Below are 70,731 nucleotides of genomic sequence, written 5' to 3'. Positions count from 1 at the left end.
TTCAGGTGCTGCTAAATCTTTGTCCATTAATGCTTGATTTGTTAATGTACAATAGTGTAAGAATGATGTATCATAGTTTTTATTGGGAGGGTGTGAATATTCGCATCTAAGTAGTATTAGTAGAAGTTTGTTGTCAAAACATGAAGACATTTGTCAAGAGGTTTATGAAATACTTGCTTAACGTGTTTGGAAAATCCCTCAGCGCTCACTGAAAAAAGGTGACAGTTAGAATTCCAATAACTCGGCTTGCACCTGGAGCCTTAAGACAAGGTGATAAGGCAACAGAGACAGAAACACAGAGGGAGAGATAGGCGGTGCAATTTGAGAACTGCCGCCTGAACCACGCCAGGCAGGCTTTGAACTTATCTGATTTGTGTTTTTTGGCCCTGGCTTTATTGTCCATTCATTTTATCGGGGACGAGAGGGGAAGTCTGAGCTAAAAATAAGAGTTTGCGTCTAAAAATAAAGGAGTGATAGGTGACACAGAGGGGAGGGGGAGATTTGGGGTCTGATGCTGTTTTCAAGTGAGAAAAAATATTATCATACCAACACATAACATAATCACTCATATATCCTACTACTTACTGTAGCATATACACAATATTATGGTATAACATCACTTATATAACAATATTTATTGTGCGAGTAAATTATTTCCTTTTATTAACCTCTTGACATCTATATGCTAAAATCCAGAGCATATCAACAGCGTCTTTGTGTGCGTGTGTAAGAGAGAGAGAAAGAGAGAGAGAGAAAGAGAGAGAGACATTTGACCAGCTGTCTACCTGTTGTGCGTCTGAGTGACTTGTGATGTTTAACGGTCACAGAATGGCAGGTGAATTGAAAAGACTTGCAACAGAAACGCAAACAAAGACCGCTGACCATCAGTGTGTGAGGGGGTTGCACCACTCGCGTGGCTTATCACCCACGGTCATCAGTTAGTGATGGGTAATGTGCTGTGTGAGCGCGAGCATGTGTGTGTCCAGGTGTAGTGGGTTTACAGTTATAGCCAAACCCCCTAGATTAGTGAACATACGCAAATCACCAGTACACATGCAGGTTACAGGGAATTTCCCCAACGCCTGTGTTTGTGTTTGGGTGTGTGTGCATGCTTGTGTGTGAGTCAAATGATAAGTGCTTAAACTATATGGCACATATACAGAGGAATAACTGGACTGAGTAATATTTTGATTTTATTATTATTTCGCATGTAAATCACATATTGAATTGAGCTGCATTGCAAAGGTAAACACAGTCATTTCTTCAGTCCGTTATCGCAGTTAGCGAATGGACAGTATTCTTCTGGTGGTAAACATGGTGATGATTTGAATTATTGTAGGCCGAAGCAGTGTTTGATGTTCACACCCATGGGCAGGGCCCGGGTGGGGGGCAGGTGAGTCAGGGGAACAATCTGGCAGGTGAGGAGACAGTTGAACGTGCCATGGTGCTGGCATACGCACCGTGTTTCAGAGACACAAGCGAGTATGCAAAACCTGAGGTTGACCTCAAACATCACCTTTGCTGCCGCCCTGTCGCTCTCACACACTTCGGTCTGTCTTTTTCTCCAGAATTCTCACCAAAAAAAAAATATTATTCTATATTTTTGGTTCCAAGCTCAAATTTCTTGCACCATCACCTTAGTAGTATTTATGTATTTGCAAGTAACGCTTGATTCATTATAGGCACTACTTCGCAGAGCTTTATTCATTTTCGGGATTTTTATTCTAACTCATCTTAACCTTTCCACAGGTCATTTGCAAATGGTGCAGCGGTCAACTGGTTGGGATACAGCAGGATAATATACATCACTCATATGTGAATACTGGAGATAAGGAGCTGGATTGGGAACTGGTGGGATTTGCATTCCCACGAAACACCGCTCGTGTCCTCCAGTCAATAAACACTCATAAACCACACAGACATGCAGAGAAACCCATGGGCCTTATCAGAATAACATAAACTTGAGTGCGAAGACTGTACATATATCATCTGTTTTCACAGCAAGATAAGCACAGACAAAGAGGAGTGGAGAAAGAGTGAAGTTTTATCTGCACTGAGGAGAAAATAAAACATCTCCATGAGATTTTCCCTCTTGTGTCCAAAGAACACAATAAAGGGCCTGTGGGTGTTTGATGAGTTATTTTGAAATCAGCCCCTGTTGCACAGAGGAAAGCCCACACACTCACACTCACACACACACACACACACACACACACACACACACACACACACACACACACACACACACACACACACACACACACACACACACACACACACACACACACACACTCACACACATACACACGCTCACACGAATACACACACACAAACACACAGCGAAGCATATTTCTGTGTGCAGCTTGACAAGAATCACAGTGTATCCTCCTGCTGAGGGCCCACACCTCCACTCCATATCTGTTGGGATGAAGGGAGGCTGGAGGAAAACAATAGCCTGCTTTTATGTCGGCCTCCCACATCTGAACTGTGTTGCCTCATTAGCAACAAAGTCACATGTAACATCTGTGTGTTGTCCTGCTTTTACACGACTCTTTCAGAGGGTGAACTATGATGTTAACAGTACAGAACCAAATGTTTTGCTGTCCTCTGCCCTTTTTGTCGTAAATAATACTGATAGCACTCGTTAAGTCATTGACGCAAGTTGGTCTTTATCTTGACCCTACGAATCCATAATAATAATAATAGTTGAATTTATATAGCCCCTTACAAGAGACCCAAGGACGCCATTATTTCCCAACAGGGAAATGCTATAAAGCCTATATAATTATTATGTCTGCAACTCTTTTTTTACTAGAACTCATGAAAAGCTGTGATGGGTATAGTAAAACAAAACAAAAAACTGCTCTGCAGATTCCTACAACATGGAATCTGACATATGTTTTAGTTCAACAACAAATAAGACTCATGATTCATGTCTTTGTTAATAGATCTACAACTGATGCAGTTGGTTTTGGTTTCACGTTACATTTTAGGGAGCAGACCAAAGACTATTGTCTGACATACGTACGTCCTGTCAGCATCAACTATGTGACACTTGTCCACTTAACACTGATTGGTTTAAGGACATAGTTGGAGACAAAGTGCACAGCAAAGAGTCGTCTTTCCAGTTGAAGGGCTACAATCAATGAACTGGTTCATAAGCAAATGAACGTCCTTGCTTCTTTTTCTTCTCCTATTCTTTAATCCTGTCTTCACTTCCTGCAATCTGTCCTCAAGTCCGAACCATCCCAAAAAGTGTTTTCACACTGCAAATGAATCAAACCACAGTTTAGTTTAACCCAAACTGAAACCTCCTAAATTTTGGTAAATTTTGGACCGTTAGTCTGGTCTCGTCTAAGGCACCTTTCACTTCTGTTATTTTGGTTCAGACTAAATTGAAAAGAAGAAGAAGGTCTGGACCAAACAAGATAGATGTGAAAGTGCTTTCAGAGTCTACAGCGATAGCAGCTCTGTGAGGCTGTATTAAGACAAAAAACTGCCTAGAGCTCTAAGATAGAATCAACATGTCCTCAAATTCACATCTTAAGCCTGACTTAAGTTCACATCTCTGGGATTTGAGGGCTACATTGAAAAAGAAAAATCTCATCTTGGAAAAAGTACATCAGAAAGGAAAGGAAAAATTCCAAAAGGGACATATCTTGATAATACACTCAAAAGTCAATAGTTAGTATTTGATCAGTGTTGCACTCCTAGAAACTACATCCACCTGGGGGTTTTGTGCAGTGATTTCTGCACATTTAGGAGTCTCCAGCGGAGTTATTATACCTGTGTCAGCATGTGTGCAGGACTTTATGGTTAGCCTTTCCGTTCTGGAAACAGAGCTTGTGACATTATGGCAGGACAGTTGCTTCCTCTTTCCACAGAAGGTCAAGTCATTGTCTGAGTGGCTATCGGATATTTATCACTTCTCCTTTGCTTCACAGGCCACAATATGAACCAAAGAATAAAGGACAAGGCATTTGGTGATCATGGGAATGTGAGCTCTTGTGATTTGAAATTTTGCTTAACAATCAAAACCAGAAGTAACCACAGATACACCCACACAATAACTCCCCGTGGACTTAGCTGTGTTTTATTGTTTTCTAACGCTGAATCCCTGTGATTTAAAATGTTGTGATTAATATGAAAAATTTGAGTTAAAGACTCTATTTAGATATGTTTGATATTGGACAGTCGACTATTTCACAATACCTACTGCAATCTAAATGGAATCCTTTGATGCTGAGCCGTAAACAAACAACTCCACTCCTGCATTAAAATGCCTCCTAATAAGAGAAAACACATGGTAGAAGAATTCTGATGAAAGGCAAAATTCTAGGGACTAATGGAGGAGAGAAATCAGGCTGAGAAAGCACATTCTTTGTAAACAAGTAGACTTAGTTTTTCAAACAGCAGCCGATTGAAGTGGTAGTATTTTTGTAAAGGTAAGCTTTACAAAAATAATTTCTTCACCTCAATTATCCAACATGTTAAAAACGCTAACATTTTATTTTTCGTTCTACAGTAAGAAAATAACCAGGCTTTTTTGGCAGACACCCCTATTGATATTTGTTTAACCAAATATGCATGTATATACAGTAGATATAAAAAGTCTACCCGTTTTAAATGCAAGGTTTTTGTGATGTAAACAAATGAGACAAAGATAAATCCTGTCCGAACTTTTTCCACCTTTAATGTGACCTATAACGTGAACAATTCAATTGAAAAACAAACTGAAATCATTTAGGCAAAATAATTAAAAATTAAGAACTTACAATAACCTGGTTGCATAAATATGCACACCCCTAAACTAATACTTTGTTGAAGCACCTTTTGATTTTATTACATCACTCAGTCTTTTTGGGTAGGAGTCTATTAGCATGACACATCTTGACGTGGCTATATTTGCCCACTCTTCTTGGCAAAAGGGCTCCAGATCATTCAGATTGTGAGGGCATCTCCTGTGCACAGCCCTCTTCAGATCACCCCACAGATGTTCAATTGGATTCAGGTCTGGGCTCTGGCTGGGCCATTCCAAAACTTTAATCTTCTTCTGGTGAAGCCATGCTTTGGTTGATTTGGATGTATGCTTTGGGTCGTTGTCATGCTGAAAGGTGAAATTCCTTTTCATCTTTCTAACGGAAGCCTACTAGAACAGCTGAACTTTATTTAGGATTAATTAGAGTAATTGTAAAAGATGGAAGGTGTGTACTGAGTTGACACTCTTTTAGGGTGTGCACACTTATGCAACCACATTATTATTATTATTTTTTTTTTTTTTCACCCTGAAACAAGATTTCAGCTTGTTTTTTCAATTGAATTGTTCACGTTAAAGGTCACATTAATGGTGGAAAAAGTTCTGCCTAGATTTATCTAGGTAGAAGTTACAGTTTTTTTTACATCACAAAAACCTGCCATTTTAACAGGGGTGTGTAGACTTTTTATATCTACTGAATATATGTGTACAGATTTTTCACATAAATGTGTAATATAAACAACATTTTTGATGAGGATCCCTTAAACTGAGAGCCAGATAAGTCCGGAGTGGGTTGAAGAACAAACTTGCATTATGTAATGGTGACAGATTTGTGCTATAGTGTTTGGTTACTCGTCGTCAAACTCCTAACATGCAGATGATTGGCTCTGATGATTTATTAGATGAGGTCTGTAAAAAGTTCAGACTGATTGTATAAAAGTCACATTTACTGCATCTTATAAATGAAAAGAAGCAGTATGTTTTTTAGATTGTCACAATATGAAAAGCACAGGTATAATGAATAACATCAGCGATTTATCAATGAGTCAAGTGTCAACGTAAGTCGTGACAAGAACACGACCATGAAATGAAGAAGCTCAAATGTAATTCAATAATCACTGATTTTATTATTTATTTATTCCTCCTCACAATGTTAACAAATGTCTCACATCATCAGATTAGATGTTAATGTCTTTGTGAAACCTTCTGCGCGCTGTAAATCAACTGTGTGACTGAGTGGAGCCTGTGATAATCAATACTGTGCTGCATTTTGAATCCTTCAGGATAAGGCAGTCCATCATAAATGTTATTTATAAATATATTATTGATAATTGTATCGCCAATGTTCAAAAAACGGGGAGTTTCATCACTGGATTTAAAATATTAAAATTACCATTATCTATTGATTATTTTTCAGATTTTAATTGTGATTTAAAAATATTTGTAACAATGTTTTAAAACATGGTACTTTTCTTAGGATTCTTTTGTAACTAACACTAAATAATATCCTGGAAAGGAAATGATAGAAGACATGTAATAGTCATGTGTAATGTAATATAGCATATTTGTATTTAACACATTAAATAGATTACTAAAATTTATAAAATCCCACCCACCCACTAGGTTAATATAAGCAGACACTGACATCTATATTAAACACAAATCACTGTCCAAATTACTGTTTCATATGTATATATATATATATATATATAATAGATCAGTGCATTAGGATCTTTCAATGAGTCAAGAGACCTGTTGTCCTGATGCTGTTCTGTCTTTTGTCTGTAGATGGCGCCATATCATCACCTATTTGGGAATTCAACTGTGGCTCTCATAAAGATGAGATCACAAAGCATAATGTTATGATTTTATAAGATTATTGTAATCATGCTGTCAGTGATGACACGTTTTATACCTGACAGCTGCCTCATTTCTCCTTTTAATAGATGTAATCTGTCAACTGCGGCTGTGTTCTTTACAGATGACTGGGATTCTCAGAGGCCGGCGTGAAACAGACAATAATGAGGCTCCTCTCGTCATCTCTCACTACATTGTGTTGAGTCTCCTGCCAGTGCTATCTGGGTTCTGCATGGATGAGACTGTGTGGAGACAGTCCAATACTTTGAGTCACTGTTAACATTCCACATCAGTCTCCCTCCACACCGACACTGCTGATGCTATCACGCAGAACTGGGTATGACTACAAAGACACACAAGCATTCATCACTAACACACATGCACTCACAAGTGCACGTGAACATACACACACACAGACACACACACACACACACACACACACACACACACACACACACACACACACACACACACACATGTTTGAACTTCTATCTTAGTGAGGACACTCAGTGACATAATGCATTCCCTAGCCCCTTACCATTCAAACTAAATGCCTAACCCTAACCTAAACCTAGTTCTAACCCTAACCCTTAAACCAAGTTTAAACCCTCAAACAGTCCATAGAATAAGTGAGGACAGCTCAAAATGTCCTCACTTTCCAAAAATGTCCTCAGTCTGTGCTTAAAGTGGTCCTCACAAATATATAAGTAAGTACGGCAAACATGAGTTAGGAATGACTTCCATTCACTGTGGACAGCGTTGAAAAACCTATGACCATGACCAATTCATGACTCACCATTACCTTATCTTAACCACAATTCGCATCTTATCACGAACCTTAACCAGGAATATATCTGCCCTTAATTACAAAATGAGGCACACACAAAGGCACACACAAAGAGCCCTGATTAGACACTTTAGATTAATTGCTGTACTTTTAGGTCAATAAACTTGAATAGAGAGCATTTAGCATGCAGGTATAAAAGTCACACAACCAAACAAGCACGCCTGCAAATCGACTGCAAAGCATGCACACACACACACACACACACACACACACACACACACACACACACACACACACACACACACACACACACGATTGCACTGCCAATGGCGTCATTTAGAAGAGCATCAAACAGAGAGGAGCATCTCTGTCTTTGGTATCCTACAGGCGCAGACTCGTCGGCTTCAGTCAGCCTATTTCACCATATTAACCCTCGTATATCAAACTGTAGAGAAAACAAGCAGTTCACAGATCAAAACACAATAAAGCTTTGTCTTGGTGCCACAGGAAGTGACTGAGAGACATCCTGATGCATAAGGAGCCATCAGCCTGGTATTTGTTTCACTGTCTGATTGCATAACTTAATCAATTTTAGTTTGTTGGACTGCTATGAAGGAATCAACGTCTTCACTGCAGCATCTTTGATGGACCACAACCTCTTCCTCACTTGTCAGCTTCTAATTGGCGAATTCACTCAACTTGTCCGGGCACGATCAGCACCGGATTCATGACAAAGAAAATAACTGCCATGTTTTCTTCATGGTGTTTCATGTCACCGCTTCGTTTTTCACTAAAGTCCCCTTATTTTCAGCCTACGTTTTACTTAGGTAAAAAAATAAAAACAATTTACCCTGATACCTTTCCACTATCATTGAACATATATAACCCAGTTTGACTGCAATTAAATAAGCTATTGTCCTTTATTAAATGCTTTTAATTTAGGCCAAACTGATTAGTTGTTTCACAGTTGGTAAAGTGATGCTTTTGAATTTATGAGGCAGGAATATTTTGATTTGGTTTCTGTACGAGAGGCGACGCTGCATCACTCAACTGTCCTTGGGTCATGTTCATGCTGTGGACCATTTTGTGTTTGGTGTACTTGATCTTTACAATCACCCAAAATTCAAAATCTTCAAAACCAGCTCTGACATAAAGTGTATTTTAATGTCTTTTATTGTATTTTCAATAAAACTTTGTCTAATGCGTTGCATTGGGGTTTTACGATAGAAAAACTCAATATTTTAAGGAACTCAAAAATAAGAGAAGAGATCATTTTCACATAGAGTCAAGCATTAACATTTTAGAAGTTTTGTTTTGCCAGAAAACCGTATTTCTGTCAGTTTCACCTTTAAGTTTAAATAAGGGAAAAGGGTGACGTAATCGTGAGTTCATCTGAATTTTTATTAAAGACACAATATGGGCGGAATAAATTGACTCTGTTGTTTTTGCTGCTTTCTGTCTTCACAAGCTTGTTTCCTCTTCATCCCCATTCAATCCCTGTGACTGACCATTTCTGCTGCTGGCTGGGCGGGGCTTCCTGTTTACTGATGTCCTGCCAATGCTGTGATACCTGAGCTGCATCTCCTGTTCAAGACCACAACACTTTGCAGTTCATAAGGTTAGATCCACATTGAACTAAAACTGAACCCAGTGTTTTATCTTCCTCTCAAAAGTAATCTCCATCCGCAGATCATATGACCAATCATGTACAACAGACACGCACATGCCAGTGGCGACAGGAAGCCAAACCACAAATGAGATACAGCAATGGTGATAAGTAAACGCATGCACGGATCAGGAGGGGAATACAGGTGACAGAAATGCATATTTTCTAATTTGGACACAAACCTCTGATGCTCCAGCAGAGGTGAGGGACTCTATCTCTCCAGTCTGTGATGAGGTGCTTTGCTGAACTCTGTGACCCGCAGAAACACACAGGGATAAAACTGATAAAACTGCCCCCAACCCTTGCCCGCCCCACCCTTGCATCCTCACTACCTTACCTCATCCCCCTTCCTCTGCTGCTTTTTCCTTTCCTTTGTACTGTGAGATGCAGAGAGGAAGAGAGGGACGGGAGGGGGGGGGGGGGGGAGGGATGGAGTGAAGGAGAGGGACCTTTTGTTGGCTTTCAGGTGGTTTCACATGAAAAGCCAGAGCACACACCTTGGTTGACGCCACCGGCCACATGCGTCTCACTTACTTCCGCTGAGTATATACCTGAGTTGGCCTTCAATCGCTGCACAGCTCAGGCATGCACCGATACAGACACAGACACACATTTGAGAGTGCACTTATCTGTCGACATGCACATACAGGTGTGTTCACAGATGCACACACACTTAGGTCGACTCTTGGCAAGTTTAGATTGGAAAAGGTGCTTGTGGGTGTTGGGGGAAGGGGTGGGGAAGACATTTTGGCTGTGTGCGGAGGGGTGGGTGTTGGTGGGCGAGGGGTGGGCGCGGAGGTGAGGTTGGATGGAGTGTGTGCATTGGGGGGGGGTTGATTGCACGGCTACTTTCTCTTACTGCAAGGAGTTTGCCTAGCCTTGTGTGTGTGTGTGTGTGCGTGTGTGTGTGTGTGTTTTCTTCCCAGGTAGACCACGTGAGTGCTCTCAAGTTAGTGTCAGGTGTCAGGCAGCTACTTGTCTTTGTGTCTTCAAGGCTGCCGTTGCTTGGATAGTGTTTACAGCCCAGGGAGCACGGTGGAGAGGGGGGGTGATGGGGGAGTAGAGGGGAGACAGCACCGGCTTTGATCTGATGCAGACTGTTTGATAGCGTGTAGGTGAGTGAGAGGGGTGAGTGTGAGAAAGAGGGAGGGTGGGGAGAGAAGGAATATAAGTGCATGCATTCTTTTTCCCGTGGCATGTTTGATTCTGCACACCCGCCTTTAAAACTGGGAGTTTGAGCCATTAATTTAAAGCAGGGCCGGGCCAAGCCTCTTTGGGGCAACACGCAGAGGAGGCTCACGTCAGGTGCCACACGTCATTTGAATCATTTATCACAAACCAGACGCATCACAGAGCAAGAAGCAGTAGCAAGGAGCAAATGTGATCAAACTGCTGTTTTTCTAACAAAGTGATGTGAGGACATGCAGGGAAATAGAACACTGGTATACTGTGGTAAAAATGTTCCGATGTTGTTGGTGCGTGTCGCCCTTAAATTAACGCTACTGGAAGAGCCAATTTAGTTTAGTGAAAAGCAAGGGATTCCAATCTGCTAATGGTGAACAACAGGCTTCATGAGGCCACACATGAGCGTGTCCTGAGAAGCACCAGACAAAACCACAACATCAACAACGCCCCATAATCCCAATGTCAGGCTGCATCCTTTTATTTCTGCTGACAGGCTACACAAGTATTAACTACCACAAACAGCAAGCACATTAGAGTAGTTAGGATTTTTGTGTCAGCAAAACGTCTCAACCCAAGACCCTGGAGGTGACAAGACCTTGTCCGGTTTAAAAGTTGGGTTGGCAAGCGCAGGGTACACAAAACTGCAGGTGATACGTCTCACCCCTCACAGAAACAAATGAACGCACACTGCCTGACAACTGCTAGAAGCCGACCTTTCAAGAACTCGCTCACTAACCTGCGGCTGTCGTCTCTGATTCGAGGTTTATTACCGTCCTGCGACATTTAGAGGATTTACACAATAAGGCTGAAGAGTTTCAGAAACATTTAGTCAACCCGACCTTTAATGTGATTTGAACTTTTCCACCTGAAAAAGTGGAACTGCTGACGCCTTGGTATCAGTAGCAGCTTGGCTCAAAGGTAGAGACGCACTCCAATGCCCCAGGTTTAGTACAAATAGACCAGTATTAACATAATTTGAGACACACATAAACCAGACTTAAACTGTAAACATAATTATACTGTCAGTACTGTTTTTTTCTCAAGGGCAAAGGCAAACAGGAAGCTTGTCAATCAAGAAGAAACTGAATACATCTAGCAAGTCAACACAGTTGAGAGAGTGGAGCTGCTACTTAACCCTTAAATAAACGGACTAAGGAGATAAATGGGTTTATCCTACCACTGGTGTTGATTTTTACAATGTAGTACTGATGGGTTATTTGCTTGTTTTATTGGGTGTGGTGGTTTTCCCATTGGATTGTTGTAGGGTTAGTTTGGGTGGTCTGTATACTGCACATGAATTATCCATAGGTATTTGTAATAATTGAGGTCATTTTACTTTATTCAGGTTGCCTTGTAAAAACTGCCTTTAGGGTAACAGACGACAGCTAACTCTAGTTTATTTACAGCATTGATAAATGACTACTGTCCCGATCAAATAGATTAAGAAACAAATAAAATTAGCCCTGCACCTTAGTATTAGCTAATATGATTTCTACTCTGTGAAATTGCTGTGTGAAGAGAAATGAGCTGCTGCAGTGGAAGCCATATATCATAATTTGCATTCCTTCTGATTGCAGATGAGTGGTTTACAGCGACTCGCATATAAACCTGCACACATCCATCCAAACTGCGTCAGAACAGGTGCAATGAAAACAAACACGTACGTTATTTTTGTACCAGTAAGGAGCGCCGTGCGTGGTTGTGTGCGTATTTGTGATTGAAGGGGAGGAGGATGACAAAAAAGGAGAAGAGAGAGGGAGACAGACAGAGACAGGCAGGAGACCAGACATGCAGGTTATTACAGTATGTGTGTTTTAGGGCTCCCCCGGGGCCAGACAATTAAAGAGCATTTAAAAAGATGACAGAGCTCGGTGCACAAGAAGGGGAGAGGTGGAGAGCCCGGGGAGTGGAAGAAGTTTGCAGGTGCATGAGGTGCATGTGCATGTTTTCATATGTGCCCATGGGATTGAGCGTGCTTGCGGTTTTCCTGTGAAGAGTCTATACATATCTGCCTGTGTGCAAGTGAAGTATTGAGAAGAGAAAGAAAGATTTATCATAAAACATCACTTGAAAGCAATTTGCACAACTGACAATAGACAGAAGAAGCAATGACAGACACACAGCTACAAAGAGGAGAGAGAGAGAGCAAGAGAGAACAGCTCTGAAAGAGTTTTTGTGGGGCCATAACAAAGGCCCCTCAGAAAACACAGTGGCACAGGAATGTTAATTAATTAATGAGAAACTATTCAGCCTACAGAGAATTGTGGAGAAAGGACGACAGAGAAGGAGAGAGACGGAGCAGCAGACAGGACGACTGGAGGTGTAGAAAAAAACACTCAAACTGGGTTTAGAGACATTTAGTAATGAATGTATACATTTTCATTGACTTTGCATGTGTGAGCATAAAAGTGCTGCTGCTGCTATTGCTGTTGAAATAAATGTTAATTTCCCCAAGCCTTAGATTTCCAGGAACTGAGAAATGCATTTTTCTGTTAATCCACTGGAGCTTGAAAAGATTTTACGAGCCAGAGTGGTTGTAAGATTTTATCAATTCGCCGAGGACCATGTAATCCCTCAAATAAAACATGAAAGTCACCAAAACTGGAGTTATTAGGTCCGATTAAATGCTAAACCTGTTGCTCAAATGCATTGCGATCATCGGTTTGTATTGTGTTTTAAAATGTTTTCTTTTCGTGGAAAAAAATCATTATCGCTCCTCCCAACTGCAACATTTTTGTTTATGCATTCGTGCTTGCTGAATGGAAATCCAGTTTTTCTTGCTTTGAATTGTTATAATTACAAAATGCATCATTAGGTTCTCCTGTAACATCCTGTTCTCACAGGTGCACATGTCAAGTTTTGAGGGTTGTGTAACATATGAATTGCATCCTGTCATTTATAGGCTCCTTATTAAAATGCTCAGTTTTAATTTATAATATTAAGTCCAGCAGGACTTATGTGCTGTAATATAAAAAGGGCAGTTTGATGAGAACATTTTAACGATTATGTGGAAAAACACAAGCGCATGTAGATAAACTATGAAATGTACAGGCTTTATCCCAAGGCACGTTTTCACAAATCCACAACCTTCTCTCTGTATACTAGAGTGTGTGCATGTGAAACTGATATGAAGACTACTTTGCGCCGGTCACTCATAATCTTTTCTTTTCTATGGGTGTCTGTGTGTGTGTGTGTGTGTGTGTGTGTGTGTGTGTGTGTGTGTGTGTGCAATCGTGACATTCCAGCAGCAGAAACCTGAGAAGGTGGGACTCACAAGACACTGGGTTCTGCTCTTTCTGGGGACAGAGGGGTGCTGAAGTGTCAGAATTCCAATTTCCTAAAAAACTGTCACTCCCAGTCACACACTCTGACCCTCTGCATCTCTCTCACACGGCCAAACACACTCTGCTGCCTTCATTCTTATCCTCTGGAGCTTGCTCTTTCCCCCCTCTTTCCTCTCTTTCAGCTGTAAACACTGTCTCATTTTCTCTCAGTTCCATTCATAAGGTCCCACAAGGAGAATTCGTGTCCCACACCACTGTACTGCGTCGCCACCCCCTCCTCTCTGCTTCACCCCTTTCCCCTTCCTTTCAAACTAAACACTCACTCACTCCCTTCACAGAGAGGCAAAGTAAAACAGGCAAAAGGAAGAAAGGGAGAGAAAGAGAGGGAAGAGTTTGAGAATCACAGGGCCCCTCCTACTTTTCGGAGATGCTCCAGCCCATCCCTAAATTGTGGGCCAATGAGGGTGGCTCATTCACAACTCATGCAGTCCTTCTACAATAGGTAAGGAGAGAGAGACAGAGAGAGGAAGAGACATTTACAAGGAGAGAGTGTGTGTGAGAGAGAGAGAGAGAGAGGGAGAGAGAGAAACAGAAAGGGAGGGAGAAAGAGTGACTGTGTTTGGGGGAGAAGGACAGTGAGAAAGGAGAGGGCAGGGTGAGAGGGAAGACAGGAAAGAGGGGAAGGAAGTTACAGCAGAGTTAACCCCTGGGAATGAGGCAGTGAAGAGAATGAAGAGATGAAGAGATGAAGAGGTAGAACTTATGACTGGGACAGACTTTCAGTGAGGACAACCTGCACAGGAGGAAAAGATCAGTGAGGGGCTTCCAAAGGGAGACAGCAGATTTAGGACAGAGAAGAGTCAGTGGAGCCTCCTCATCTTATCACAGCTATCTCTTAGGACATTAGAGAGGACAAGAGAGAGTGCAACAGGACAGGTGGACAGTCAGACATGTTGCCTGTGCTTCTGCTTCTCTGCGTGGCTGGAGGAGTTTGGGGTTCCTCCCCCGGAGTGTGGGGGTACGGACGGGTCCAGGACAGACAGGGGCCGCCGGCATCCCTTTGCCCGTCTCCATGTCAGTGTGAGGAAGATGGGATATTCGTCATGGCCGACTGCTCGGAGTTGGGACTATCAGCTGTGCCAGCCAACCTCAGCCCCCTCACCACTTACCTGTGAGTACCACATGCTCCTGTTGAGTTAGGGTGCTTGATCTTGTCCTGCTTCATCTTCACCTTTCCACATGCAGGCCTGTGACTGTGTCCTGCTCTTCCTTGACCTTTTGCCATTCTTGCCTTGTGTTTCCACTTTGTGTGTCATCCTGATCCCTTCCCCTTGATCCCTAAACCTCATATCATGCATTGTGGTACCAATTCATCTGATATGGAATTTAAAATCTTGACTGCCAATTGTGAGTCCCAACTTAAAAATTAATTTGGAAATGAAAATACCTTGCCAAGTTAGATTAAAATCACTATACATCGCATCTGTGATTTTAAAAATAGAGCAGTGGGCAGCAGTCAGATGGATGCGTTACCAGGAAACAGCGGCACAACCCGCACACAGATAAAAACAGACAGGGGCCAAGTGGGAACATGTGTGTGTGTGTGAGAATGTTCGTGTGCGGATCACTATAGCAAAATGACTTGACCACTTCTTTCAGTGTCAGGTTTCCGAGCGCCAACTGGAGACCCAGCGTGAGAGTGTGTGTGTGTGTGTACGTGAGCATGTGTGTGCCTTTGTGTACATGTATGCATGAGTGCTTGTGCTCGTGTGTATGTCTTCTTCTAGATCATTTTCAATATCCTGAATATACAGTAAACATACTTGTACATATAAATATATAAGAGACTGAATGTTCTTATTCAGTATATTATATATGACATAACATTACCTGGCACACGAATTTGGCACCTGTACCACCTTGCTAGTTAACCCATTAATTAGCTAACCAGCTGGTGAGGTGGCTATCGAATTTACAAACGGTAACCCTCCTATTAAGCAGCAACAGAGCAACCTCTGCACATGTCTTCATACCTTTCTACTCACTGAGATCTCTTCACCATAGTCAGGCTATCCATTAAAGCCGTTTTATGACATGACCTCTGGGTGAAATCCGGAGAGTTGGCTGCTGACTTTGACCGCAGTTTGCCTTTCACATGCATTATTCAGACGAGAGGTGGAGCAGCCAGGTGCAGAAGACAGAGGCAGAAAGTGACGAATTAACTTTGCTGCGTAGACCATGTGATCACAGGATCCCGACACTGTTGTTGTCTCTTATCACCACAAACTGTCCTGACATCTTCGTCAGTGTCTTTTACGCGTATGGCACAGCTTTTTTACCAGGAGATTTTTTTTATTTTCGTCATCAACCCCCAACTCGCTCGCGGTGAATCCGGCTTGGATCCCCTGATGTGTTCACATATCAAATTCTCAAGGATTTCTACAGACATTATACTAGGAAGCCAGGCAGATAAAGTCGGTAGAAACTGGGGGGCGTCTCACTTGGACACTTGTCTTCACACATGCACGTCCTCCAGAGAAAATATGGAGGAACTGCAGAGTTCAGAGAATGTCTGAAAGCAGTTTAAGACTCATGGGAGAAATCTCTGTGGTCTTTCAAGTTGGCTGCCATATCTCCCATTTACAGAGCCAAGGTTGTGTAGGATCACCAGATCTTTATCAGAATCAATATTGAATTAGAATCGCTTACTCCACCTTTGATGATCTGTTTTAGTCTACATACATGTAACCTACTGTTTTGTAATACTAAAACTCAATAATTAAAAAGGTGAGAATTGTTTGCATTCTACCTAGGAAACTCTTAATTCTTTATTTTTGATGGATAACTTGACAAAATGGTTTACACGTGGGACCTTATTTGTAAAAGGTGACAGCTCAATTTTTAAATATGATTAGTGATTAGTTATGCTTGAAAGCTCAATTGGAGCAGCTGGCAGATTACTAAACATACTGTAAGTACCATTAAAACATGATTATAAACATTATTCATCAAAAGTTGTGGAAATCAAGCCAACTTCCAAAACACCACCCTGCTGTGGCTTACTGCCAGATCTTTCAAATTGCCTGACTGCGTAAGGCTCTGAGGACAGATTATAGACACTTTGTGATAACTGATATTGAAGTGATAGAAGTCAAATCCAGGAAATAGGGTGTGATAGAGCAGTTGCTCACTAGGGGCTCTGCAAGTATTACCGTGGAGGGATACAAGTCAGAGGGAGTGAGGAGAGATCAACAGTTTATGTTGCTAACGACTTTTAAAGAGGGACATAAAGGAAAGACAACTCCACTTGACGGATGCCCAACTCTGCAGCTGTCATGTGAGCCTGGGACTCCAGATATCACTGTGTCCATTTGAACGTTTAACCACATGTAGAGTTTACGGTGTTGCTAACTTCATCCAGGAATCACTCACCTCTAAGAACGTCAGGCTGTTGGGCCCACAAAGGGGCATGCCACACAACTAGGCCAGCACACACACACACACACACACACACACACACACACACACACACACACACACACACACACACACACACACTGGAAGTGAGTCAAAGAGGAAGAGTGTTGAGCCTCTTAGTCCTCCTCTAATATAAAAACATTGATGACATGAAACTCCCTCTTTCGAAATCTACTCTGCTCTTAAAGGAGCCACTATAGCCACGCACACACCCACACATGCACAAGAGCGCACAAACACACACACACGCTCTCTCTCTCTCTCTCTCTCTCTCTCTCTCTCTCCCTCACACACACACACACACGAGTAATTGTTCATTTCCCGTCGTTACCTAACGGTGGAACTGGACCAATTAGTGAGTTTGAGGGCTGATTTAGAATAAGATAAATAAACTCAGCGACCAACCGCACATGCCCACACACATGCAAACACACATTACTGCAGACGAGAGCAGGAGGGAATGTAGGGCAGCAGGAGAGATGCCGCAACAAATTAAGATACCGCACACAAGAGTCGCAGATTTCTCGTTTGCCTGGCTGATAAAAATCATCAAACGCCAACAAAACAACATCCCCTCCCTAACCCTGCCCACATGCACACACACACACACACACACACACACACACACACACACACACACACACACACACACACACACACACACACACACACACACACACACACACACACACACACACACACACACACACACACACACACACACACACACACACACACACACACACATAACCCAGAACATTGCACAGCAGGCCAAAGTTTCACATTTCATCCTGGAGAATAAAAGGTTACAACAGCGGAGAGCCGGTCCAGTCCCCACCAGGATCTGTCAAACCGTCCAGCATGCCCCACTGTGCAATGGCGGCTGGATTAGCCTTCCGGCACATACTGTAGGCTGCCGAGGTCACAGAGATTTGCTTGGGAACAGTCCACATTAGAAACCACATCCACATAACGCTGTGAAAGTATATGACATCATTCACCCATGTCATCGGAGAGCTCTTCAAAGTGAGCACAACTGTACGTGCTATAGAAACCAAAGGGGGCAATCCAGGCTATGAATGCTTCTCTCCGTTTTCTTGGACGACTCCAATCCAAAAGGGTAGAAACATAATTAAATTATCATCAGTGGGAAAAAAACTATTATAACAAAATAGTGAGGTGAATGCAGGTTTACGCTCTAAAGGAATTCAACTCTTCGAAGGCAAAGATGCTTCAAGCAACTCATAACAAAGTAGGTAGAGATTTATGGCAATAATCGTTTCCGTGGGCAACGCATAAAATGAGCTGTCATATGAAACGCTTTGAAAGTACTTCTCTTTGATATCAGATTAGAGAGGAAAAACACTGCCCGAGGGTGTGTGTCTGTTCAGGTGATGTGCGTGCATGTGTGTTGATGTGTGATGAGTTGAAGAACACTATGTGCGTCTGGGATTGGTGCTGTTTTATGTGTAGCTGCAAGCAAAGTAACATAAGAGATGGCTCCGCAGTGACACAATAAGTAGGCTGTCTATCACAACTGTTGGCCGAGGTGCAAGAGAATTAGTCAGCTGACCCCTAATAGACTTACACCTATTTAGGAAAGAATGTAATTGTGTTGAGAGTAAGTAATAAGTTCAGGATCTGGCTGCTGTGATATCCTGTAGGTAAAAAAGTCAGTTTTGGAAGGTTGTCAGGTGCTTATGTTTACACATCTCACGTTTCTCTCAGCAGCGTTCACTGTGTGCACACAGGTGTGTGGGAGGGATGGAGTGTGTGTGTGCATTCGCTTGTGAGTCTGAGGCTGGAGTTGAGCACCGATTAGGTGATGCTTTGTGGTAGTGGTGAGTGCGGCGAATGTCTAACGGTGTTTTAACCAAGGCCAGGAAACCACGACGAACGCATTACCATACAGAGGAAAACCATGGAGTGTGCAAACGCATTCATATGTGTGTGTGTGTAAAGACCACCCAGACTGCTGAGGGTTTTTTTAGTCAGTGGAGGTGAAGCAGGAAAAATTGAAAGAGGGAAGATGAAGAAAAAGTGATAGAAACTGACAAGGAGAAGGGCGAAGGATTCTAAATCGTGACAGAACAATATGAATAGGAAGATTTTGAAGACTAAGTTTAAGCAGGAGAGCGCGCGCACTCATACACAAGCATTTAAAAACACATGCGCATACTTTACGTACACATGCAGGAGACAACATCCTGCCTCTTTGTGGTGGCCATGGCTGTAGCAGTCGTGTGCGTGTCATTTAGCCATTATGTTGATGGAACGATTCCTATCATGAGCAACCGGGGGTCACACTGTAAACAACTTGTCTGAGAGAGTGAGACACACACACATGAAAAGAGGGAGACGTTGTGAGGGATGGAGGGCGGAGGAAGAGTCGAGGGGAATGAATGAACAAAAATAAGAAAATTGCAGAGAGAAAAGAGAACTGTGTGTGTGTGTCTTTCTGTGTGTGTGTATGTGTGTGTTGTCAGTGGAGGGTCCTCTATACAGCCGCTATCAGCTCCAGCATCAGTGTCCTGGCTCCAGGCGTCTATGGTAGCCCCACAGCTCAACTACACTTCCCTCTCTCCCTCTCTCTGTCTATCCCAACCTTTTCTGCTTTCCACACCTGTTTCCTCTGGCTCCCCTTAGTTAGAAGAAGAATCCATACATTAAGTGCTTGAGTGTGTGTGTGCGTGTGTATTTCTTCAGAGCAGGTGTTGAAGCTGCTCACACAGCACTAAGTGTAAACGTATGATCACTGATGTGCAATGTGCTACTCAGAAATTCTAAATGAGTGCATATAGCTCAGGGCAGCGGGCTGGAAAAGTGAAGGACGTGTACCCAAGCCAAATGGTGTCAATGTTTTCAGGGTGTGTGTGTGTGAGGAGGTGTGTTGGATCTAAGCCGATGAACTGTCAGCCGTGATCAGAGTTGCAGAAGAGAGCCGGACCTCAGGATATACAGAAGTTTGACACATGCGATCACAGTTGGATAAAGATGCACAAATGTTTTCTTTTCTCATTTCCTTCAATCAGTTTCTTTTTCAGCCCTTCATTCACTCTTTTGTTGCCTACTTCCTCCCAGCAAGGTTGAAATGTGATTGCCTCAACGTGTCTCTCCCTAACTCCCTGGAGGCTCCGCAAGTGAACAACAGAAGAAAAAGCCACTTCCGCCTGCAACAAAAGTGATATTTATGCCAGAAGGGTGTTGGGGAGAAGGGATAGGCAGTTAGCGTCGGAACAGTGCAGTGGTTTGCGGTTTCCCGAGGGCAACCTGGGAGGCTTTTAAATGTCGCTCAGGGACAGACGGCAGGTAGGCAGGTAGGCGACAACAATGGAAACAATGAAAATTCCCTTAGGAGCGGCCGGCAGAGGCCTTAGTGTGCTCCACCGCTCCATATCCTGTCCTTTAGAAACCGGTAGAAAGCAATCACGACACGAGATCTCGGAGAGAACTAGGGTGGAGGAGACAGGGATCAGGGGAGTGAAGTGGAGTATGCCTTTGGACTGTGTGAGTGTGTGTGTGCACATGAGCCTGCATGTCCCAAGCCGACGTGGACTCCACAGCACGGTGGTTGGTATTTGTTGGGGTCAGAGCCGTGCTCGTTGGCTGAATGTGTGGATCTGTATGTTTCGTGTGAGCGCAGCATGACGACACAGGGGCTGTGGAATGTGCTCCCTGTGACGTGTGTTTGAAGGGTGAAGGGCTGCCTCTGACTGAGAGGATTCAGAACGCCTGCATGGCCCAGATTCCTACTCAGCCCCTTTCCAACCCTGGAAATCCATGGGAATGTGAGTGTGTGTGTGTGTGTGAGAGTGGGTGTGTGTGTGTGTGTGTGTGTGTGTGTGTGTGTGTGTGTGTGTGTGTGTGTGTGTGTGCATGATTTGCACTAGCCCTCCTATTTCCACTACAGAGAAGGCATTGTCCTATCCTGGGCCGGCCCACGACAAATGTCCCCAACTGTCCCGGTGCACATATATGCATACGTGTGCATCTATACGCATGTGCTCCCATGACCCATTCAAGCTGTCATTTGTATCTGTATAATGGGGGGATAACACATGGGTTAGATGAGCTGTCTCAATAGTAGCAGATTGATTTAAACCAAACTTATCATTTTATGTCCCCATATGTCCCCATTTATGTCTCTCATGTAAAGCAAGTCAACAACAACCAGTTTGAAAAGGGCTAAAAGTTAAACCACTACCTTTTGTCATATTAAAAAGGAAAGAGGACTCGGCTACTGATTAACTTCCTTATCATTTAATTAATTGTTTTATTCTTTAATTAATTCAAATTAACAAAATAGATTTAACTTGTCAGATTTATGACAAGACAAAATTAATGTGCTACAGTTATACATGAGAACGAATGCACATGGGTGTTGATAGCAGTACGTGTAAGACATAGATCTCTAATGTTCCCTCTGTACCTCAACATGAGTCTGTCTCTGCCTATCTGTGTGATCGCTGGCCAGGCCTGCCGACTAAAGTGGCTCACATGGGGTTGGCAGAGGGCAGGTGATGACTAGTAAGAGCTAATGATACTTAATGCTGTTTCCAGCAGTACACACACGTACACACACACACACACACACTGCAAGACCTTCATGTGCACATTGCACAAGCATGGATATATGAACACATATCCGTTCTCACACACACACACACACACACACACACACACACACACACACACACACACACACACACACACACACACACACACACACACACACACACACACACACACACACACACACACACACACTCACACGCACATGCTAACGTAATGATGGGTAATGGCCTGTCCAATCTCCCTGTGTAGCATCAGAGCATATATAGCAGTGCTGATACAGTGAGAAGCAAGAAGGGATGAGGTTCGGAGAATGGGCCACTGGTACAGGAGTTAGCTGAGGAGAACAAAAAAAGGTATAACACACACACATTTAAATGTCAAACACCTCAGGAGACACGCACACAGCGCATCGCCAAACGTGGGTATAACTGCTCAGGAATGTCCAGAAGGTGGAAGACGGGTTGCGGAAAACAGAAGGTGAAGAGGTGAACGAGGAGGGAAAGAGGAAGGAGTGATACAAATCTTTTTTTCAGAGGTCTTCATTGCAGAGTTTTAGGTTAACTGACCTGAATGCAGAAACAGCAGTCAGGTCACTGTGAGGATATAAGGCAATATTATTACTTGTTGCTACGACTGGACACAGGTGTATTTCCCATCTGTTTTAAAGGGAGGCTGGAGGCAGCTCTGCCACTGCAGCACTTCTGCAACTGAAACCAGACTCACTCACGTCTCTATAACATGTCTGAGAAGGAGCAAAAGAGGAAATCTGGACTTTTAACATGCATGGCAAGGGGCCAAGCTAAATCTCTTTAAACCAACAGCAGCCACATGTCCTCATTGGTATGGGGTACGATTTCAACAAGCGCTGATCTAAGTTCAGTTCTAGATGTTATCCGCGGACGCTGTTAAATATATATGGAGCAGATGAGCTGATCATAGATCTGTGAGTGCAGCAGTGAAGGAGGGAGCGAGAGCCAGGAGCGGATTTGAGCAGTCTTCTAACTAGATCCAGTGTCCTCCTGTTTCTGCCATTCAACCAAATGAAGTCATAATAGAGCCTGACACTAATACTCATCGGGTTTCATTTACTGTTGTATCCACTGCTGAGAATCTGCCTTGAATCAGTGTGCAGGGGAAAAAAAACACCTCTGTAAGAGATACCTTTTCTGGATTTTGGGAAAAGAGGTGAAATTTGTAACCCTGTTCCGCATATAAGTGGCATGTGTTTGTCCTGTGTTCTTGAGACAGTTTTTTTTTACTCTGATGTAGGAAGAAGCAATGGGTCATGTGACAAACCCATATGAAAGTCAGATAAAACGCACATGCCGAACAACAGATGAGTGACAATGGGCAGGGCTAGGAATGCCTCTCTGCCTTCCAAAGCTATGTGCTACCCACAACAGCTGCCTGTCAGTCCTGTCCACATGTTGGAGTTAGTTGTATGTTGTGTAGCGCCGACTGTTCCAACACTTCCTGTTCCATTACTTAAGTGCTTGACCTTTCACCCCCCCACACACACCCCCCTTGGTCTCATGACAGGGTTTGTGTGTGTGGGAGGACAAGGAACGGACACAGAGTGTGTCCATGTATGTGTGTATGTGTGTGTGCAGTATACCAGCGTATGAATAAGTCCCAGGGGGCATGAATATGTTTCCCATGACATGGCCTCAGACTAAACAGCCGCTCTCTCTACCCAGACATCCGCCTGTCATTCTCGGCAAAACCACAACGAGCAGGAAAGGGCACAAAACATGGGAACACAAAAACACAGACGCATCTCCCTTTTGCTGCCTTGTTATCTCGTCTTTTCTCTTCCTCCCTCCCTCCCTCCCTCTCTGTGGCCCTGCTCTTTTGTGGCCCGGTCCTCTCCGTGGCCCTCCTTGTCCAGGTGAAAGACTTCTCCTCATCCCTCTCCCTCGCTCTTTGTGCCCCGTGAATGAGAAAAAAAAGGGAGAATAAGAGAGGCAAAGATAAAGAGAGAGTGCCTTCGGACACAAAGGGCAGTGTACCCCTCCCAGGAAGTCTGAGAGAGAGGGAGAAAAAAAAAAGCCCCACATCTTTGGAGGAAGGAGGAGGGCAGGACAGCATTGTACCCTCCTTCCTGACTCTTTGTGTGTGTATGTGTGCGTGTCTGTGTGTGTGTGTGTGTGTGTGCGTGTGTGTGTGAGTGTGTATGTGCAAGCTCATGTGTGACTGCGAGAGAAACTGAAGTCAGTCTATTCAGATTTTTTAAAAAAGCAAACACACTTAGTCTTCACCCTCACTCAAAGTACACACACGCTTTTTCTGCGCTCACACACACACACAAACACACACAACCGTTTAGGCCCTCTTTAAGGCGGCGCCCGAGCATTGACTACCAGTTGCATTGTGAGGCATAAAAGATCCCCTTTCATCGCGGCCTTAACTGTTTCAAAGAGCTAAGCGGAGAGGATCTATCTGGATCCCACTGAAGACATTACTGTCATAGTTACTGTTAAAGACAGCCAAGGTGTGGCTCAGCCGCTGCTAATGCAGAACTCCTGCCCTCTGGGCAAGACTCGAGTTGTTGATTTCCACTAAAGATCTATTACTCTAATGTTCCTCACAGATAAGCTGCCTTCAAAGGCTCAGAGCTTACTGCCATTATTGGCTGTTTGTTTGGTAAGAGTCTCCACCTGAGCGAGGGAGAAAGGCCTTGGCAGGAGGGAGCAGAAGAAAGAGAGAGAGCAGAGGAGGAAGTGAAAAGGAAGGCCTCAGGGCACATGGCTCTTGTGCAGTGATTTTGTGTGTGTGTGTGTGTGTGTACTGTATATGTAAGTGAGACAGTTATGAAAAACATCCCTCTCAAGGGCAACAATGTAAGCCTGTTTGTTTACATGCTTTGGCCTGCATTGTTATGTATGGTACCTGCATGCAATTTCATGCTTGAAGAACATGCCAGGAACTTTTCCATACTTTTAACTTCAAGACAACAGAATTCTCCAAAGTGAAATGTATCAAACCATCTCTCCTCCTGCTGCTCCGGTCTCCGCTTTGTCTCGCTGACACATTTCTGCGCCGATGCTAAAAACCCACCTGACTGATGATCACATCAGTCTGAGGGTGTATTCACTCACCGGGGTGGTCTATATCCTCCACCTCACAAAAACCACCCGGGGGCCTGGAGTGTGTATGGGTCCCGGTGGATGTTTCGTGGGGGTGTGTGCGTCTGTGAACACAAACAGAGGTGTTTTTCATATGATGTGGCCAGTTGTTTTGCTGCGCTAAATCACCAGCTCTTGTCAGAAACGCTTCCAGTTTGAGATCGGCTACAATGGAGCCGAGGGCACATTCACACCCACACACACACACAGGCTTTGATCACAGGAGCGATAACATACTTCAGTAGTTCTGTTGACGGCGAAGAGGAAATATGATGAATCACATTATTGTAACTACCGGACTGTGTAACTCCACGCTCCAGTTGAAATTTGAAACACAGATGGGGAGGAAGCGTGAGTGTCGGCGATAGAGTGGCAAAAGAGAGAGGGAGAGAAAAGGGCCACGGCTGATGAATGGACTTGAACCTCTGCTTCTTCATGCTTCCGCTCCCCCCTTAAGACAGGCTCCTTGCCATACTTACTCTATTCATCACAGCATAAAGCGGTCTAATATCCAGTGTTTTACCTTTCTTCTCATGCCAAACCCTCTTCTCTTACACTCAAACGCACACAAGCATACACACACTTTGGAGAGGAAGGACGAAGATCTGTCAGACCACGTTGTGTATCTGCAACAGAAATGGAAAAATGTCCGTTTCTTTCTCTTTTTTTTCTGAGTTTGCATAAATATTGGCTTCAATTTCACCCAAGCTACTGTGCTCAGATGCACAAATGACATGCGAGCACATGAAAGTCTAATTCCTCTCCAGGGAACCAGAGAGATCACTGGGGGCTTTGACAGTCATTGTGCAGATTCAGAGCAAAGGGGGATAAAAAGATCAGTGGAGAGGCACATTTGTGAGTGTGTTTGTTGAGGGATGAACATGGGTCTCCGTGTCTGCGTCTCCTGCTCCTATTGCTGCTCAGGAGTCTTTAGTTCGTCATTCAACAGGAGATGGAGATCTGAGGGGAGGAGATGGCCTGTGTGCCTCTGTCGGTTGAGAGATGTGTTGTTCTGCGATATCAGGTTCCTTTCCTAACGCCGCAACGGCCCAGATAGGGCAGCACAGTTCCCCTCCGAATACTCACATGAAAAATAAAGGGAAGAAACTACATGACCTTCGCTTCTGTCCCTCACACACACACACACACGTGCACGCACACAGACACACACAGAACCGCAGAGCAATCGGTTTCCATGCACCCGGCAGAGTCGGTGTGTGATGTGGTGAAAGCGCAACCAGGGACTGTGCCCACCACATCTGCAGGCTCACTGGAAAACAATATGGGTGTGAAAATGAGCGACAGACATCTTACCACACACACACCGCAGCCACCTATAAATGGAAAGAAATATTGCACTGCACACACGGACACAGAGACTGACCCACACACACACACACACACACACACACACACTTGCACTCAGTCTCCCTCTCGCTCACGGGGACACACACTCATGCCCATAAAACAGGGACGCACAAAAACCCCGATTGTAATTGTGAAACTCCCATTTGCCGAGCAGCCTGCAAAATCTTTAAACGCTCCCTTTCCCATTTCTTTTGTGGCCGTTTATTTGCGTTGAGAATATCTGCACGTCACAGCGCCAGCCGACACAATGCACATGTGGTAGTCATCAATCATAATTATCATGGTTTAAAAAAGCCACAGCTGTTATTTGATTTTAAAAACAAGCCATAGTGCTGAGCCTTCCAACGATACGTCAAGTTGTCAGCGGAGGCCTTGGCCTGCGCAGCAGATACGTCTCTCTCTCTCCCCGGGTTCCCAATGAGTTGGTTGGAGAGCACAGCCGAGCTGAGCTGCATTCAACCTTTCCCCATGACTCACCACTGTGTGTCTTTATTTTTAAACATTTTCTCTCTCCATTGCTGCGTGTTTATTCTGTCTGAGTGAGGCCGCTATTATGGACTTCACACAACGTTTGTTTATGGCTTCTTTAATCAGGACCAGATAATGGAGAGTTGTCTCCATCCATGGGCGCATCCCGGGAAGATTTGTGTGTGTGTGTGTGTGTGTGTGTTCCTGTGCGGCTGTGGGTGTGTGTGTGTGCGTGCGTTACCCTTGTTTAATGATCAACTCTTGAATGTTCCAATAAATATTTTTCTCAGTAGCAAACTCCTACAATGCACAGGATTAAGGTTTGCATGTGTATTGTTCACAAGGACCCAGGAGGTGGTCGTGTATTTCCTGAGCCATACGTGATGTCACCCAGTCTTGATTATGTCAATTTGTTTTCTGTTACTGCTCGCAATGTCATTTCCATGGCAACTTTATTATCACTTATATTTACCTCTGACTTTAATCAAGCAGTAGTGCATTACACTTGTATTTATTCCCAAATCTCGGCCTGGAGCCTGAGCGGACTGTGCCAAAATTGGGACAGACATGAAGCGTATAATTTACATGACATCACCACAGTGCTTGAGTGGAGAGCTTGACTTGAGGTCCCAGGATAGCATCCCACACAGCAATGGTGTTTGGGTTCATCACAAATGAACAGCAATTCATTCTAAAGTATATGTGGATTTGCTTTGAATTTTAATATTTTTTACTAAAAAGTACATTGAATTAAATGACATTGATTATAGAAGTTAATTAGATGCACTTTAAGACAAATATTATACCTTAGGTTTATACCATGTACCACTGGCATAGTTTACTTGACTCGTAATCCCCCTTTTCTCCTCTTTTATTTGCCCGTTGCTACAGTTTTACAGCTTATTCATTGCACAAGCTCATCAAAACTATTTTCCACAGTTGGCGTGAGTGTGTATTATGTCACCCCTGTCCCTGTGGTGCCCCAGCAGAGGTACAGGGACCAGCCAATCAAAGTTTAGGTCAGTAATGGTGATTGGAGTAATGGAAGTTGAAGATGAATTCGCTTCCCTTGTTCTGTTGCTTCAACACTGATTGAAAGCATCCGCCCTCTACATATATGTGTCCTTGAGTTACACCTTGAACCACTTCCTCCGCAGTCAGACCTCCCAGGAGGGGGGCATCCGAAACAGGAAATTCCCATGCAAGGAAATGAACATGCCATTATTATGCGTTCATAAGGAAAATATTCAAAGTCAGCAGAGGCTGTAAAAAGACTGCATCATTATCTGAAAACCTCATGGGGAAAAGGGCACGGTAAAGATTGCAAGCTCATCACATGTGGAGTACACACCTCTTCTCCCCACATCCCAGAGCCTGATGTCAAACGTCACCTCTGACAAGGTAACACAGTGTTGCCGCACCAGTTAAACTCAATTACGCACATTTCGGAACGGAGTGTTGCTGTGGGTTTTTTCCACATCCTCCCCTGAAGCTGAATATAGATCCCGCCTGAAGATAGATCCATCCAGCCCCCCGTCAGCTTGGCTGCCTTGACAAACAAACAGCCAGTGTGTCAAAACTCCCAACTGCGAAGGGCTTCTGAGAGCACAGTTTACACTTGCTAGCCCGGTGGTCTGGCTTTATGAGCAATGGTTAGTGTCATACACGCACACACACATGCAGACACTCACGCACATACAAGCCTCCCTCCTAAAGACTCATGCGAGACCCCAAGGGCCGTGAAAGCAAAGAAGGGGTGACGTAACACCTCCTTGCTTTCATTGTGTTTATCAAAGCGATGACCTTACATGACTGGGGCCATAAGGTTATATATGTTTTCTACCAGAGGCTGACACATACGATGTCCTTGTAGGTTATGCGTGCGCATGTGTGTGCATGCGTGCATGTATGCGAGCATCCTGCACCTCACACTCTTTGACCGCAACACAGCTGCGTCAACACTCACCCCCCAACACACCCTCTCACGTCAAGACTGTGTGTCGGAGAGACGGAGAGAAATGGAGTGTGTCTACGTTTCAGCTCTGAACAAAGGGGAAAGGAGGTGGTCTCCTGAGGAACCTGGGGGAGAAAAAAAGAGAGGAGAGAGAGAGAGACGGAGTAGGAAGAGAGATATGGAGGGAGACTGAGGGGTCAGATCTAAGAGTAGGTAGAATGAGACATCTGGAAAAGAGAACGAGTCGCTGGGATGAGGAGGAAATTACAGCTGCCCAACAATGATTCATTGGGGAAAATTCTCCTCTACATCTCCTTCTCCTAACCTCTCTCTGTGTACTACTCCCACTCGCGATGATTGATCGCAACGTGAAAAGCATTTAAACATCTGCAACTTTACATGTTCCGAGCACCTTCAAGGAACATTGATAAGTTGCACACTGATTGATACGTTGACACTGATTTCTCTCCCCAGGGATCTGAGCATGAATAACATCAGCGAGATCCAGCCCAGAGCCTTCCACCGACTGCACCTGCTATCAGAACTGTGAGTACAAAATCATCAGCTTGAGTTTGATTAATAAACCTCCATGGCCACAACTCACCAATGACAAGAAAAAGTCCTTCCCCTAGCCTCTGACATGTGCAGACGTCAGTGATGGGAATTGATGGTGTTGGCCTGCCTCTGATCTCTCCTACCGAGAAGCTGCCTGCAGCAATGTGATAGTATATCTTGGGATGTCTGCATACAAGAGGGAGGCAAAGAGAACCTGATATTCACCAAGAGAGTAAATATATATGCTCCTTAAAATTTTTAGAGAGCAGATCTGTGCAGAGCATCCAAGCGGCTGATTTCTTGCCCTCCTTGACTTTGTTTCTGCTGGACAGCTCCGCGGGAGCAATAGACATGTAGACACAAGCGCTTGCCAAGATAAACGCACACTATAGGAGAACTTCAGGACAGGGTTGGAGAAAATGAAAGAAGCAAAGATATATGTTTTCCTTGCTTATAGCATTAAGTAGACTCTACATGTGATCATTGGAAAGGTTTTGATTCAGGTGCCAAGACACTAAATTCTATAACAGTCACAATTCTTTTATTTTAATTTAACAAAATAATCAATACGATGCCAGAAGACTGTTAAAATATGATATGAATTCGGGAATATCTGAGCTCAAAATAAGCAAACAAGACTTAGAATTTGACTCTTGCCACATGTGCCACATTTCTTGACATGTTCTATGTGCTACAGAACGCAGTTTGGTCAGCACTTGACCAAGCACGAGGTGTCGGTTTCATGCTCTTAGCGCTGATGAAAGAACACACGAGGTAGAAAAAATCACCCAAAAGTTTTCGTACACGTTTTTTGGTCAACCTCACCGACATCTGATCCGACCACTCAGCAGAATTCAGCTAAGTCTTGGTTTGACAAAGGCTGCCCACAGATTTACCCTAAGGGTGTGAATGTGTGTGCAAGTGTGTGGAAATTCACGGGGGCTTACAGATTGTGTGTGTGGCAGCCTTCACCTGGTTCTTTTACATCTGAGCCCTGCAGTGCTATGTGTGCGTGTGTGAGAGAGAGTCTGCACTGGCTGTTTGAACAGTCCACTGTTTGCTTTGCTAATTCTTGCAGCTGCAGCCTGTGAGGCATGAGCTGATGATGAATGTAAAAGGTTTGCTGGATCACCATTCAGCTGACTCTGAATCCCAGTAAGAACCTGGATCTGCAGAGTAGAGCACAGCTGAATGAAGTTTTGTGACACACTGAAGTGAGAGAATTATTGATCTTTAGAACTAATTGAATTGCTGATCGGAAATGGTTAATATTAAATATAGCTGGCGCCGTAATTATCAGATCCACTGTGCAGATCGATGCCAAACGTCATGGCTTATATTTTCATTCGTTTTGGGAGAAGGGGATTGGCTCTTGGCGTCTTGGATGCAGCTTCACCTGCAGTGTGTGTCCGGACACAAAAACTCAGGGTTTTACAACCCTGTCAATCTCGCTTCCTCTGCATCTCTCTCATGTTCTGATATTTTATGGATACGCGCTGTTGCTTTGTTCCTCCTCCAAAGAGGATGTTCCTGCCCCACAGCCAATTTTTATAGCCCTGCTGACCATTTCTGGAGACATGCTGGGTTGGCGATGATGATGTTCCAAGAACAGGGAGGAGCACATTTCTTGACATTCACCCCTGTCTCTATGTTGAGAAAGATCATGTGTGTGGAGTTATGGTAAACACAATATAATTACAGCAACTTATAGCACTTAGAAAAACTGTCTCTAAACACCAACCCAGTTGGTTTGAGATGGAGCGTTTGATGTGGCTCTGCAGCACTTGTTGGTAGCAAAGAGAGGCAAAGGGCTGAGCATGTTGTGACTGGTTGAGTGATAAATTGTTTGATGTTGGGATCTACCTCCCTGCCTTCCCTCCCTCCCTCACTCTATCTCCCTCCTTTCAAATTCATTTCTATATCCCCCCATCTCCATTTTACTGCAGGCTATTCCAGGCTGCAGTTGCTGCCTTTGACAGTTTTTTCACTTTTTTTTGCCCTTTTTTGAGAAATCTCTGCTTTCTTACAAAACAAATGTGCTTATGGCAAGAAGTTCAGCTTTTATCTGGTCTTAAAAAAATGGGAAGGAGAGGAAATAAAGTATTACTAGTAACATATATGAGAACGTTTCTGAAGCGCCCTTGAATTTCTATCATATGTCTCTCATATCTTCACTCTGTTCTCACCTCTTTAGTATCAACGTGCAAACACAACAATCCTTTTGAACCTCAAATGAGGTAATTAAATTTATTCACAAAGCCAGTCGCAAATCTCACCAGGCTAAACCTCCCTTTGATTCGCTGCGGCATTAATATTGATAAATTAGATTCAAGTTTAATCGTCCCACCCTCAAGCTCTTTCTAATTCTAGGTAAATCTTATTCTATTGACATCAGATCCCTCTCATTAAGCCTTCATTCCGCACTTTGATTAGTGAATCGGCCCTTAATTCAAATACACAAACCGGCACGCAAGTTTCAGTCAGGCAGAGCCCAGACTGACTGCGTGCCCAGGGAATAATGGAAGAAGGCAACAGGCACAGAGACTGGTTACTCATCTACCTGATATAACAGAGACATGACATATCATCAAATGTTCAGCTCTAAGATCAAAGATTAAAACTAGGAGCGACCAAGCTCTCCCCCAGAAGCCCTTCCTGATAAATACTTAAGAAGGTGACTGTTTTTCCGCCCATCATCAGAATCAAAGTCTGTGCTGCTTCCAGAGATCACGTTTCGCCCTTTCCCTTTGACTCTCCTCATAATCAAACGTTTGGGATTGAATCTGTCATGCTCATCTTATCATTATCTGTCGGCACTACTCACGTTCTCTGATCAGAGCATTTAACGTGGCCGCACAGGAAAATGAATGCCTAATCTGAGTGTGCTAGCTCCTGTTATCAGCTCGAGTCTGAAATTGCGATAAGTTCGTCTCGTCTTCAGCAGGATTCTGCCTGGGCTTCTCCAGCCCTGTGCGAGTGCTCTCCAACTATCCCACAAATGAAATCCAAATGTAAGAGGAGAGAAGTGGTGAGTGGAGGCCAGCGCTGCCCTGCTTGCCTTCCCCCTTGGTGATAAGATTGTCTGCTGATAGGCCGGGGGAATGACGTAGGTGAGGGTTAAGGGCTTTCACTATTGGCTCTTTGGATACTCCAGGTGCACATCACATCTGGGACCATCTAGGGCAATTAAAACTTTCCATTTTAGTGTTGCCAACATTTGGTTTTGTCTGCTTGTATCTTACTCTCCCACAAACATGCGGCCACATACACACCCACCCACCCCCACACACACATGCTGTTTCAACAAGTCTATATTTTACTCCAGTAATTTCAGAGGTTAACGCCAGGTTAAGTGGTTGACCTGCTGGCTGGACCTCTGAACAGAAGGAGGGATACGATTTCTATTGATGGACTCGGGGTGACAAAGGTCACACATGCATATGTATTTACAAATACACCGACACTGCCCCGCTCTTATAAAACCTGTTTATTCTCTACATTTTCTTTGATTTTATCATCAACTCCTATCAACCATCCTGGTCCTGCTGCCACTATGATGTCCTATCACTACCTGAGATAACATGCCAAAATATGATGCTGTTTCTGCTGTCTCGCTCTTTAATCCATCTTTTTGTTTATTGTTTTGAGGCAAGAGGACACGGTGATACATAAGATAATCAACAGTCGGCTTGCTTCAGTAAAACCCTGACTGATCAGCTCTGGATAGCAGGGTGGTCTGCACCTTTGTTACCAGCGGAACCCTTCCCACTGTTCTGCCATAAACGTTTGAACTGCACTGGCTTCTATTATTATATCTGTGAAGCACTTCAATAAAGATGAATTATGCTGAGGTGGAATTTTTATCTGTGTAGTCCGGGAGCCAAGAACAATTCTAACCATCCCCAAATCAATTGGAAGGAAAAAACAGTCGGAGCCACAGTTTGACAAGCGCACGGCGCCTTTCATTAGAATGAGATTGATGTGGAACAACTAGGAGGCTAAGTGTGGAACATTCACTCATACGTACGATCATTTACACACAAGTACACACATAAATACACACACTGATATCATGGAAACACTTAGTCAATGGCAACTGCCGGTGTTCTGTTGATGTCTATCAAGAACGTCTGAACATTTCTTTCCTTTTTCAATATCCATCTTCACTTTCGACATAATTATCCATTTGACAAATGAAGTCTGCAAAAGGAGCATGATTCCACTCTAATGCTCTTTTGGCTTCAATGGTGCAGCTAATAGAGAAAGGCTGGGCTGGCAGTACGATGTGCACATCATACCATGGCCTTAACTACAATGTTTGTTTTCTAAAACTCCAAATTACTGGCGCTCCTGGTCCCCCCATAGAAAAAGACATTTATTTTTCTTTGGTGCTACCTATATCTTTTTTCGGTGTGTCTGTAAGCAATCACTGCATTTGAGCAGTGACCAAAAGAAGGCACTTAGAGTCTCTGCAGAAAAGAGGCACAGATACATTTTACTGGTGTCAGGACCTCAGCAAGGCCTATTGAAATCGTTGCCTCTGGAAAAGTACCTATTGAAATGCTCCCTGGTGAGCGCCTTGTGCAATAGCAGAAGCAGAACTGGTATTGAAGTAGCAGACCTATTGTTCTCAGAGGGACAACGGATGGAGAGTATACAAGTTTCTTTATGAGTAAAAAGTCTGATCTAAGAGCGAAATGAACTTGCTTGGGATTGAACCATGAATGACTATTAGAATGTGTGAAGTCAACGTGCAGCAGTAATGACAAATCAACCCTCTGTCAACTGCACCTTTTATTTCCAAGGATATATTGAGACATCATGTGGTGCAGTCGAAGTCTGTTTGACTGTGGTTCAAGCAGCATAACTAAAAGCCACCATAATAGCTTGGATAACAATGAGTCCATTTTCCTATTCTAGCATGTCGATGTGAGTCTCCATCCATGTGTGTGTGTTTTAATGTTTTGTGTTATGAGCTCTATAAGAGTTCTAAACTGAGTGTGAGATTTGGCAGGCGCAGGTGGGGTTATGTGGTCTGCCACTGCACAGTAATAAGGCTGAGACATGTTGACATGAGTATCACATGTCAGAGGGAGTTTGCTGGGAGCCCTCGTCCATTACCATCTGGATGATAGTGGTTTGGAAAAGACAGGCCGTGCTCTCAATCAATATTTCAGTATCCTGGCACTAATGGAAAAACTCAGCCGTAGGCAGGCTGCTTAGCATAAAGCTGAAATGTCAGGCAAATGTCACCTGTAGGGCGACGGCGCGAGGAAGAGGATGCCAGTGAGTAAGGTTTAACTATGTGTGTGTGTGTGTGTGTTTAATAAAAGTGGGTGGTCTCGAGCTGTGAAGACCAAATCTGTGTTTAAACTGCGCTTCCAGCTCGTGACCTTGAGCGTTACTCCACTGGGCTGAATGTTATTTATTTGGACATCTTATACACACTCACAAATGACCATTAGGTGCTGTGTTTGATAAACAAACTGATTGGATTGCTTGTGTGAACGTGTGTGGTTTTTCTCCCTTCGCTGTCCTCAAGGCCCCTTCAGAACGAGACCAATTTACCTCAAGGACGTGGAAAATAGCACACGCGCGTTTGCAAGTGCGCACACACGAGCCCGCGCGCGCACACACACGGCGCACACCTGACACGCACACATAAACACACTCACGTACGCACAAGCAAACATACTTCCACGCTGCACTTGTTGACCCAGTCTGAGTCTCATTCAATTCAGTCTTTACTCACTCATCAGAGCTCCCAGCATTGGTTAATGTTTCAGGGTGTGCTCTGGGCCAATAGCAACCACACTGAATGGAATAGAATATTGTTATTTGCATACTGCCCCTACACTAACCCCGCAGCAAGAACTGAAGGATGAGGTCATATCACGGCTCAATCCAAAAACACAGAATAAAGCACAAGGCAAAAGTTCTCTTGTGAGACTTGTAAAATTTTTTTTTGTGTGTGCCTGTGCTTATATTTCATTTTCCTCTTTTGTATTTTGCTCTCTCTCATTTTGATCTACGTGTTTCTCTCCTAGGCGTATCTCAGGGAACCAGCTGAGGTATATCTCAGGCCACGCTCTCCAGGGTCTCCACAACCTCAAAGTTCTGTAAGTAACCTCTTCCTCCTCTCTCTCTCTCTCTCTCTCTCGCTCTCCCCCCCCACTCCGATGGTTCAATCCTCATCATCCCAGGTGGGTTGTTCCACTCGAGCATTTTTGGGGAGGAAAGGGGGGTAAAGCTGTGCTCCTGCCTTAAAATAAAACACACAGGCCACGCATCATTAACTGCAGTTAAAGTTTATGGGCTGGGAGAGACCTGCCCTGCTTGCAGCTCCTTCATTCCCAAACAAGCCCGGTTTCAGTTGCAATTACACACACACTCACAGGTGTAACGCAGGGACCCCCCAGTCACACCACCCACTGAGATTAGAGTAAGTGACAAAGAAATTAACCCCCTCCCCAAAAAAGCCACACAAGCCTGTTCTCTTAACACCCCATTTCTCATATTGTGTTCATGGCCTTATGATCCTCAACCACCAGCTGTTAGTGCCGCTGTGAAGTATTAAATCTCAAAGAAGCGCGAGGCGACCATAAAAAACCATAGCACCTCCTGACCCGTGAGTGCAGCATCTAATGAGTTGTGGCCGTGCTTCCAGTGGGTGCAGGACACGAGTATTAAGGAGGTTTTCACGAGCCTTGGCAGCCGACGTCAATCCCTTTTGGAGCAACGGCTGAGAAACAGTTTGAGGAGCCCTGCCGCAGAAAATAAACCCAGCTAGAGAACTGTGGTTTGTAATTCGAAGGGAATCAGCGCGGATTACCCGGCGCACAAGTCCATTCCTCTTTCACCTTGTGTTGTTAAACTCACCACGACAGAATGAGCGAGGCAGCCGTGGATCCTGGGCTATTAAGTCATTATTGCGGATGGACACACACACATCCTGAAATCATAATACATGTCTGCGAGCGTTCATGCCTCACGCAGAAACACCCGGGGAAGATTTGGACAGTCCATTTGTCTTCAGAGCGGCTGAGCTATTGGTTTCCTTTCTCGATATATTTCTAAAGTCAGAACAAATAGACTGCTGACCTCGTGTAGGGTAACCGCAAGGTCCCCGCCCATACACACACACACACACACACACACAGACACACGCACACACACACACACACGCACACACACAGTAAAAGGTTATGAACCCAGAGTGCATTACAGCGAAGCTCCCCATGGGCAATTTCTTTAAAACAGGAAAAGACTCAATTTGGTGTATTTATCATGGCATCGGGATCCCACTGGAAACATTCCCCTGATCCTCTCGAAACCTGTGCAGCTTTTACTTTTTTTTTTTCACAGAAGCAATCGTCATATCTTACGCAGAGAGCTGTTGTGAAACACACTATGTGACACAATGAGTTATGTGAATAAATATTAAAAAGATATGCTTTTAATACCTCGAGACATCCAGAATGCACTGTATTGCCAACTTTTCAACCATCACTTGCCAAAATAAATGCACGCATAATACAAATTGGAGAAATTAACAATCGGACTGGTTCATGGCAGAGCAAGACTCAAGAAAAAAGATGCAGAGCTCTTATCATATATCCTGTAATCTCAACTGTTTAACTGTTGCTGTGACCCAAGGTTTTACAATTTAAGACTGACTCCCTCACCACGATGCCACGATAGAGGCGATCATGGCGCCGCTGACAGTGACACACCGGAACACTACACACGATAATGTCAGATGACTGGTCGCTATAAATACATAAAAGAAAAGAGAGAGAAAGACAGAGAAAGAGAGGGAGGGAGGGGAAAGAGAGGGCTATTGTCTGCGCCCCACTTCCTCCCTGCTTTTTGCTCCATTCTTCTGAGAATGACATCAGCAGCCCACCCAAGGAGCGTCTCTCTTTCTTTCCCTCTATCCTTCATTCTCTGCTTCTCTTCAAGCTTTCACTGGCCCTTTCCTTCTTGTGTCAGATTTCCCCACCGCCATGGAATCATTTGCTACGCCTGACGTGCCCTGGTGCACACACGTACACTCCATCGCCTACAGACATGCCGTTCTATCCTGCAACTCAATTATCTGCGTGTGCCTTTCAGAATGCTGCAAAACAACCAGCTGGAGAGTCTTCCAGATGATGCTCCATGGGACCTGCCCAACCTACTGTCCTTGTAAGTCTCTCTCACTCACACACACAAATACACACACTAATCACGCTACTCTACCGCATCCAGCAGGGGAGGAAACATCCCCTGGCCCAGCCACCCACACACATCTGAGTTCTAACCGCAGTGCAGGTATAGAGTACCGCTGACATTTTACAGACCGTACCCCAACGCTGGCTGCAACAGCTCTGCATTCAGCGCTGGGCTGCCTGGCGGTGGGAGTCACAGCCCTGAGTGTGTCAGTGCAGTTCCTGGTAGCATCTGGAAGCCATGAGGGAAACAGCAGACACTACAGGCCGGGGAGAGCATCTCCAATGAGCTGTGAAACAACCCCATTTTCCATCAATTCCCCCTCTCTTCCTCCTCCGCTCCTCTCCCACCACCCACACCGCTATCCCCCTGGCTAATGAGAATGTTTGGTGGCTTAATTGTTTCATCTGTGGGGTCAGTGTACATTTGTGTGTGTATGTGTGTGTGTGTGTGTGTGTGTGTGTGTGTGTGTGTGTGTGTGTGTGTGTGTGTGTGTGTGTGTGTGTGTGTGTCAGTTTGCATGTGGACCATCTGTAATTCCTCCCCCCCCCCCCACCCGTCTCTTCACAACTATGTACCACACACGTACTCCAAATCCCAGCTTTCCAAATTAATAATTCTCTGTAAATGTCCATCAAGCCATTTCCCTAATCACACAGACACACTCAAATTGTTGGACGTGCACATGTAACTCCTCTACCACCTACAACGTTTCCTTGTCTGCTATTAAGCAGGCCCGCTCTCCCTCAATACAGCCGTCGAGCCTGCGCACACACGCACACAGACACACACATTCTGCGCTCCCAGACAGGTACTGCATCTCAGGCTGTACTTATCTGTGTGTCTTAATTAACAATTTTGTGTTATGATTATGTGCCTGTCTGTCTTTAGGGTGTGAGTGTATGTGTCTAATCATGTGTGTGGTCTTCATCTTAATTTCTTCAGATAGAGATGCTCTGAAGTAATGAAAACACACACTGACACACACACACACACACACACACACAGCCTGTGAACAGAGACGCACCTTGTCATTACAGTAATGATAAGGCCAGTAGAGAAAGATTACTGGAAAGGCTTTGGAGAGTGAAGCTTGTCGGCGCCTCTCAGTGACATAAAACACACCAGGTAAAAAAGAAGGAGAGACAGCATCTGAGTCAGCACCGGGGTTTTAGATTGGTATAAATGTATAAAGGAGGCTTTCAACCCTAATAAATAATGACTTAATCTTGGACAAGAATCCTTTTATCGGCAGGGAACTGAAACCGAGTCAATATTTTAGTCTCACTATTTAGAAGAGGCTAATTACAACAAGGACGCAGTGAGAGTTCTGTTGTTTAGTTCTTTGCCATCATAGGCAGACAGATGTGTTTTTGGTCCCAACCCACAAGTTAAGTAGCATAATCACAACTGATGAGTTCCACAAGCCACATTAAATCAACATTACCCTGTGTTTTTTATAGATTTGAATCAATGTTGTGAAACGCGCCTCTCCAAGTTCCTCTGTTGTGTAAAACTTCAGCCATCTGGAGAATTAAACTAGTGGAAGCAGGTCCACAGATCTCCTGGATCGTTCAAGAGAACTTTCTCTTTCAGCCTCTATTTCTCTTTCCTGTAATTGTACCTCAGACTTTGATGTGATGGACAGGAAATAGTTGCTGCTTTATTGGCTTCTGTGGAACATTCCGCGTTCTGTCTGGACCTTCTACAGACCTGGCAGGTCCACCCAAAGGAGCAATTACTATTTTGCCCTGGAGAACAAACCAGAAAGTTGAAGGGTCTTCCGTAGCTTTCATCCTGCGATTTGGGTCAGGGACAAACAATGTCCACAGTTGGAGAGCACATGATGCACGAGGACAAAATCTGTGCTCAGGAAGTGGAGAAGAGGAACATTTTCCTGGAGCTGTTTGTGTGTGTGTGAATGCAAACGCTCGTGTGAATCTATATGTGTGCGTGAGGGTGTTTCTCTGTGTGCTTGTGTGTGAGCGTCTGCCAGTGTATACAGTTGCCTCCTCTGATGGAATATTTCCCTGGGGAGAAAAGCCCAGAGTTCAGAGTTCAAGTTCAGATTTCACTTTGATGATGCTGTTTGTTTGGCGAAGCCTCCGAGGGGTGAGCGGGCTGAGGAGGAGCTGTACGCTGCAGCGCGGGAATCAAAGAACCTCAGCCGAAGATTGATAAGGGGGGGGATGTTTGAAAGATGAACAAGAGTTAAGGAGTGAGACGCAGAGGGGTCTGCAGCGGCAGGGAGTGCATCAATGAAGATGTAAGGAACAAAATGAGAGTGTGAGAGGGGGGCCGGAGGGAGGAAACGGAGATTAATGAATAAGTGTGAAGGGCCAAAGAAAGAAGAATAGCGGGAGGAAGTGGTCTCAGCTTGTCAACTCTGCCCTGAGGGGATCATTCATCACTTTGGACCATGTATATGCATGTGTGCATTTATGTGTGGTGTGTGTGTCACAATCCACAAGCATTGCCTTTGGGGTGAAGACACAGTGAGGAAGGGGGGGGGGTACAAAGGTTTGTTAGGTTTTCTATGGTTGAAGAGATAAACGTGCGTGTGTGACATCAGCTGAAATGTATATCTGTGCGTGATATGGAAACACCAGGGACTGATAGCGACAATGAGACGCCGATGGAAAGAGCAAAAGAAGGAGAAACAGCTGAAGACGCATCTTTAACTGTTCCTCCCTTCTTCTGTCTTCACATTTTTCCCAGACGCCGAGGGAAGAAGGCTTTACCCAAGATAAATAAGGCAAAGCAGAATAAAACAGGCCTCACCTCAATTGTTCCTACACGTTTGTGTCCGTGTTTTTCTCATCTTACATTTCATACATGTCTGTGCTAGTGACGGTAGACATGGCTTAATTAGCATGGGAATAAATCATAATGAGACGCTTCTAAGAAACTAAAGCGAGGATGAAAGCGGGAGGATTAAGGATGTGTAATTCTCATAATAACCTTCCTGTAAGCCAAAGTGTTTCAATGCCACAACACACAACCACTAACACACGCACAACTCCAGATACACACGCACAAAAGCAAACATACTGCACTTAGGCTGGGTGATTATCTCGCTAATCTCAGTTCCTCTCACCCCGCAGGCGTCTGGATGCTAACCTGTTGTCTGAGGTTCCGGCCGGGACCTTTCGAGGGGTTCGCTCCCTGAGACATCTGTGGTTGGACGACAACTCCCTCACCGAGATCCCCGTCTCGGCCCTGGACTCCCTGCCCGCCCTGCAGGCCATGACGCTGGCCCTCAACCAGATCACATATATCCCAGATTATGCATTCACCAATCTCTCCGCCCTTGTTGTGCTGTAAGTGGCATCTTGAGTTGTTTACGTGAAACTCTCCTTTGTTGGTTTCCCAGCTTAACAGATAAATGATTTGTTTTGCTGACTTTGAAAAAAAACGGGGCGGTGATGATTGCAGTGTGTGAAATGTTTTTCAAAAGGTTACTCTGGTTTTATTAAAAATAAATAATTTGTCCATTTTCTAGCCATCTCCATAACAACCAGATCCAGAGCATGGGCGCGAGGTGTTTTGAAGGTCTACACAGTCTAGAGACACTGTGAGTATCTCACACACATGATACACAAATATGTGCTTTTAGAAACCTAGGTTACTATTACAAATTACACATAAGACACACAACCCCACAAACACACACACACTCCTACATGTATGCACCATCTTAAGTTCGTTTCATAGGCCCTAAATGAGAACCTCCACTGTTTCCCCAAAACAGAAATGCAGGCTTTGAGATGACAAAGTATCAACATTCATTTTGTAGAATAGTGTTTACAATAATCACATAACCTTAGCGTAACCCCCGATGGATATGAAAGGTAACCAAGCTTCCTGTTTGTTGTCATTGGAGCCCTCATAATTAATTGTATCTTAATAATACCAAGTGTAATGAATAGTTAAGTGTAGTTCTAAACTAGAGTCATAAAGATTAATGTTCTGGTAATTTCAGCAGGTTCTTGAATATATACGCCAAAACACAACCATCAAATACACGGGAATGTGCAAATGAAAAGTTCCTCTTTGATTACCTCCATCAATCGTCAATAGGTTCCTCTGTGTTTTGTGAAAAGTAATTGTTAAGTGGCTCTGAGATCAAACATGGCTCAGCGCGGTTACGGGAGAGTTGTTTGAGCGTATGTGCCGCAGTTTCGATAACTAGATCCTAACCACACACCGATGTGGAAACCGCAGAAAACTGACACGGCCTCATGAAGGAGGTGGCGAAAGAAAGCCAGAGAAATTCAGACAGCGCAACCGTGTGTTCGTGGTGGTCCGATGGAAACACCGTCACTGGCCTGCCGCTTAACAACCTGTTGAAGTGCAAGAAAAACTGCGTTCCTTCTTATAAGCATGTATGTGAGTGGGTAAATGCATTTGTTTGCAGATAAGAACGTACATCTGCCTGTGCTCTCAGAAGCGTATGGCCAGATTAACACTTAACTTTAAAGCAAATATTCTTGCCGCGAAATGTGAGGGAATGGTGTGTAAGTCAGAGGGAGCCGTGGTAAAGGGATGAAGGGAAACTGGAGAATGAGAAAAAGAGGGATGGAGACGAGAATAGTGTGTGTTAAAGTGTTTGGGCCGTCAGCGGTAGGGAGAGACGGATGATTCAGCGGGATAAGATGACAGGTGTCATTGACGTGGGGATTGCGCTGGTATGAGGGGTTAATCTCTCACAGCGGCCTCGCTTATGAGAAATACGAGAGACCATCTGCATCACAAGCACTCTCCCCAACCCCTAGTGTGTATTATAAAATCATTACTACGAAAAGCCATCCAGAGGACTGCTGGAAAACAAAGCTGCAGCATACGCACACAGGACGGAGAAGCAGAACCAGACAGACTAACGTTTCACAACATCCACAGAAAAACACATGAACCCATCAGGACTTCGTCAAAGGAATTTTTGCTATTTTTAAAAGAATAAAAAACAAATCAAGTTGAGAATGTCTTTGTCCGTGATGGCTGAGGATCGTAAAAGACAGCACACATGGACGGGCATATGTCCTAAATTCTTAAATACTACTAAAAAGTATTTAAGCACAAATGTGCACACAAGCTCATTTACATACAGGCAAGAAAAACAGTAAAAAAAAAGTATCATTCTGCCACCTGAACACGAGCAGGCAATTTATAGCAATGGTTGTTTTTATACGGTGTTTCCTGGGAAACTAATCAGAGACAGACCTAAATAATCAGGTCAGAGCAGCAGAGGTCAAGGGTCACATCCAAACTTCGCACTCTACAGCTGCCTCTCACAGTGGAGAGGAAATGGCATACATGTGCAATCAGACACACTTTCTCACACTCCGACTATCGCATATTGACGCGTTGTGTGATTAGCGCTGCAGTGACGTCGATCCTTCATCGTGGTTTGGATTTCCATATATCTAATCATGGTTTGTTTATCTCCGTTTCTTTCTCAGAGATTTAAACTACAACGATCTGCAGGAGTTCCCTGTGGCCATCAGGACACTCAGTAAGCTGCAGGAACTGTGAGTGTACATGCACACGCACACACACACACACATTCACAAAAACACACCTGCCTGACATGACTATCATGGTTTGCGTTATCCCAAGTAATCCCGTTAAGTGATTTTAATGTGGCACTCGGATACAATCTCTCTCGCCCTGAGCAGGTGTTGGCTACACACCCCCGCTCCGGCTGGCCTGCACGTACACACAGACGCACGCGCACGCACACACACACACCAGCCATGTTTTCTCCCAGCTTCAGCAGATGTTCAGCAGCGTGCATATGTGTCACAGATACAGGCGTATGTGTGCGTGTTTACATCTCATGTGTCCAAAAATGTTTTTCAGCTGCGCAATGGCAGGTGCAACACGAGGAGATATGACTTGCCTCTCGCTCACAAACACACTGTTGCTGCAGCCAACACACAAACACACACACACACGCACACATTTTATCAGAAACATGTTGATAGACCGTCTGACGAATGATATGTTCTTATATTTGCAGGGGCTTCCATAACAACAATATCAAAGCCATCCCTGAGAGGGCCTTCGTGGGAAACCCTCAGCTCCAAACCATGTGAGCTCAAAGTTTATTCTCGACGCTACAGTGTGCACATGTTCGATAAACACAAATTTGACATGTCTCGGTCACAAGCGCAAATAAATCTGAAGAACGTCTCTTTCTTGCAGTCACTTCTACGAGAACCCCATCCAGTTTGTGGGAAAATCCGCTTTCCAGTTCTTACCCAAGCTGCACACACTGTGAGTATGCGGTCGGTAGAAACCATTGCAGCGAGTGAGCCCAGACACTGTTTAAATCATCCTCTCTGTCCCTTGCAGTGAGAGTTGAGTGGACGTGTGTAATGCCCTACTGAATGATGTTGTGTTAGCGTATCGCTGCGCTCGGTGCTGATGTGGTAGGAGAGAGTGTGTTGTAAGAACATGTTGAATGGTGTGACTTATGATGTCTGGTGAGACAGCCAAAACAGCCTGTGTTGATGTTGGACGGAAAAGTCAGATGGCTGAAATGAGCTGTTAGACAAGGTCTGTGTGCATGAGCGTGTGTGTGTGTGTGTGTGTAGGTTAGTGTGTGTGTCTGTGTGTGTGTGTGTGTGTGTGTGTGTGTGTGTGTGTGTGTGTGTGTGTGTGTGTGTGTGTGTGTGTGATTAAGTGAAGGAGAGAGAGAGAGAGAGAAAGAAATAAAGAAAAAGTGTTTCTCTGACAGATTTTCTCCCCGTTTGACTGCAGTTCACTTAACGGAGCAACCCAGATTCGTGAGTTTCCTGATCTGAAAGGAACCACCAGCCTGGAAATTTTGTGAGTGTCTCCTTTATGCCCCCGCACACACCACCCAGCGCAACACACACGCATGGTATTATTTCATCGACTGAGCGCATGCAACAACAAGAAATGTGAGGAGAAGAGGGCAGGGATGCAATCCCAAGACTGGAGAGAGATAAGAAAAGAGAATAATTGTGTGTTATGGTTCTAGGAAACACAATGAAGTAACAGGAGTCTCAGGGAAGGGACAGGGAGGGTTAGGCTAGTTATGCCAGCCAGTGACAGGTTTGGCGAACCTTTACAGCTCCCTGTCGGACCACGTTAGACTCACAAAACTGGGGAATCCTTTCGCTTGCTTGCACTTCAACAATGATCAGAGGATTCTCTCTTTCTCTATAGGACGCTGACCCGGGCTGGTCTCTCAGCTCTCCCTCTGGATCTATGTGAGCAGCTGCCTCGCCTCAGAGTGCTGTGAGTACATACGCACACAATCAGAAGGGGGTGGGGGGAGTGTGGGAGAGGGTGAGAGGTGCAAAACTGATACACAAAACCCCACTGTGGAGAGCCGTGCCCCCAAGCAATCGCTCGTACAGTCACTTGACTATGAAATCCAATCACCACCCCCCACAAAATCATTGTCCTGCTACATGTATATCGCCTTGCTCGCGGGGCCGACTGTTCACACAAATAATCCTGTCACCCCCATAATTTCCCACGCTATAAATCCACAGCTGGTCACTGTGTTTATGTGTGTGTGTGTGTGTGTGTGCTTTGTGTGTTGTTGTAGGGAGCTGTCTTACAACCAGATAGAGGATCTGCCCAGTTTTTACCACTGCTCCGCCCTGCAAGAGATGTGAGCAATACAACTCCAATACATACACAAAAATAATCACTATCAATGTTTGTGTGTGTGTCCCCTAATTCATATGTGTATTAATGTTTGCCTGTATATTTCAACAGAGGGCTACAGCACAACCTAATCAGGAGGATAGAGTCGAGCACCTTCAAGCAGCTCACCTCTCTCAGAGCACTGTGAGTCAACTTTTCAACTTGCCATGAATCATTTGCATGAAAATGCATTGTCTATACCAGTGGCTCCCAACACGGGGGTCAAAAGATTTTAGCTTATTCATATGAAATACTAAAATTACCTCTTTACAGTCATTATTGTGTGATTAAGGGGCTCAAGTAGATATTGATTGCTTTTAAGGGGCTCGTATGACAGGTTGGGGATCGCTGGTCAAGATACAACTATGTACACTTATGAGACATTACTGTCATCTGGTGGTAATACAAGAGTTCAAGTGTAATTTCACTTCCTTCCTTTCCGTTCACTTTATTATTTTCTTTGTCAGTGATCTGAGCTGGAACATGATCGAGTGGATTCACCCGGACACCTTTGCTTCTCTTCACTCTCTGATCAAACTGTGAGTAAACACAGACACGTCGCGGCCACTTCTGGTCTTCCAGTGGTGTCACTTTCAAATTTATTGTATCTTTAATTAAAGTTAGGCAATGTCAGAGCCTTGATCTTACATAAACACTCCATATTGTGTGTACCACTAAAAAAAATGAAAAAACAGTTGTCTTTGGCTGAGTCTACAGAGAACACTCATGAATTTATTGTTTGGAAAAGTGCTCAGCGTGGCCAGGAGACGCATCCCAGGTCAAGCCAAAAAAAACTGCTTTACTATGTGAGGACTGGCTGAAGTATGTCTTGCTAAACAAACACATACACTACATCTGACAGGACGTGTTATCTGAAGGGAAACTGATGGAGCCTATTCCGACCTGTTAAAAACATCTAAGGCACCGATGCTTTTTTGTTACCCAGGATGAACCGTTGCTATATCTGAATTGAAAACGGGATCGTAAACACCAGCGTTCGGCCTGATCTGACACTTCTGTTTCTTTCTCAATTTCATTCTATATTGATCTCAGGGACTTGACAGAGAACCGTCTAAGTTCAGTCCCCGTTGCAGGACTGGCCGGGCTCACCCATCTCAAGCTGAAGGGCAACACCGATTTATACGGCGCTTTCAGCCCTGATCATTTTCCCCGTATGAGGTAACACAAACACACGCAATCACGCATGCCTTATTATTTCTTACTGGGTGTATTCCTCGACATGGACTTGAATCGTTCTCCAGAAAATGATCAAAGTTTATTAACCTACCCAGGTGTGTATCCTGTGGCTGTAAGGAAAATGCTGCCCCTCCCATCACCTCAATTATGTTTCCACTCACACGTGTCTATTAATGCCTAAGAAATTCAAAAATTAACTAATTACGTTTCCCTGCAAGCCATTCCTGAAGTGAACTTTAACAATGAGCAAGCGTGCATGGGTCGCAAGTTAATTCTTGTTCCACTGATCCCTGAAGGCCTAGAGAGGTGCAGTAAAGGGGAACTGGAGATTGAGTTTCAAAGAAGATGGCAGGTGATCAAGTGGCAATGTCAGCATTACTGTAGAACATGGTACAAAACAGAACTCCTGGCAGAGGGATTCTTGAAAAAAAACTGCACCTGCACGGCAAATGTTTGTGTTCAAGCATCCACACCAAAGACAGTCGAGCCAGACCTCAGAAAAATAGATGTTTTTCCAACAAATGATGGGTAATTTAGTTTGATTTGCGATATGTACTTAAAAAAAAGAGGTCCACATTTTCTGAGTCCGTCTTAAAACAATATTCCCAGGCACATGACTATATTTCTTGCTGTATTGATAACTTCTGTTGGAAAGATAAATATTTTCAATGTGTTTCCATGTGCAGTTTATCTGAGGCTAATATGAGGCTTCGGCAACATGTCGTAATCAAACCCAGAGGGTTGTTTACAATGTAGAAAGTTCCCTCTTAGAAAGTTTTTTTCTGTTCTGTTGTTAATACTGTGTTCACCTGTTTATTACAGGGTGATAGAGATGCCTTACGCCTACCAGTGCTGTGTATATGGCTCCTGTGACACCTACAAGCCAGCCAGTCAGTGGGACACAGAGCAAAGCAGCACCGATGAGGACCTACACAAGAGGACTGTGGCCATGTACCCAATCCATGCTGACACACACTGTAAGAAAGCACATCCTTGCAACATCTGTGTGGACGCATATAGAGAATAAAACACGCATGGAGCACACCGAGGGGTAAACTCATAGATGGAAATCTGAGGCCCATATGTCTGGGCGCGCAGGCGATTATTGACACAAGCCGCCTTGAAACATGTCAGAGTCCTGCAGAAACCACAGCTCCCTGGCAGCCGACACGCTCTTACACTCGAGTGTTGACCCTTCCAACGCGTTCCTGCGGCAGGAGTAAAATATAAACACTAATAAACCAAAATTAGGTTGAAATTAAAACCATTAAAACCTACACCATTAAAAAGCTGAAAATAAACAATTTCTGGGTGAACCCAGAAGTAACATTAACAAAAGATGATTGAACCATAGCAAGCCATTGATTCAAATGTATTCACCTTTAATTGTTAGAAAAACAGTCGCGATAATCAAATTTCATGCAAGTGCTTATTATCTTCTAGATGTTTTTTCTTCTGCCAGTACAACAACCATCGACTGCCAGCGCCACACACACTCTAACATGCATATACTGTGTATGTGTAGATTTTCACCCTTATGATATTTACTTCTAGATGACCCTGACCTGGAGGAGTTCCAACTGGAAATAGAAGAATCCAAACTACAGACCAGCGTCCAATGCACACCCACGCCAGGTAACTACAAACGACACCTTCAGTGATCAATTAGCTTGCAGACGGTTTTGTCGAAAGCACGATACAGGAAATCGTTCCTCCCAACTGCAATAAGACTGTACAACTCATCTATCTCTGTCAGAGCCACCATCACAGAACTGCACTAAACCTGTCTCCTTGCACTGTGTACCTGTACAACACTCTGCTAAATATACACTTACTTCACATCATATGTGATATGTGTTCATATAAACCATATTGATATTATATATCATTTTATACAATAATATTGTCTTTTGCACACTCTGTCTACATATTCTTAGACTCATAGTATATTATATTACCTATTGTATAGTCAAATTCTTATATTCATATTCATACCTCTACTATATATCATATATTATATCATACTCACTGTATATTCTTTGTTTACATAAGTCTATATACACATATTTATACATGTGTACATGTTATAATTACGATATTATATCACCATTACTATTATCATTATATATACTGTTGCTGCCATTATTACCATATACTGCTTTTATATTGGTATAATTACTATCATATATAAATATATATTATGTTATATTATATTCTTTATATACTGTACTATTCTTATATACTGTCTAACAATACCATTACCATCATATCATCAGTACTTTTACCATCATCTTGCCACTGCACCTTATCTACCTATTTTATTGTATTTTATCTTGTGCTTCTGTTTTTTTATTCTTTCTACCTCAATATTTTTAATTTTATTCTATTGTATTGTATTTTATTGTATTCAAATATACCGGCTGCTATGACAACTTAATTTCCCTTCGGGGATGAATAAAGTACTCTATCTATCTATCTATCTATCTATCACTGATTTGTTTGTTTTGCAGGTCCTTTCCGTCCCTGCGACTCTCTGCTGGGCAGCTGGCTGGTCCGTGTGGGCCTGTGGTCCATCTCCCTGGTGTCTCTGCTGGGGAACTCCATCCTGCTCCTGTCCCTCTTCGGCTCGCCTGGCTACCTGTCGCCGCTCCGCTTCACTGTAGCCTGCATGGGCGCCTCCAATCTCCTGACAGGTGTGTGCACGTGCACCCTGACCCTTGTGGATGCTCTTACCCTGGGAGAGTTTGGTCACCATGGTGCCCGCTGGGAGGGGGGTCCGGGGTGTCAGGCCACAGGATGGGTCTGGGTGTTTGCGTCTGAGGCGAGCGTATTGCTGCTGACTCTCGCGGCTGTGCAGTGTGGCGTGAGCGTGACATGCGCCCGGGCCTATGGGAAGTCACCATCTCTCGGAAGTGTACGCACGTGTGCACTGTTCTGCCTCACTCTCTCCCTCACCCTGGCCTCTCTCCCACTCGTAGGCGTCGGGGAATATGGGTCCTCACCTTTCTGCCTTCCCTCACCTCTACCACCCCCGTCCTCTCGGCTGCCCTCCTCCCTGGGCTTCCCCTTGGCGCTCATTATGATGAACACCCTGTGCTTGCTTATAGTCACAGGTTCATACATCCGCCTTTATTGGGAGTTACTTAGGGGAGAGTGTGAGGGCTTGTGGGACTGCGCCATGATCAAACACGTTGCCTGGCTGATATTCACCAATGGCCTCCTCTATGTACCGGTAGCTTTCCTCTCCCTCTGCTCCCTCTTGGGTCTCCTCTCTCTCGGGGAGGAGGTGCTGAAATCGACCCTCCTGCTTCTCCAGCCCCTGCCTGCCTGCCTCAACCCCCTCCTCTTCCTACTCTTCACACGGGACCACACGCAGATCTTCTTCTGGTCTCGCCCCAAAGCACGTCCGCAGCTACGCCGGGACCACACCCTGGATTCGCTGGTTTCTGTGGAGACGGAGAAGAGCTCCTGCTCCGACTCGTCGACACAGACATCACTCTCCGATGCTGATGTTCTGTACAGCGAGGGGTCCTCTCTCCAGCCCAGACTAGATCCAATACGATTTTCCCACTGCTCCTCTACCTCCTCTGTCCCCCTCATCCCTTGCCAGATTCCCACTCCTGCTGCCAGAGATAGAGACAGAGCGACAGAACGGGGAGGCCTGAGCGAGGATGGATGTCTGAGGAGTTTGGACCAAGATGGGATTCATAACACTTGCCCTCTGTATTACTCCACCATGACCCCCTCTCTCAGCTCTCATCCATGAGACTCCAAGCTAGCTGTTTGAATAGCTGGGACACTATGGACACTCAAGGACCATAATCGAACAGCAGCAGCAATACCAGCTCTGGGTTATTAATCCTCAAGCATCTAAGAGTGAGTTCACAGAGAGACAATAGTACTTTATAGACGTCTATGAGAACACAACAAAGTGCCTCTGAAATAAGAGAGTGCAACTTAAAGTTCCCTTCAGAATAAAGACTATTAAAATGAAACACCACAATACAGGGTGACTGTCAAAATAAAGCACTATTTCAGACACTACTCAGTGGACTGTGACAGTCATGTACTCGCACGACAGAGAAATAGAAGCTGTTAACCACATGGAAAATCTCACCGCCAGACAAATCAATGATTTAGTGGCTGGATGGGGATTTAGGTAGATCCAGTAGAATTTTATGTGTAAATGTTTATAATGAAATGTGATCACGAGACATGCGAATTTGAGGTTCGGTTATATTTTTAAGTGGAGTTATCTTATTTGTCTTTGTTAAAATATAAGTTCTTTACTATTGCTAAAGTCTGTTTCAAATAAAAGGGATTCATCATCGATGTGCCGGGACATTTTACCAGAGTAAGCTAACATGTTTTTGCTCACCGAAATGTTACTGTCGGATATATATTTCTCAGCAGCTGTGTAGTAATGGTTATAAAAATGCACCAGGAGACGGATCACTCAGAGTTTTACATGGTTTACAGGATTTTATCTCAGATATGCAACTCTGCCCAACAGGAGGCAGGCAGTCATACAGACTGAATGGGATGTAGCTATCTTTCTACAGACATTAGAGCAGGCTAGCAATATGTACATACAATGTAACTACCTCTGAACTAGCATGCTATTGACTCAATACAGCCTTATGATGTTTGTCTTTCTTTTTATATGATAAACAGCAAATATATGATTTTATATGTTAAGAAATAAATGCTTAGTTCGTAAAGAAAATGTCTTGCTATTTAGGATGTACATACTTTGTATACAATTGGTCAGCATATGTTTGAATAAAATTATTATCTTCATACTGTATATACTTCTTACTGAACCACTCTGCTTATGCATGAAGCACCATCACAATATGAGACATGGTCTGGTGTGTAACATATTTAAGAAAATCCATCAATTCAATTTGTTTGGAATAAACTTTAATAACACAACACAAACATAAAAAATAAACACATTTCTGAATTAAGAAGAGAAATACACATAATAGGTGGAAGTAGGTATCAGCACTAAATAAAACATTTTAAATAGTTATTCACAAGTGCAGACAGGAGTTATATGCATGATGGCTCCGGAGCTGTGAGGTCGAAACTACACACAGGTTTTCTTTGCTGACTGCGCTCCCTCCTGTTGGGCACCGAGCGGATGTCTTTTGCGGGATGAAGTGTTCTGATCTGGAGTATTTTCTTTGTTTCCCTCCTGAACTTCCTGAAAAAAAAAGACAGAACCAAGCTATTTAAATAAAGACAGCTTTTCACACCCACACGTCTAAACTGAGAAGTATAAAAAAAATTACATAACTGAATATATACATATCAAGCTGCATCACGTTGTTGCAGATGAATTTAAGTAAGTAGACAGAATGATATTAAGAGAGCACAGCACCACCTCCTGGGTAAAATTAGCTCTACACACAACACATACAATAACAGAAAATTGCTTTGAAATAAGGATAATTAATCCTGAAACCCACAAAAAAAATGCAGCCGACCTAAAAGTTTAGTACAAATTAAAGTAGAGTGACTCTTAGTAGAGTGCAAAACTCTTCCAAGGAACAACAGTCCCCTTCCAGATTTTTACTTGAATATGCAACTGATTGTACACACTCATAAATATCAGTCCCCTAAACATATCAGATTCTTTTTCATCAAGATTTATCGCTTAGAAATCAACGGAAATTTTTAACTAAGGCCTAAACTCACAATGTTAAAAAAAAGTTTTTTAAATTCCTGGATCCTCCTAATCATCCTAATTGTTTCTTCAAATTTGATGGTAATCTGTCCAGTAGTTTTTGTATAATTCTGCTTAAAAACAAACAAGCAAACTTCCTTGGTAGATGTAATTGAAAAGCTTCAAGAGGAAAACTGCTGTACAACTGCATCACCATCACACCAGTGACTTACCGTGTTTCTCTGAACAGCATGTTCCTTTGTCCACTTCCTGGCCGTCTCCATGAACAGCTGTTTGTTGTATTTGAACTCTGATGACTGCATTCACAAAATGTCAGTGTCTCTTTAGAGTTTACACATTTTTTCTAGGTATTATTGAAATGCATTCTGTGTTGTGGACTAATTAGTTAGTCTATCATTAAGAAAACCACTGGCTGTAATACTAAGAGAGTATTCATTTATTTCAGTGTTGAATTATTTTTCAAAGCATAAATTTTAAACACAGTGTTGTTTCGTTCTCATTGTAGACATTGCAATGTCCCAACAATATGTTTGGGACACATATCCCTATTGACTTCACTCTACTCACAAAAGCAAATAAACCTGTATCAGAGTTATTCTCCTTTAAAAGACAGCAAGAGACATGTTGATACAAGATAAAATGTGACTCACTATATCGGCCATGAGCGGGTCGTCTGGATTGGGCTCAGCCATGAGCAGCTGAATGGAGGAGAGGACTGTGGAGATGTTTAAGGACGGCCTCCAGGCACCCTGGATGAAAACAAAAGGCAACATTAAATATATACATATGCAGGTGTACATGGCCATTCTTCTTACAGCAAATAAACAAACAGATAATGTGAAAATTATAGTGTAAATAGTGCTTAAAAATTTTAACTACCTTTGGTGGGAGTTTGAGAGCATCGTGGCAGATACGTCCGGAATTGTCAATATTTGGATGGTAGATGGGGGTCAGGAATCGTATTTTGGGAGGCTCAAATGGGTACCTAAGAGAGGAAAACAACATGTTGATAATGCACCTGGTTTCAGAACAGAGAAGTCCTTCATCAATGTTAAACCTCTGTGAAAATGTACCTGTCCGGGACCTTGATCTCCAAAGAGAAGAGTCCACCTTCATAAGGAGTTTCTGTTCCACCAACTATCTCTGCAAATGAGATGTAGATAAAACAGATATTAACCAGGACATAAACGTGGTATGATCTGGAGAAGAAATACATTCAGAAAATAAATATTAATAATTTATGTTTGATAAATGAATCAAAATGCTACGGAGGTTCTTTCTAAACCTTTGACCTGGTTACTGTTCATGAAGAGCCATTATGATGAGATAATTCAAACAAAACATTGGCATTTGGGGAATATTTAGATTTTTTTTATTTATAAATGTTTGAATCATTTAAACAACATTTCACAGACACTCAACACCACCTACATTAGTATAAGGAGACACAATTAGCAAACCTTTTCAATGATCAATTCACATTTATGTAAAATAGTAGCAAGTCAAACTGAATATCATGAGACTGATGAATTAGCCTGCAGAAGTTTTAGCTAGGTGAACCTAATAAACCAGTTAATGAGTTTATGATATAGTAGACTGTGTATTTTACCAATACAGGTATAGGTCACTGAGTGTCTAATATCAGGTATCACATTATTTATCATCTATGACCTTTAACAGTGATTTACTCACCAACTATTGTGTAATTGGCAGGAGAAATGTACTGACGCGAAAAGCATCTCAAGTCATTTTACATCCAGAGACGGAGAGAATACATACGTGCCCGGAGGTCGTCCATCCGCTCCTCCGTCTGCCAGCAGGTTATTCCAGGAGGAGGCTCATTGCTCAGCATCTGAAGTTCACGCTTCAAACGGGACGTCTTCTGCATTCTGTAAAATGAAGTTAATTTTCTGCTTTTAATCATCACAAAAAGATGACAAAAGGTGGGATTGTGACCCCTTATTTTTACTTTATAACTCACAATAGAGATTAGAACAACAAAATAAAAGGGTCATAAACAAAAGTAAAATATTCAGCATTTATATATTTTAGGCAAATTCTTTTTGGCTTTGTAGATTGTCAAATTGGATTGTGAATGCAACACAGCAAAGTTTCCTACAAGTCAATTTACATTTTGGAATATGGAATGTATCCAATATAATAACAACAGTAATCATAACAGCAATGTAAATATCTGTGTCCAATCTTCAAAAGAAACCAAACAAGACGAGACTTTTGTCAATATATCAAATCACAGTCTTCAAAACAAATGAACAACACAGTCATTACAGAAGCTACAGTGTATACAAAAGTCTCTGTGGAATGCTACGGACATTGACAGGCTTTTACTAGACACATTCTTCTTATAAGTGAATTTGAACTCGTCTCTTTGTGGCAGTTCCAACACTTGTTGTTTCAAAATGACCAGAGTTCTCGACCTGGTTGATTATCAACCAGCTGCCTCCTGTCGCCATTAGCCTCCTGACAGATCGTACTCTGAAGTCTAAAAACCACACCGGACTTTAAACGACACGTTTGTATTCTACATTAAATCACACTCGCTTACTTTGACTCCTTCCTCAGAGTTTGTTGAGCACTTCTTCTTCTTCTTCTTTCAAACGAGCGGACTTATGTTTTTAGATTTCCCTCTCACTCTGCCCTCAAACGTCACATCCGCTCCGTTTCCTTTTCTGCTTCTTCATCTTCTTCTTCTTCTGTTATACGGCGGCGCATTGTCGCCACCTACCTCTGTGTTCATGTGTAACAACAACCAGGTCAAATTACAGCAACTGTGCTTAAACTGAATCAATATCAATGATCAAGCTTCCACTTTATTCATCAAATAATATTTTATTATCATTCACAGTTATCATCAGGGAAAACCAGTCTAACGCTTCTCCTCCACGTTGTCCTGTCCGTCCTGGGAGAGGGATCTCTCCTTACATGTGGCTGGCTCTTTTTTAGGTCTATACGTTTTTTCCTTATGTTAATGTTTTTTTTTGGTAATTTCCCCTAACTCTTAAGGACAGAGGATGCCACACCTTGTTAAACAAATTGGGATTTGTGAAAATGGGCTATTCAAATCAAATTGGACTGATTGATTGTGACTCCTAGTCATGTTTTTTACCCAGTTTTCCACATTCAGTACGATCACCTTCAGATTCGGTTCAACTGTATATTTTATCTCCACTTGTTCTTTTCTGTATATTCTTGTGTTTGCCATTTTAATCTTTGCACCATATTACCTCACGTTCAACGGCTGTGTATGTTTCTCTACTAATATAGAAAAATGTCATCTCTCATGAGCCCCTCATGCAGAAAACCTGATGAACCAGAGCTTGTCAGTAAAAAGTTTTAGCCATCCAGAAATATATGAATTTATTGTTAAATGTTGTGTATTTTTCTTACAAATATACAGACTTTGTTTTACACATATACAGACATTTAACATCAGCTGAATTATTGACTTTGCATACATTTGCTACATTGGAATTTATGTTGATATCGGCTAATATGTTTATAGTTGTTGATGTTTCAACCACATCATGCAGTTTCCATACAAAAAAATATATAGTGTATTTCTGAGTGTAATTAACAAAGTAGATACAGTTCTGATTATGTATCTGTTTATTATGATAACTCAGATTAGGGGGAAAAAAATGCAAAGGGGTGTAATCTCTATCTCTAGACATCTGACTTCATGGCCGTGGCGAAGATGGCCTGAAAAGTGATGTTTTTGTACGGTTTGTCTTCCATCCTGACATGAGTGAAGCCAGAGTCTCTCAGAGCCGCCATGTAAGTGTCCGGTCGCCAGTTCTCATCGGGAATCATCTGCTTTCCTGCCACCTGCGACACAGCGGACAGCTTCAGCGTGGTCACCATCAGGCCCCCTGGGTGGATTCAAGAGAGAGAAACATCCTTTCATATATTCACAGAGGCATCACTGAAAGGCAGTGATAGGTCAGGTTGGTCTGTCTCACCGTTACAATGTCATATCCTACCTGCTTTCATTACCCGGTGTATCTCAGTGGCTCCCTTCCTGAGGTCAGGCCAAAAGTAATAGCAGTTACAGTGAAATACTTTATCCACTGTGCTGTCTGCGAGAGGCATTGCTTCTACACTGCAGTGGTGCAGTGTCACTTTCCCACTCGCCACCAGTTCCTTCATTCGCTCACCTGCCATCTACGTGAAGAGCAAAAGAAAAACTCTAATATTGTCTCTTGATTTCAAATATTGTTATTATAACCAGGGCTGAAATTATGATCTCTTTTCCAGAGGAAACCTTGTACAGTCTGCAACTTGTTCAAAATTCTACAGCTAGAATCTGAACCAAAACATACACACACAACATAATGCTCTCATGCCACAAAAACATTTAGGCATTCAATTTCAATACTTTATTCCCCTCTGTGAGAATGTATACCTCACCTTATGCATGTACTCGGAGTAATCCACCCCAATAAGACGGCCTGTGGGCTCTGTGAGCAGTTCTGCTGCTGACTGCAGACCCAGACCTGGGCCATGGCCCACTTCCAGCACGGTGTCTGCAGGTTGGATCCCACACAGCTGCACGGCGTTCTCCTCAAGGAACTGGTTTTTGGCTTTAAAGAACTTACTGACCAGCCACCCTGCCACCGATCGGGTTGGCCGACGCAGCTGTTGTCCCAATTTTTCAGGCCACATCACTTGAGAAACACAGCAGAAAACACAAGAGGTCAGAGATTTATATCAAACTAACTGCAACGCACAAACACTGTTCTTAGCATCAGAGCTTAACCAATATGGACTTTTGGAGACCGATGCCGATGTTGATACCAAAATCGGCAGACTTTTTTATTTCTAAAATTCCAGAGCCCTTATTACAAAAAAATAACTGAGGCTCAATAGGTTACAGTTTAACCATAAACCTTACTATTAAAAAAAATGTTGGGGTGAATACTGTACAACAAACAAAACAAATCCAAATATACAGCACATTTTCTAATTGCAGGATTTCCAATCCACAGTCTGACCAGATTTTCAAGGACTTAAACTTCTACTAAAACAACTTTAGAAAGTCAAGGGATGTGGCTTTAGGATATAATATTATACATATTTGATGAAGTGGGTTGGTTAAACTATAATCAGCTTAAGACTTTGCTCAATTCAACACCTTACACTTCCTATGCTGAGTTAAATCTGCTGTCTAGGCTTCTGTATAACAGCAACAGTATCACCAGTACAGCCAAACAGCCAGGATCATGTTCATATGTGTATTTTAAGACTTTACCTCAACAAAGGTGCATGCGATGAGTATTCCATATTATGTTGACCCCCGTGTTACAAACACCTGTACTTCAGTGTACATGTCCTGTGTACATTAACCACTTACGGCCGATTTGAATCATTTCTATACGAAACAATCTATCAGACATGATTTCGCAAGATAGTGAACGAGTCACAGGACACGTATCCGGCCTTTGCGCACGTTATCTGGGGATTCACTCTGTAGGGGAAACGATATTTGGTCAGAAGCGCAAACATGAGTTTCTCACGCACGATCCTCTCACCTTGCTCCTTGCGTGTTTTCGCTGCACGCTGACTCGGGTGTGTTTGTTTTGCTGCAGCTCAGAGGAGAACTACGGAAAGCCGGAAGTGCCAAAAAGGCTCAAAGACTAGTTCTCTCCTATCAGCGCACACGCTTGTAAACACTTCAGTAAACTTCCCCTCCTGTAAATTCCAACCACTCACTTTCCCGCAGTGTTTTTCACGTTTCCCATTATTTCAATCTTCTAAATATCTTTTGTATTTATCGATTGTACATCACCGGGGATGGCCTGGTTGTTTATTTACCAAATGAACTTCACTTTCCCATCATGATAAACTGTCTGTTTGGAGATGATCGGTCCTCTCTCGCTTCCTCCAATCCGCCCGTCTGGCTCACGCCCATCTGCAGGGATCTGGTTCTCTTTCGTTTTCATTTCCCGGAAGGGACGAATGTGAAAATAGGAGTTTTATTCTTCGAGCGTTATTTTCAGTCTTAGTCTGCAATGGAGTTCTGAGAGGATCAACCAGGAGTTTTAGTTCGTGCTTGGAAGAGTTTTGTGTCTGTTTAGATTACAAGGAAATAATCCTCTTTCTTTAAGGGTTTTTTTCAAATGGAGAACGTTTCCCTGTCACCTTTGGACAAGGTGAGTGAAGGTCTCAGGAACAAGCTGTTTAATAATGTGCTGTGTTTAAAATTGAAATATTAATAACAACAACAACAACAACGGCAATAACAATAATAATAATGGTAGTACTAGTATTATTATTATTATTGCTATCAGTTTAGATTGTTTTTAATATTGTTTGAAATATTTTTAAATCCTGCTGCTCTGCTTTTCTACTGCTCTTAATGAGTGAATGTATGTGTACTGAAGACTGAAGGGCAAGTGTGTTCATGTTTTGCAGCAAGAAAACAAAGCGATCACTCTGTCAGCCACAATGCATGGACAGCAAACCAACAAGTCTCCCAGTGTGCTTCATCCCCCCGCGCACCATCCTCAGGGGGACCTGTGGCATCTACCTGGACGTCTACGTGAGTCATACTCTCCTCTCTGTGTTGGACCTCTGCTCCTGGAGGAGACAGCTCTGAAAAAAAGCGACTGCAGCGGCATCAACCAGCACAAGCTCAACCAGACACAGCGTGGTTTGTTTGAATTTATTGCATTTATTCTGCAGGAATAAACCCGTCTCTGTGGGATAAAGAGGACGTTGCCCACTGGCTCCACTGGGCTCAGAGGGAGTACTCACTGCGACGGTCAGAGAAGGGACGATTCGAGATGAACGGTCGAGCCCTGTGCCTGCTCACCAAGGAGGACTTCAGACGCCGTTGCCCCAGCTCAGGTATGAGTGAGCAAAAACAAGATCATGCTGACTCCCTTCTCTCCTGTGTTTTCACGTGCACTTGTGTGGTTCTCTGCAGGTGATGTTCTGTATGAGATCCTACAGTGTGTGAAACAACAGAGGAGGGGTGCTGTCTGCGATCCGCAAAATACGCCTCCGTCCCTGCCCCCGGAAAACATACTCAGCCAGGGCCCAGTCCGCTGCCAGGTCCCCGCAGTCAGCGTCCAAGAGCCTCGGCCTCCAAGAGTCAATGACACCCAAGGTCAGAAGGTCAAGGAGTATATTACCGAACATACTCTAAATCAATGAGAATCTGAATCTGACATGTATAGTGACATAAAGAGTGAATATGTCAACTTTATTTGTACCACAGCTTTCAAACACACAGCTACTTTAGTGAACATCTAAAAACATATTGAAAAGGAAGATAAAATAAGATAAAACTTAGATAAAACTAGAAGGGTACTAAGAGAGAAAATCCCTCCAAGGCCCAACATTCTCTTTAATAAAACACATTTATAGGCAACTTTAAGAAAAAAATCAAGTTCCATGACATATCAATGAAAATGTTGAAAAATGCAGTGTAAAAATGCATCTCGCAATGTTAAAGAAAGTGAAAACAAAATCCTGGATCTGCCCTCTGGTTCCAGTGAGAACTCATAATAATCCACTCTGCTGGAGATGAAGGCATGAATGTGTAGCTCTCAGTTTATGACACACAGACGAACACATATACACAGATATCCATCTGAACAAATGAAGCGTAATCGAATGTAATCAAATAGCAATCAAATACAACAAACTATTAACTGTAAATGTCAGATTGTTTTGTTCTGCGTGTACAGACTGTGAGGCAGTGAACTGCGCACACACATAAATACACATTCAAATTTGTGGCTTGTCAAATCAAACTTGTTTTTCTTGGTTATATTGTTGTTGTAAATACTTCCTGATTAACCACACGATGAGCGAAAACATCATGCTGCTTTTTCCTGCTTTGGTTTTACTCCACTTGTCAGGACAGCCACTGACTTCTTATCCCCACTTTTGCAGGGAGTTTTTTTAATGGTAATTTGAATGGCCCCTGAAGTGGCCCGGTGAATGGATGTTGGAAATATATCTGGTCCCTCTTTGTTAATTTTGACCCCTTAAGGCCCCTTATTTAGAAAGATCCTAGATCCTCCACTGGACAAGTGCCTTGCTGGCCAGTTTATGGGATCGCATTCCATCATAGTTGTAATGTTATGTCTTGTATGGGAAAAGTAGAGGAGCAAAAACTGCAGCATATAAAGCTGCAAAAAAGGACTTAAATACTGTAAGTACTGGTAACTCAAATCTGTGCATAATGTGTACTGGAGTATATGTACTTTGTTACTCTCCACTTGTGAGAATATCTAACTCTGTAATCGAGTAAAACAAACAAACACTTTCCCTGTTTGTCCCTCAAACACACACATTCCCTACCATCACAAGGTACTTTCCTTAGAGGAAGTACAGTGTCTGGGTGTGTCACTTGTACCTGTAAACCAGTGATTATTAACTTCACAGTTCAGAACAATCACTTCATTCTACGCACGTTATCTTAGTCATAAAATGGCTTCTTCATGTCAAACATTCACTAACCCACACCACACACGTCGGTGTGAAAAGTCCAAGTAGCTGTAAAAGTCACTTTTGCTTTCAGTTTAGCTCTTTTTTTCACAGTTCCTCATGTTTCTCTCTCGCACAGCTTCCCTCGCTCTCACCAACGCAGCGTCGACAGCTGTGGTGACGGCTGGGAGCCAATCAGAGCCCGCGTCACCTCTCAGAGATCGTCAGTCGATGTTACACAACCACCCTGCTCAACTCACACATACAAGTGAGTATATCAAACTGTTATAGCACAGTTGGAATGATTTACAGTAATGTCTGATCTGCTGTCTCTCTCTTTTTGTTTTCCTATGTACCCCCCCCCCCCCTCTCTCTTACATGGATCAACAGCTGTCCCCACATCTCCCCACAGCAAAGCTCAGTGTCCTCCAACAAAGAGCATCAGCCAGGAGCCTCTCAACCTGTCCAGTCGAGAGAGGAGCCCACTGCAAAAAGTCAACGGCCGCATCCCAGGTACTGCTACTTTCATTTATTAATAGTTCTACTACAGTGTTCTCTTGGAAAATATACAAAACTGAAGTATTTTGTAGAGAGACCACTAGGGGGTGGACAAGCTCATACAAGTCTGACACAGCTTGTAGACCTGAGACACATCATTAAGCCTCGGAGCAACACGTGTGAAAACGAGGCTCTTTCTTGGCAAATAGAGAAGAGGTCTCATACTCGTTTGTTACCTCTTTCATCTGTTTTCATTTTGTTTGTGAGGCAGAGCTGGGTAGTAAAACAATATCAATGCTTTTTGCAATAAAGTTTTTATCAAGTGAAATGTTAAAAAAAGTTTTACTTCAAACAATGAATTAAATAACAAATAAACAAGACTGGGTGTTTAGTTGAAATAAGGAAATGTATACACTATGTATGACCAAGTCTTTGTGTTTGTGTTTAAACAAATGTTATCCCCTGTGAGGGCTGGACGATATAGCCAAAAATTATATCAAGATAAGAAAATTGTCATATCAGATGATTTTGATAATTGTCACGATAAAAGTTTAAGTTTAAAAACTGATTTTTTAAAGATTTTGCATCTCACAAATCTGAAGTATATTAATTATATGCTATATATCTCCTGACTGTGCTTGTACAATGCAAAAGTATTATATTAATATAAACGGATCCTTTGTTATATAACCATTGATCAAAAGTATATTGCGATAATTATTGAAATCCTTTTTATTGCCCAGCCCTAATAACAAAAATAAAAGATACCAATAGAGATTTAAATGTCAATAATTGCTCATAGTCTTGCGTTTGTTTTTCATTATTTATTCACTGTCAGAGTGCAGGCTGCTGTGGGACTATGTGTATCAGCTCCTGTGTGACGACCGTTACCAACCATACATTCGATGGGAAGACAGGGACAGCCTGGTGTTCAGGGTGGTCGACCCAAACGGACTGGCGTGTCTCTGGGGAAACCACAAGGTGAGCACTTCGGTCTGTGTGGTTCATCTGACAGGAGACATCGTTATAAGAGACGTTACGCAGCCCGTTTCATAACGTGCGATCTGTATCTTACAGAACCGAGACAACATGACCTACGAGAAAATGTCCCGAGCTTTGCGGCACTACTACAAGCTCAACATCATCAAAAAGGAGCGAGGTCAAAAACTCCTCTTCAGGTCTCTGTCCTTTTCTCTTTCTCATTCACAGTCAGTATCTCCCCCAATGAAAGCTTTGACAATAAGTAGTTATTGCTTCCTGTCTGGCTCCCCTCAGGTTCCTGAAACTCCCACACAACATCAGGAAACAGCAGGCCGACCCCGCCGAGTCCCCGGAGCCCAGTCCACCTCTGAATGGGAACTTTCCAGACAGCAGTCCAACGCACAAGATCTTCGAAGACCATTTTGAGATTTCCCCTGATCGTAGGTCTCCACAGCCTCCTCTAACTGGTGCTCCTGTAAGATAGAAAAAACTGTGGTGTATTTATCTTGTGGTTTCCGCTTAACGCAGGTGCTAAAGTTTTAACAAAATGCACTGTAAGTTGTATTGTCAGAAAATGTCAGATCAGAAAAAACACTAAGGGATAAGGAAAACTGTGGAGAAATCAAACCAATAATCCCCAGAATTTAAATTTCTCAGGCGTACTCAAAATAATAGCATTACAGTTAATACACCGATTCTCATGCACTAAATCCTGCAAGTCTTGTAGGTAAGTGGTTTAAATGGATGGCGATGGGGTTCTACTTTCCATTTCTCAGATTAGAAGAAGAAGAAGAGATTATTCATGTTTACAGAAAAAAAGTGGTGTAGTTCAAAAGCCAGGTTTACCATGAAAACAAAAAAAATTCTATAGTTTGTGATGAATCAATTTGAAGATGAGGTATTTGTTTGTGTTGTGTGTTGTATTTTATTAAAATGGAATGTGGATAATTGAACATTCTGTCTAACGATCTTATGTAGCATTATTAAATTACATGTAAAATATGTCATTCATTTGATGTTGTGATGCACTTTAATGGTGCAGAGAGGTCTTGGATTGGATCTTAGAGCACAGTGAAGCACAAAGACAAACGAGACAGATCAAAACAATGTGGTCCATTTCATTCTGCCTATCTGTATCACTTCAGAGCAAACACAGCCTCATGTAATATAGGAAACCTGTGAGCTAAACACACTCACACAGTAGCCCACTTCTTGCTTAATCCCAAAATCAAAGATGGCCTCTCTACCTGCAGGGGGTGCTGTGGTAGCATAGGAAACAGCAGCTGAGATGATGAGAGTACTTCACCCCCAAGATAATTATTTGATGTTTGAAACCATGGACTATTTTCATGTTTGTATCCTTGTTAAAGTAATTGAAAAATAAATGTAAAAAACTATAATAAACATATTAATAACTGTTGCAAATTACTTCTCAACACTCAATAATTTTTGACTAAAATGCTTTAGTTGTCCTTTTGAAAATGATGTAATCCTAGATAATGTTTCTCTGCAAGTCTGTAACAAATGTATTGAAGTGAGCGGTTTGTTAAGTCTGTTTTTGTTGTTGATTTGAACTTTTGTTCATTTGTTCAGGATTTCCAAACATCTGGAGAGTTTTGTGGCTTCACATGGAAGTCAGTGTGAGATAAGCAAACCAAAATCATGTTAGCTTTGAGGACTAGAAAGAGAAAAAAGTAATTGACAGCCTTCAGGCATGCCGTACCACTCAGTGCCTGAATTGGACCAAAAAATATGCCAGTACCCGATAATTCAGCAGTTCACAACATGATCATTGCATGTTTCTTGGATATATTTATATGAATATTTTGGTAATGTATACCACTTCAAATGTATTTTGTATGCCTGTCATAACACCTTCTGAAAATTCGATATCTGTTGGCCTGAACCTGGTTGGTGTTTTTATCTTCTGGTTCCGCTTAACCCAGGTGCTAAAGTTTTAACATAATGCATTGTTAGTTGTATTGTCAGAAATTGTTGCACTGTGAGATTGCTTTTTCTTTTTCTTTTTTTTCTGTGACCAGAACAAACACTAAGGGATAAGGAAACTGTGAGAGAAATCAAACCAATAATCCCCAGAATTTAAATTTCTCAGGCATACTCAAAATAATAGCATTACAGTTAATACACCGATTCTCATGCACTAAATTCTGCAAGTCTTGTAGGTAAGTGGTTTAAATGTATGACGATGGAGTTTTACTTTCCATTTCTCAGATTAGAAGAAGAAGAGATTATTCATGTTTACAGAAAAAAAGTGGTGTAGTTCAAAAGCCAGGTTTACCATGAAAACAAAAAAAATTCTATAGTTTGTGATGAATCAATTTGAAGATGAGGTATTTGTTTGTGTTGTGTGTTGTATTTTATTAAAATGGAATGTGGAAAATTGAACATTCTGTCTAACTTATGATCTTATGTAGCATTATTAAATTACATGTAAAATATGTCATTCATTTGATGTTGTGATGCACTTTAATGGTGCAGAGAGGTCTTGGATTGGATCTTAGAGCACAGTGACGCACAAAGACAAACGAGACAGATCAAAACAGTGTGGTCCATTTCATTCTGCCTATCTGTATCACTTCAGAGCAAACACAGCCTCATGTAATATAGGAAACCTGTGAGCTAAACACACTCACACAGTAGCCCACTTCTGGCTTAATCCCAAAATCAAAGATGGCCTCTCTACCTGCAGGGGATGCTGTGGTAGCATAGGAAACAGCAGCTGAGATGATGAGAGTACTTCACCCCCAAGATAATTATTTGATGTTTGAAACCAATGACTACTTTCATGTTTGTATCCTTGATAAAGTAATTGACAAATAAATGTAAAAAACTATAATAAACTTATTAATAACTGTTGCAAATTACTTTGAATTCTCAATACTTTCGTATTTTCACTCAATAATTTTTGACTTAAATGCTTTAGCTGTCCTTTTGAAAAATATGTAATCCTAGATAATGTTTCTCTGCAAGTCTGTTCCAAATGTATTGAAGTGAGCGGTTTGTTCATGTACTGAAGTCTGTTTTTGTACTTCTTTTTTTTTGAACTTTTGTTCATTTGTTCAGGATTTCCAAACATCTGGAGAATTTTGTTTATAGTGGCATCACATGGAAGTCAGTGTGAGATAAGCAAACCAAAATGGCATGTGAGCTTGTATGACTAAAAAGAGAAACAAGTAATTGACAGTACTGCATGCCGTACCACTCAGTGCCTGAATTGGAATAAAAAAATGTGCCAATACCCGATAATTCAGCAGTTCACCACATGATCATGGCATATTTCTTGGATATATTTATATGCGTATTTTGGTAATATATACCACATATTTTGGTTATGTAATCCTTCTGAAAATTCGATATCTGTTGGCCTGAACCTAATACAATTGTACCGGATTACCAAGTGACTTTAACAAATTCCGGCAGAATTTATTTTTTGGCACGAAGAAACTTAAAAGCTGTGCCATGTCTCCTCTGAGTTTGATATCTCCATTCTTTCCTCTGGTGTGGTTCGAAACGTCCTAAGGATTACAGAAAGGTATAATATGTTGATCTAATTTGTAAAACACACAATCCACATGTTTCTGTATTTATTTGGGTGCGATCGAAGGGTAGAAAGTCTGTCTAGGATACGTATCCTGGCACAACACGGTGCATACTCATGTGTACATGTGTGTACCAAGACTCTCCAGGAGGTGGCGGTACGTAATAAGAAGTAACGGTACTCATGGGGATAAAGATCAGAAGTACCAGTGAGTACCAGCAAATTACTGGTACCACGTGGGTATGACCAATATGGTATGTCTAATTGAGATGTGCTTATTAACACTCAGCCATTTTCCACTGAGTAACTCATCTCAGCCGGGTGGAACTGGCTCCTCTTTAAGCAGAAGTTGTGCCACAGCACAAATGCTTTACACCATCTACAATTGAAACGGATTATTGAAAAGCTTCAGAAAATGGCTACAGGAGTTATCAATTGCCAGAACGGTGAAGTTCCTCAGTCCATCTCCTTCTCCGGGTCTGGATTCATGGCCACCTACCAGTTAGGGGTGGCCCAGTGTTTCCTAAACTATGTTCCCTGGATTCTGCGCACAGCTCCGTATGTTCTCGGTGCGTCTGCTGGATCTCTGGTGGCAGCTGCTGTGGTCTGTGAGATGAGCCCAAGTAAGTGACTTGATAACTTCTTCAAAACTGTCTCATCATGATTACCATTTCTCTACTACTCACAGCTCTCTGTCTTTTACAGTCACCATTCGGGATGAGATGATCCACTTTGCCAAGCAGATGAAGGCTTTCCCACTCGGGCCTTTCAACCCCTCAGTCAACGTGTTCCACTGGTTGGAGAGTATTTTAAACAAGTACCTTCCCCCCGATGCACACCACTTGGCCAGCGGTCGTCTCGCTGTGGCTATGACCCGTCTGAGTGATGGCAAGCATATAGTGACGACTGAGTTTCAGTCCAAAGAGGATGTCGTACAGGTGAGTTTGCACTACAGGTCCCTGAGTATAAACAAACGCATGGACACGTGTAATCCTTGCATGTTCTCTTCAGGCCCTGCTTTGTAGCTGCTTTGTGCCTGGCTACTGTGGAATTTCGCCTCCATCCTTCAAAGGAGAAGTGAGTATATTTGATGCTTTTCCCGCAGACTCACTTGCAGCCCAGTTTTTTTCAGTTTACATCGTTAAATATGTGATCATGTCCTGCAGTATTATGTCGATGGAGGTTTCAGTGGCATGCAGCCTGTACCGCCTGTGTCCTGCAGCCACACGTTGACAGTGTCACCGTTCTCCGGAGAGACGGACATCTGCCCCTCGGACACGCCGTGCATTTGGGACATGGTGGTGAGCGGAGCCACGCTGAAGGGCAACATGGCCAACAGCTTCAGGGTCATCAACGCTCTTTACCCCATGGCTTTGGAGGTCAGTCCCACGGTGTCTATCACTGGATGTAACACTCTCAGTGGACGGTGCTGATTCATCATTGTGGATCAAGGCCACTTATGCACAATAACAATGAGAAAAAGACATTTAACTATATTTGTATGTCTCTGTCTCTGCAGACGCTGGATCAAGCCTACTACAGCGGCTACAAAGACACCATTGATTTTCTTCTGCGCAATGGTTGGTCAAGATAATGTGAAAAATTGTAGACCCAAGACACAAACATTTTGTTACATGCACTCAACCTTAACCTAATTTCTCTCAATGAAATGGTTTTTTTCTCCCTGTGTGCAGATCTTGCCCCATCATTAACAATGAAAAAATTATCCCGGGGGCCACTTACCTGCAACCAAAGTAAAGTGTGGATGCATCTGGACACCACCACAGAGGAAGAGGAAGAGATGAAGGTGGAGCAGGATAAAGCCACACTGACGTCTTTTACAGACAACAGAAATATACAGACGGGCCCTGCCAAAGTCCACAGTAAGCAGAGGTAATAAATACACTGAAATATACTGTACACAAAACAGACAGGACTCACGGCTGAGGACACCAAGGTTGTCTGCTCTGAAACTTTTTTATTGGGAGGCAAAGGGGTGAAAAAATATTCACTTTTCATCTTTCGTTTAACGGAACAGTATTTTGGGGATCGGGAAAACCACTCTCATTCCCGCTTGGTGAATTTAGGGCTAGAGTTATAGCAGCTGATCTTTGCGTCAAGATATATGTAATGCACATATTTATGTAGAATTTACTACATTTTTTCATGTCAAGTGGTTGAACAAAATGCATTTATCTAAATCAAAATATATATTGTAGGTTCAATGCACATACTTTTTAAGGTAATAGTGCTTACTTAAACTTCATTTGATTATATGTGAAGGGTTCAATAACACATTAAAAGTAGGTAAATAAACCAGGTTTTTGAAGTCTGTTGAATCTGGTCAATGCTCTGGTTTGTACCTTGTGCAGTATATTGTGCAAACTATTTTAGCAATTAGCCTATTTTTTTTATATTAACCATTCTATATGTGTGTTGGTTGAAAAGATTTCCACAAAACTTAGTGTAAGGATGTGGTATGGGTCAGGGAAGAACAAATTGAATTGTGGATCCGGATCAGGTTTTCACTTTGTTGATCATTATCACCATTTTCCCATGGAATAATTCATGGATTTGTTATGTCTTTTCTGTCTTCTCCTAGATTGCAGACGCTGCAGAGCTTCACTCCAGGGTTGTTTTTCTGGGTCTGGCATGGCTTGAGACATTTTTTCTTCTTCTTTTTCAACACAGTAGTTTGTAGCCTCAAGAAGAACACCAAGGACAGGTAAAACAATTGAAGAAATATCCTGGAAACCGTGTTCTCTTGTTTTTTGATGTCTACATGTTTACTTATTTTGCCACCAATTTGAATAAATTTCTGCTGTTTCTCAACCTGACTCGATTGGACTCAGGACTTGATTTGTTTCTTTGTTTTAGGATAATGCCCGTCATCTTCTTGTTGCGGTGGCTGAAAATCCAGTCCGTGCTTGAGGCTGTACTACAGACGCACTCATCGACCTACAATAACTCTTCCGCCCAATCAGATAATATCAAGCGTGGATGTTCACCCAGGCAGCTCATCACTCCGTCACGGCATAACAAGAAAACAAAATAAAAATCAAAACATTAACATGGACATGGACTTCTACATCGAAAACGAATCCAATGTTGAGTTTTGTTTTTTTTACTGAAAATGTCTTTGTTTCATCTAAGTTGGTGAAAATTCTTCTGATGTTTCATACTATTTTGTTGTATCAGTGGGAAGCCAGCCACCACTAAGGCCTGGCTGCACTTGTAATCTTTTATTTTACACTCAACACTGTACTGGATATGTGGTGATATTATTACCACACATAAAGCAAACCAAACACTTAAAATTAACAAGCAACACAAGACTCAGTACCAGTAAACCAGAGTTTACATTCTTAGGTCACTGTTGTGATGATTGGCCTAAAAAAAGTTGTATTTGTTATGTTTGTTTTAGTGGAACATATATTAAAAAATACTTTTTGAGTCAAGTTACAAGTTTCGCTGCTGGGAGCGTATTTACTGTTTGTAATTGAATTTGCACTTAAGAGAAGACAGCCAGTCCTGTGATGTGCTATTTGAACACTGCACCCTTTCACTCCGTGTCCCCTTGAGTGGTGAGCATTCGCTTTCCACTCTCACAGATCCACTGTTAAGCTTCTGGCATGAGCTTATTTCCTAAATGGCTGCAGGAAATTCTATGAATCCTGACAAATGAAATTGATGTAATTTGTAACCGTGTGCTGTGACACACAAATCATCGACTTCACTCGGCTCCTGTAATTAAGATAAAAATCATTTTTGGAATCCAGTTTGTGACTTCAAATGAATAAATCCCGAAAGTGAGATCCTGACAGAGTGCAGTGAATTTCTTCGAGGTGCAAACTTGAAACCACTTCATTACGCCATTTATTTATTTATGATTTCTGCCTTTGATCTGTCATTTGGAATCAGTCAGGCATCACATCTCTATCAGGATGCAGATGTTTAGTTACAGCAACTCTTTTAGGTCAACAAATATACAGGTTTACTTAGATACTTGTTTATTTTTACCATTAAGAAATGCAGTATTTTCAAGGTGGCTATTCCATTTATTCCTCTGACTTGAGGTTAGGGTTAAAGGAAAACATCAAACATGAGGATGGCCTTGCCTCTTTGTGAAATTAAATTCTCATCCTAATCATTTCCTTATAGTCATTAATTTAAAGCAGATTTATCTTGTTCACCCTATGCAATGGATGAACTAGTTTTCAGAGTGGAAACAGTAAAATATGTCAAATAACTGTTTGGACTGAGGGGTGAGTGGTGTAGCTCAACCTCCTCTTCATTCAGGGCCTTTGTGTGTGTCGCCCTGTGCCTGTGAGCACTTCCTGTGGCTCTTTTGGCTTCCTCCCACTGTTTGAAGGCTTTAAAGGGCCTGGAGGTGTGAATGTGGGCATGAATAGTGGTTTGTCTCTATATATCAGCGCTGTGATAGACTGGCCTCCTGTCAGGAGTGTACCCTGCCTCTCAGCCAATATGAGCTCTGATTGGCTGCAGCCAACCCCTATAGGACCCTCATACTGTTACATAATATCCCCCACTGTCTGACGAGCTGGTCTCAGGCTAATCACACAACACTAAAACCACTACAGTCTTTGTATAAACAAACACTGAAAGTTCTGGACAAAAAACCAAGGCAATTCCATCACTGTGCAATTTTAAGAAAACACAATCTAGTGAGCTGGGAAAACATGATTAAGCACAATAATGCATGTCTCTTTTACAAAATCATACATGGCATGGCCCCTCCTCCACTTAGAGAATTTGTAACTATTAGAACAAACCAACATCGGATCACAAGAGGAGTCATGAAAGGGGACTGCATTATTCCATTTAGGAAAAGTACCTTTAGTCAGTCAGCCTTCTCTGTTGCAGCCTCACGTGAATGGAATAACATCCCAACATGTATCAGAGACCTAAACACATATCGGTCATTTAGTTCTAATCTGAAACAGTGGCTGTTTGATAATATGATCTGCCAGCACTAAACTTGACCCGCCTGCTCTTGCCTCCTTGTGTCAGCGTGTCTGTGAATTTGTCCTGCAACTTACTTTGTATGCTTGCTTGTTTGTATGCTTTTTGTAGCTCGTTCTATGTCTCTCCTGTGCTGCTTCATGTACTATTGTCATGTCGACTTTTTGTTAGTTTGTTGTGCATGTACTGTCTGCTTTGGTGGGCTACTGCCTCGATGTCTAACACATATAGATGTCCTCTATAAGTCCTAGTCTACCTTTTCAATTTGTGTTTGTTTGATGCTGACTCTTGTTTGTCCTGCATGCTTCATGTATTTTAATGCTTGAACTACTGAATACTTGTATGTGGTTATAATTAATGTTTTATCTGTTGCTTTTCTATGTTCTTTTTTAAACTCTTTCTGTTATTTGCTT

At 42.9% G+C, this 70,731-nt stretch overlaps 5 protein-coding genes across 7 annotated transcripts; 3 read left to right on the top strand and 2 right to left on the bottom strand.

The window, feature by feature from the left end:
* Nucleotides 1–14,470: 14,470 nt before the first annotated feature.
* On the top strand, nucleotides 14,471–49,914 carry LOC133005017 (leucine-rich repeat-containing G-protein coupled receptor 6). Its single transcript, XM_061074604.1, has 18 exons — nucleotides 14,471–14,706; nucleotides 28,977–29,048; nucleotides 35,105–35,176; nucleotides 37,173–37,244; nucleotides 40,373–40,588; nucleotides 40,771–40,842; nucleotides 42,728–42,796; nucleotides 43,288–43,359; nucleotides 43,473–43,544; nucleotides 44,031–44,099; nucleotides 44,463–44,534; nucleotides 44,851–44,916; nucleotides 45,024–45,095; nucleotides 45,419–45,490; nucleotides 46,005–46,130; nucleotides 46,971–47,125; nucleotides 47,703–47,783; nucleotides 48,659–49,914. Exons 1-18 carry the CDS (start codon nucleotides 14,486–14,488, stop codon nucleotides 49,912–49,914), a joined length of 2,907 nt encoding a protein of 968 aa, XP_060930587.1. The 5' UTR covers nucleotides 14,471–14,485.
* Nucleotides 49,915–51,084: 1,170 nt separating this feature from the next.
* On the bottom strand, nucleotides 51,085–54,514 carry ube2t (ubiquitin-conjugating enzyme E2T (putative)). Its single transcript, XM_061075133.1, has 7 exons — nucleotides 54,407–54,514; nucleotides 53,620–53,729; nucleotides 52,914–52,983; nucleotides 52,720–52,825; nucleotides 52,491–52,589; nucleotides 52,053–52,136; nucleotides 51,085–51,357 (listed from the first exon to the last, which is right to left on the bottom strand). The coding sequence occupies exons 2-7, from the start codon at nucleotides 53,726–53,728 to the stop codon at nucleotides 51,241–51,243; spliced, it is 585 nt and encodes a 194-aa protein (XP_060931116.1). The 5' UTR covers nucleotide 53,729; nucleotides 54,407–54,514; the 3' UTR covers nucleotides 51,085–51,240.
* A 687-nt stretch (nucleotides 54,515–55,201) lies between these two features.
* Nucleotides 55,202–57,756, bottom strand: zgc:194242 (uncharacterized protein LOC100005854 homolog). Of its 3 annotated transcripts, none has more exons than XM_061075130.1 (4): nucleotides 57,673–57,756; nucleotides 56,269–56,525; nucleotides 55,842–56,022; nucleotides 55,202–55,730 (listed from the first exon to the last, which is right to left on the bottom strand). In XM_061075130.1, the coding sequence occupies exons 2-4, from the start codon at nucleotides 56,521–56,523 to the stop codon at nucleotides 55,525–55,527; spliced, it is 642 nt and encodes a 213-aa protein (XP_060931113.1). In that variant the 5' UTR covers nucleotides 56,524–56,525; nucleotides 57,673–57,756; the 3' UTR covers nucleotides 55,202–55,524. The 3 variants fall into 3 exon arrangements, with proteins under 3 accessions (XP_060931113.1, XP_060931112.1, XP_060931114.1); XM_061075129.1 differs by lacking the exon at nucleotides 57,673–57,756 and adding an exon at nucleotides 57,390–57,456; XM_061075131.1 differs by lacking the exon at nucleotides 57,673–57,756 and adding an exon at nucleotides 57,110–57,336.
* A 62-nt stretch (nucleotides 57,757–57,818) lies between these two features.
* etv7 (ETS variant transcription factor 7) lies at nucleotides 57,819–63,201 on the top strand. The gene is made up of 9 exons (XM_061075128.1): nucleotides 57,819–58,010; nucleotides 58,273–58,399; nucleotides 58,543–58,707; nucleotides 58,787–58,969; nucleotides 60,437–60,565; nucleotides 60,688–60,810; nucleotides 61,634–61,776; nucleotides 61,873–61,973; nucleotides 62,071–63,201. Exons 1-9 carry the CDS (start codon nucleotides 57,978–57,980, stop codon nucleotides 62,258–62,260), a joined length of 1,194 nt encoding a protein of 397 aa, XP_060931111.1. The 5' UTR covers nucleotides 57,819–57,977; the 3' UTR covers nucleotides 62,261–63,201.
* A 2,549-nt stretch (nucleotides 63,202–65,750) lies between these two features.
* pnpla1 (patatin-like phospholipase domain containing 1) lies at nucleotides 65,751–67,232 on the top strand. Its single transcript, XM_061074603.1, has 6 exons — nucleotides 65,751–65,958; nucleotides 66,041–66,273; nucleotides 66,347–66,412; nucleotides 66,502–66,714; nucleotides 66,855–66,915; nucleotides 67,030–67,232. The coding sequence occupies exons 1-6, from the start codon at nucleotides 65,751–65,753 to the stop codon at nucleotides 67,230–67,232; spliced, it is 984 nt and encodes a 327-aa protein (XP_060930586.1).
* The last annotated feature ends 3,499 nt before the right edge of the window (nucleotides 67,233–70,731 follow it).

This window comes from Limanda limanda, chromosome 7, assembly GCF_963576545.1.
Source record: "Limanda limanda chromosome 7, fLimLim1.1, whole genome shotgun sequence".
NCBI lineage: Eukaryota > Metazoa > Chordata > Actinopteri > Pleuronectiformes > Pleuronectidae > Limanda > Limanda limanda.
Note: the sequence above shows the minus strand (reverse complement) of the source record. Positions and strands in the feature narration are given on the sequence as shown.

What these genes read in the sequence shown, in the direction of transcription:
- zgc:194242 (XM_061075130.1), bottom strand. Translation starts at nt 56,523, where the DNA reads ATGTGGCCTGAAAAATTGGGACAACAGCTGCGTCGGCCAACCCGATCG. An exon ending in ACTCCGAGTACATGCATAAG is followed by an intron (nt 56,023 to 56,268) that starts GTGAGGTATACA and finishes CTCTTCACGTAG; the next exon opens with ATGGCAGGTGAGCGAATGAA. An exon ending in ACACCGGGTAATGAAAGCAG is followed by an intron (nt 55,731 to 55,841) that starts GTAGGATATGAC and finishes GAATCCACCCAG; the next exon opens with GGGGCCTGATGGTGACCACG.
- LOC133005017 (XM_061074604.1), top strand. Translation starts at nt 14,486, where the DNA reads ATGTTGCCTGTGCTTCTGCTTCTCTGCGTGGCTGGAGGAGTTTGGGGT. An exon ending in CTGCACCTGCTATCAGAACT is followed by an intron (nt 29,049 to 35,104) that starts GTGAGTACAAAA and finishes TTTCTCTCCTAG; the next exon opens with GCGTATCTCAGGGAACCAGC. An exon ending in CTCTCCGCCCTTGTTGTGCT is followed by an intron (nt 40,589 to 40,770) that starts GTAAGTGGCATC and finishes TCCATTTTCTAG; the next exon opens with CCATCTCCATAACAACCAGA.
- pnpla1 (XM_061074603.1), top strand. Translation starts at nt 65,751, where the DNA reads ATGGCTACAGGAGTTATCAATTGCCAGAACGGTGAAGTTCCTCAGTCC. An exon ending in CCAAAGAGGATGTCGTACAG is followed by an intron (nt 66,274 to 66,346) that starts GTGAGTTTGCAC and finishes TGTTCTCTTCAG; the next exon opens with GCCCTGCTTTGTAGCTGCTT. An exon ending in TGATTTTCTTCTGCGCAATG is followed by an intron (nt 66,916 to 67,029) that starts GTTGGTCAAGAT and finishes CCCTGTGTGCAG; the next exon opens with ATCTTGCCCCATCATTAACA.
- ube2t (XM_061075133.1), bottom strand. Translation starts at nt 53,728, where the DNA reads ATGCAGAAGACGTCCCGTTTGAAGCGTGAACTTCAGATGCTGAGCAAT. An exon ending in GATGGACGACCTCCGGGCAC is followed by an intron (nt 52,984 to 53,619) that starts GTATGTATTCTC and finishes TCTCATTTGCAG; the next exon opens with AGATAGTTGGTGGAACAGAA. An exon ending in CTCTCAAACTCCCACCAAAG is followed by an intron (nt 52,590 to 52,719) that starts GTAGTTAAAATT and finishes GTTTTCATCCAG; the next exon opens with GGTGCCTGGAGGCCGTCCTT.
- etv7 (XM_061075128.1), top strand. Translation starts at nt 57,978, where the DNA reads ATGGAGAACGTTTCCCTGTCACCTTTGGACAAG. An exon ending in AAGAGTCAATGACACCCAAG is followed by an intron (nt 58,970 to 60,436) that starts GTCAGAAGGTCA and finishes TCTCTCGCACAG; the next exon opens with CTTCCCTCGCTCTCACCAAC. An exon ending in AGTCAACGGCCGCATCCCAG is followed by an intron (nt 60,811 to 61,633) that starts GTACTGCTACTT and finishes ATTCACTGTCAG; the next exon opens with AGTGCAGGCTGCTGTGGGAC.